Source organism: Oncorhynchus clarkii, chromosome 26, assembly GCF_045791955.1.
Source record: "Oncorhynchus clarkii lewisi isolate Uvic-CL-2024 chromosome 26, UVic_Ocla_1.0, whole genome shotgun sequence".
NCBI lineage: Eukaryota > Metazoa > Chordata > Actinopteri > Salmoniformes > Salmonidae > Oncorhynchus > Oncorhynchus clarkii.
The window spans coordinates 30,669,340-30,740,894 of NC_092172.1; the positions used below are offsets into that span (position 1 = coordinate 30,669,340).

At 46.8% G+C, this 71,555-nt stretch overlaps 3 protein-coding genes across 5 annotated transcripts in view; all 3 read left to right on the top strand.

Moving 5' to 3' along the window:
• LOC139384838 (unconventional myosin-Va-like) overlaps positions 1-14,690 on the top strand; it is a 78,397-nt gene extending 63,707 nt beyond the window's left edge. Inside the window, exons 27-41 of the mRNA XM_071129734.1 lie at positions 1-138; positions 386-394; positions 1,528-1,628; positions 8,822-9,020; positions 9,860-9,928; positions 10,758-10,851; positions 10,939-11,085; positions 11,557-11,711; positions 11,879-11,968; positions 12,383-12,533; positions 12,836-13,020; positions 13,598-13,695; positions 13,793-13,967; positions 14,256-14,336; positions 14,512-14,690. The exon at positions 1-138 is cut by the window's left edge and continues 90 nt beyond it. Of these exons, the coding sequence (XP_070985835.1) occupies positions 1-138; positions 386-394; positions 1,528-1,628; positions 8,822-9,020; positions 9,860-9,928; positions 10,758-10,851; positions 10,939-11,085; positions 11,557-11,711; positions 11,879-11,968; positions 12,383-12,533; positions 12,836-13,020; positions 13,598-13,695; positions 13,793-13,967; positions 14,256-14,336; positions 14,512-14,664 (1,845 nt within the window). The 3' untranslated portion in view covers positions 14,665-14,690. The remainder of the gene's footprint in view (positions 139-385; positions 395-1,527; positions 1,629-8,821; positions 9,021-9,859; positions 9,929-10,757; positions 10,852-10,938; positions 11,086-11,556; positions 11,712-11,878; positions 11,969-12,382; positions 12,534-12,835; positions 13,021-13,597; positions 13,696-13,792; positions 13,968-14,255; positions 14,337-14,511) is intronic.
• Positions 14,691-21,663: 6,973 nt separating this feature from the next.
• LOC139385300 (guanine nucleotide-binding protein subunit beta-5b) lies at positions 21,664-40,622 on the top strand. Of its 2 annotated transcripts, XM_071130455.1 has the most exons (13): positions 21,664-21,814; positions 30,686-30,835; positions 31,768-31,879; positions 32,222-32,358; positions 32,585-32,626; positions 32,745-32,821; positions 32,961-33,093; positions 35,945-36,088; positions 36,199-36,290; positions 37,069-37,117; positions 37,668-37,764; positions 38,984-39,150; positions 39,994-40,622. In XM_071130455.1, the coding sequence occupies exons 2-13, from the start codon at positions 30,710-30,712 to the stop codon at positions 40,003-40,005; spliced, it is 1,188 nt and encodes a 395-aa protein (XP_070986556.1). In that variant the 5' UTR covers positions 21,664-21,814; positions 30,686-30,709; the 3' UTR covers positions 40,006-40,622. The 2 variants fall into 2 exon arrangements, with proteins under 2 accessions (XP_070986556.1, XP_070986557.1); XM_071130456.1 differs by lacking the exons at positions 21,664-21,814; positions 30,686-30,835 and adding an exon at positions 31,386-31,568.
• Positions 40,616-45,670, top strand: LOC139385301 (anti-apoptotic protein NR13-like). 2 transcript variants are annotated; one of them, XR_011628930.1, is made up of 4 exons: positions 40,760-40,888; positions 41,898-42,368; positions 44,100-44,278; positions 45,334-45,459. XR_011628930.1 is itself a non-coding variant. In XM_071130457.1 (3 exons), exons 1-3 carry the CDS (start codon positions 40,832-40,834, stop codon positions 44,220-44,222), a joined length of 651 nt encoding a protein of 216 aa, XP_070986558.1. In that variant the 5' UTR covers positions 40,616-40,831; the 3' UTR covers positions 44,223-45,670. The 2 variants fall into 2 exon arrangements, 1 of the variants encoding a protein (XP_070986558.1); XM_071130457.1 differs by having other exon boundaries at positions 40,616-40,888; positions 44,100-45,670.
• Positions 45,671-71,555: the final 25,885 nt, after the last annotated feature.

The following is a 71,555-nucleotide window of genomic DNA, read 5'->3' on the forward strand; positions in this document are numbered from 1 at the left end:
GGGGCACCAGGAAGTCCACCCTACAAAGTTCTCATGGACCAACTGAACTCCTCGTGCGAGGAGCTGGAGGTGCGAAAAGAGGAGGTGCTGATTCTACGATCTCAACTGGTCTCACAGAAGGAGGCCATGCAGCACAAGGTAGGAGACATGGAGGGACCCACACACACACACACGGACATGTGCAAACACACACACATGCACACTGACCCATGCACAGACACGCATATATGCACACAGTCTCGCAGATATAGATATATACACATATATACACACACGTGAAACCTTTTCATGTCTGTCTACTGCACTATCAATGCTTCTAACACTCCAGTCTCTTCTCTCCTTCTCTCCCTCTCTCTCTTCTCTCTCCTGCCATGCCTTCCTAAAGGATGAGAAGGTACTAGAACTCTGCTGACTGCATGTTCTGGGAATGACTAGCTTAAACACATACACACATGCCACTGATTTATTTGCATGTAACACCACCATATGTATGGTCTTTAGATTCACAATACTGGATGGGTCAAGATTCATGTGGAATAATAGTGTCTTCTCTCTGTTCTCTGCCTGATGCTCTGTTGTGTCTTCTCTCTGTTCTCTGCCTGATGCTCTGTTGTGTCTTCTCTCTGTTCTCTGCCTGATGCTCTCTTGTGTCTTCTCTCTGTTCTCTGCCTGATGCTCTGTTGTGTCTTCTCTCTGTTCTCTGCCTGATGCTCTGTTGTGTCTTCTCTCTGTTCTCTGCCTGATGCTCTGTTGTGTCTTCTCTCTGTTCTCTGCCTGATGCTCTGTTGTGTCTTCTCTCTGTTCTCTGCCTGATGCTCTGTTGTGTCTTCTCTCTGTTCTCTGCCTGATGCTCTGTTGTGTCTTCTCTCTGTTCTCTGCCTGATGCTCTGTTGTGTCTTCTCTCTGTTCTCTGCCTGATGCTCTGTTGTGTCTTCTCTCTGTTCTCTGCCTGATGCTCTGTTGTGTCTTCTCTCTGTTCTCTGCCTGATGCTCTGTTGTGTCTTCTCTCTGTTCTCTGCCTGATGCTCTGTTGTGTCTTCTCTCTGTTCTCTGCCTGATGCTCTGTTGTGTCTTCTCTCTGTTCTCTGCCTGATGCTCTGTTGTGTCTTCTCTCTGTTCTCTGCCTGATGCTCTGTTGTGTCTTCTCTCTGTTCTCTGCCTGATGCTCTGTTGTGTCTTCTCTCTGTTCTCTGCCTGATGCTCTGTTGTGTCTTCTCTCTGTTCTCTGCCTGATGCTCTGTTGTGTCTTCTCTCTGTTCTCTGCCTGATGCTCTGTTGTGTCTTCTCTCTGTTCTCTGCCTGATGCTCTGTTGTGTCTTCTCTCTGTTCTCTGCCTGATGCTCTGTTGTGTCTTCTCTCTGTTCTCTGCCTGATGCTCTGTTGTGTCTTCTCTCTGTTCTCTGCCTGATGCTCTGTTGTGTCTTCTCTCTGTTCTCTGCCTGATGCTCTGTTGTGTCTTCTCTACATGTGAATGTGGTTATTTTCCTCTTTCTCTCTCATCCCCCTCCATGTCATCCCTCTCTCCAGGAGACGATGACAGAGCCAGTGCACTATGCAGAGGATGTCCATAAGATGAAGGACTCTGGTGCAATCACTCAGGCTTATCTAGGACTCAAAGAGACCAACAGGTACAACTCTCTTTCTCTCTCTCTTTTTCTCTTTCACTTTCCCTCCCCATCCCTCTATCTCCTTCTCTCTGTATCTCCTCAATCTCTCGCTTTCTCTCTCTCCCCTTCTCTTCACTTTCCCTCTCCTTCTCGCTTTCTCTCTCTCCCCTTCTCTTCACTTTCCCTCTCCTTCTCGCTTTCTCTCTCCCTTTCTCTCTTTCGCTTTCTCTTTACCTTTCCCTCCCCTCTATCTCCTTCTGTCTGTCACTCCCTTCTCTCTTACCTTTCTCTCCCCTCTATCTCCTTCTCTGTCACTCCCTTCTCTCTTACCTTTCTCTCCCCTCTATCTCCTTCTGTCTGTCACTCCCTTCTCTCTTACTTTTCTCTCCCCTCTATCTCCTTCTCTGTCACTCCCTTCTCTCTTACCTTTCTCTCCCCTCTATCTCCTTCTGTCTGTCACTCCCTTCTCTCTTTACCTTTCTCTCCCCTCTATCTCCTTCTGTCTGTCACCCCCTTCCCTCTTTACCTTTCTCTCCCCTCTATCTCCTTCTGTCTGTCACCCCCTTCCCTCTTTACCTTTCTCTCCCCTCTATCTCCTTCTGTCTGTCACTCCCTTCCCTCTTTACCTTTCCCTCCCCTCTATCTCCTTCTGTCTGTCACCCCCTTCTCTCTTTACCTTTCCCTCCCCTCTATCTCCTTCTGTCTGTCACTCCCTTCTCTCTTTACCTTTCTCTCCCCTCTATCTCCTTCTGTCTGTCACCCCCTTCTCTCTTACCTTTCTCTCCCCTCTATCTCCTTCTGTCTGTCACTCCCTTCTCTCTTTACCTTTCTCTCCCCTCTATCTCCTTCTGTCTGTCACCCCCTTCTCTCTTACCTTTCTCTCCCATCTATCTCCTTCTGTCTGTCACTCCCTTCTCTCTTACCTTTCTCTCCCCTCTATCTCCTTCTGTCTGTCACCCCCTTCTCTCTTACCTTTCTCTCCCCTCTATCTCCTTCTGTCTGTCACTCCCTTCTCTCTTTACCTTTCTCTCCCCTCTATCTCCTTCTGTCTGTCACCCCCTTCTCTCTTACCTTTCTCTCCCATCTATCTCCTTCTGTCTGTCACTCCCTTCTCTCTTACCTTTCTCTCCCCTCTATCTCCTTCTGTCTGTCACTCCCTTCTCTCTTTACCTTTCTCTCCCCTCTATCTCCTTCTGTCTGTCACTCCCTTCTCTCTTTACCTTTCCCTCCCCTCTATCTCCTTCTGTCTGTCACTCCCTTCTCTCTTACCTTTCTCTCCCCTCTATCTCCTTCTGTCTGTCACTCCCTTCTCTCTTTACCTTTCTCTCCCCTCTATCTCCTTCTGTCTGTCACTCCCTTCTCTCTTTACCTTTCCCTCCCCTCTATCTCCTTCTGTCTGTCACTCCCTTCTCTCTTACCTTTCTCTCCCCTCAATCTCCTGTCTGTCACCCACTTCCCTCTTTACCTTTCCCTTCCTCCCCCAGAGTTCCACAGAGGACTCATTACAGTACAAGCTCCCCACCAGTATGTCTGATGTACTCCATGAGTACACTCAGTGTGTGTGAGATCTGTATGTGTTTGAGAACTGTGTGTGTGAACTCCTCTCTCTGTTGTGCGCAGATCTCCCAGGTTCTTGCGTAAACCACTAGAAACCAATGAGCTCCTAAATCGGCTCAGGTAACCAATCAGATGTGTCCTTTGCATCGTGAGGCGGAGCATGCGTGGCCATGCTGACCAATGGGGATTGAGCAAGACTGAGCGGAGGCTTTTTATTGGATAGGATAATATAGTTGATGATGGCTGGCTGATATTGAATCTATATTAATGATATATTATGTAGGTGATAAAACTAGATTTGCTTCAGTAGCAATGGGTCTGCTTGTTTTGCACGCCGGGCGATGCCTAACCTGTACTGTACTGTAAGTGGTGAAGGCGGCGTAAGCCGCCTGCTAATTGGTATGATGATGACGCTAAGCTAGGTTAGCCTGCGTAATATTGGTCATCGAACTAGCATGGTAATTAAGCTAAGCTAGGTTAGCCTACATAGCATTGGTAATCTAACTAGCATGTTGAAGCTAAACTAGGTTAGCCTCCGTATGGGTTGAAGGTTAGGCATGAATGATGCACAGACTCTTAATTACTAATCAGCTCCTATGAAATGTCTTCTGCATGGAACCAAACCTGCATCTTTACCAACCGTGTGTTTCCCTGTGTTGTGTTTTGTTAGTTCCATCATGTTGCTACCATCCTGTGTGTTACGTTGCGTTAAGAATCCTTGTAATTTCAGATTTGGATCATTTTGCTTGTTCTCTACCAGGGGTTGGAACCAAAATTATTTTCCAATTGTTTTGTTCTGACTAGAACCAGACATTTTTTTTCCCGACCGTTCTGAACCGGTTCGAACCCCAAAAAAAGTTCTGAACCGGTTCGAACCCCAAAAAAAGTTCTGAACCGGTTCGAACCCAAAAAAAAGTTCTGAACCGGTTCAAACCCCCAAAAATGTTCTGAACCGGTTCGAACCCCAAAAAAAGTTCTGAACCGGTTCGAACCCCAAAAAAAGCAAAGATTCATATAATTCCTTTCTGTTCCTTTATAAACCTCTGAAATTGACTTTTTTAAAAACATTTAGCTCGACATTAAGTTACTTCACCAATCAGTGAGGATATAGCAGCTTGCTATGGAGCGGGCAAGCTGTTTACATGCATTGGACAGACGAATGTAGGGCGTTGGATGAGACTGACATTTTCCGTGTGGGGAGAGAGCGAGAGAAGGTGGAGGAGGGTTGGCTTGAAACGGTGGGCATCTTGTTGTTATGACATGCATCATCTGAATTAGGCCCACAGAATTATACCTTCGGAAGAGCGGCTTTTATGAAGGAACTTTGAATGTCTTTGAACTTCAGAAAGGTGTCTTAACGCTGGGCCAGCTAGCTGGTATGTCCAGAGCGGCACCAGAATTCAAATAAAAACACCTTTTACCTTTTTGTACTTAGTAAATCCAATGTGAAATGTGATAACTATAGTATCCTTAATTAGCATTGAAAAGGGTAATCCATTCTTCTCTGATTGTAAATCTCTCTCCCTAATTTCTGAATCAGACTTGTAACGTCAGTAGGCTACTAGACTATGCTTCAGAGGGGAAGGGGCAGGTAGCCTACACACGCGCACACTGGAACACTTTTCTGTCAGGCGCACACTGGAACACTTTTCTGTCAGGCGGACACTGGAACACTTTTCTGTCAGGCGGACACTGGAACACTTTTCTGTCAGGCGGACACTGGAACACTTTTCTGACAGGCGCACACTGGAACACTTTTCTGTCAGGCGGACACTGGAACACTTTTCTTAGTGACAGAGTGTGAGGCTTTGAATATGCACTTTGTTACGTTTTTTGTGCAACTGACAAACAATGCATGGCAAATAAAATAACGTTATTATTCCATGCTTTTAAAATAATGGTTCTGTTCCGGAACAGTATAGATCACTTTTGTTCTGATTCTGTTCCTTGAAATATGTATATTTTCCAGTTGTCGGTTCTGTTCCCTGAACTGGTTCCAACCCCTGTTCTAAACACACATAGATTCAGAATACTAAGCACAACAAGCTGACACACACATAGCATGAGACTGCATCACCCCACCTCCCCTAGTCCACCACCACCCCACCTCCTCTAGTCCACCACCACCCCACCTCCTCTAGTCCACCACCACCCCACCTCCTCTAGTCCACCACCACCCCAGCTCCCCTAGTCCACCACCACCCCAGCTCCCCTAGTCCACCACCACCCCACCTCCTCTAGTCCACCACCACCCCACCTCCTCTAGTCCACCACCACCCCAGCTCCCCTAGTCCACCACCACCCCAGCTCCCCTAGTCCACCACCACCCCAGCTCCCCTAGTCCACCACCACCCCACCTCCTCTAGTCCACCACCACCCCAGCTCCCCTAGTCCACCACCACCCCACCTCCTCTAGTCCACCACCACCCCACCTCCTCTAGTCCACCACCACCCCAGCTCCCCTAATCCACCACCACCCCAGCTCCCCTAGTCCACCAACACCCCACCTCCACTAGTCCACCACCACCCCACCTCCTCTAGTCCACCACCACCCCAGCTCCCCTAGTCCACCACCACCCCACCTCCTCTAGTCCACCACCACCCCACCTCCTCTAGTCCACCACCACCCCAGCTCCCCTAGTCCACCACCACCCCAGCTCCCCTAGTCCACCACCACCCCACCTCCTCTAGTCCACCACCACCCCAGCTCCCCTAGTCCACCACCACCCCAGCCCACAATCATCACCTCACCTCCTATAGTCCACGACCACCCCATCTCCTCTAGTCCACCAACACCCCACCTCCTCTAGTCCACCTCCTCTAGTCCACCACCACCCCACCTCCTCTAGTCCACCACCACCCCAGCTCCTCTAGTCCACCACCACCCCAGCTCCCCTAGTCCACCACCACCCCAGTCCACAATCATCACCCCACCTCCTCTAGTCCACAACCACTCCACCTCCCCTAGTCCACCACCTCCCCTATTCCCCCACCTCCTCTAGTCCACCACCACCCCACCTCCTCTAGTCCACCATCACCCCACCTCCTCTAGTCCACCACCACCCCACCTCCTCTAGTCCTCCATCATCCCACCTCCTCTAGTCCACCACCACCCCACCTCCTCTAGTCCACCACCACCCCACCTCCTCTAGTCCACCACCACCCCATCTCCTCTAGTCCACCACCATCCCTCCTCCTCTAGACCACCTCCTCTAGTCCACCACCACCCCACCTCCCCAAGACCACCAGCACCCCACCTCCTCTAGTCCACCACCACTCCACCTCCCCTAGTCCACCACCTCCCCTATTCCCCCACCTCCTCTAGACCACCACCATCCCACCTCCTCTAGTCCACCACCACCCCATCTCCTCTAGTCCACCACCACCCCACCTCCTCTAGTCCACCATCACCCACCTCCTCTAGTCCACCACCACCCCACCTCCTCTAGTCCACCATCATCCCTCCTCCTCTTGTCCACCATCACCCCACCTCCTCTAGTCCACCACCGCCCCACCTCCTCTAGTCCACCATCATCCCTCCTCCTCTAGTCCACCACCCCACCTCCTCTAGTCCACCATCATCCCACCTCCTCTAGTCCACCATCATCCCTCCTCTAGTCCACCACCACCCCACCTCCTCTAGTCCACCACCACCCCATCTCCTCTTGTCCACCATCATCCCTCCTCCTCTAGTCCACCATCATCCCTCCTCCTCTAGTCCACCACCACCCCAACTCCTCTAGTCCACCATCATCCCTCCTCCTCTAGTCCACCATCATCCCTCCTCCTCTAGTCCACCATCATCCCTCCTCTAGTCCACCATCATCCCTCCTCCTCTAGTCCACCATCATCCCTCCTCCTCTAGTCCACCATCATCCCTCCTCCTCTAGACCACCACCATCCCTCCTCCTCTAGTCCACCATCATCCCTCCTCCTCTAGTCCACCATCATCCCTCCTCCTCTAGTCCACCATCATCCCTCCTCCTCTAGTCCACCATCATCCCTCCTCCTCTAGTCCACCATCATCCCTCCTCCTCTAGTCCACCATCATCCCTCCTCCTCTAGTCCACCATCATCCCTCCTCCTCTAGTCCACCATCATCCCTCCTCCTCTAGTCCACCATCATCCCTCTTCCTCTAGTCCACCATCATCCCTCCTCCTCTAGTCCACCATCATCCCTCCTCCTCTAGTCCACCATCATCCCTCCTCCTCTAGTCCACCATCATCCCTCCTCCTCTAGTCCACCATCATCCCTCCTCCTCTAGTCCACCATCATCCCTCCTCCTCTAGTCCACCATCATCCCTCCTCCTCTAGTCCACCATCATCCCTCCTCCTCTAGTCCACCATCATCCCTCCTCCTCTAGTCCACCATCATCCCTCCTCCTCTAGTCCACCATCATCCCTCCTCCTCTAGTCCACCATCATCCCTCCTCCTCTAGTCCACCATCATCCCTCTTCCTCTAGACCACCATCATCCCTCCTCCTCTAGTCCACCATCATCCCTCCTCCTCTAGTCCACCATCATCCCTCCTCCTCTAGTCCACCATCATCCCTCTTCCTCTAGACCACCATCATCCCTCCTCCTCTAGTCCACCACCACCCCACCCCCTCTAGTCCACCATCATCCCACCTCCTCTAGTCCACCATCATCCCTCCTCCTCTAGTCCACCATCATCCCTCCTCCTCTAGTCCACCATCATCCCTCCTCCTCTAGACCACCATCATCCCTCCTCCTCTAGTCCACCATCATCCCTCCTCCTCTAGTCCACCATCATCCCTCCTCCTCTAGTCCACCATCATCCCTCTTCCTCTAGACCACCATCATCCCTCCTCCTCTAGTCCACCATCATCCCTCCTCCTCTAGTCCACCACCATCCCTCCTCCTCTAGACCACCACCATCCCTCCACCTCTAGACCACCACCACCCCTCCTCCTCTAGTCCACCATCATCCCTCCTCCTCTAGTCCACCATCATCCCTCCTCCTCTAGACCACCACCATCCCTCCTCCTCTAGACCACCACCACCCCTCCTCCTCTAGACCACCACCATCCCTCCTCCTCTAGTCCACCATCATCCCTCCTCCTCTAGTCCACCACCATCCCACCTCCTCTAGTCCACCATCATCCCTCCTCCTCTAGTCCACCATCATCCCTCCTCCTCTAGTCCACCATCATCCCTCCTCCTCTAGTCCACCATCATCCCTCCTCCTCTAGTCTACCATCATCCCTCCTCCTCTAGTCTACCATCATCCCTCCTCCTCTAGTCCACCATCATCCCTCCTCCTCTAGTCCACCATCATCCCTCCTCCTCTAGACCACCATCATCTCTCCTCCTCTAGACCACCATCATCCCTCATCCCCCTCTTTGTTAAGCCTTTTTTCTGTTCCCTTTCTTTCCTTTGTGTTTGTTTGTCAGATCCCCACTGCTGACTTCCATAGGCTGAATGAGGACGGAGAGCTGTGGCTGGTATATGAAGGGTTAGAGGAGACCAACAGGTTAACCGTGTGTGTGTGTGTGTGTGTGTGTGGACCAGGCGTGGTGTGAGGCTGTTTGCTCTTGCTCCCTCCATCCCATATTTTCTCCTTCTTGCTTTCCCAACCTCCTATAGTAGTTGAAGAATGATTCTAATCTTCTCTCTCCATCCCCTCCTCTCAGACTGTTGGAGGGCCAGATGCAGCAGCAGCGGCGTAGCTATGACAACGAGGTGGAGGTGTTGCGAGGGGAGTTACAGAGTGTTAAAGAGGAGAATAACCGTCAACAACAGCTGCTGGCCCAGAACCTGCAACTCCCACCAGAGGCACGCATAGAGGCTAGTCTACAGCATGAGATCACACGACTCACCAACGAAAACCTGGTACGTTACACGTTTACACACACACATAGTATACACACACACATACACAGAGTGTACAAAACATTAAGGACACCTGCTCTTTCCATGATAGACTGACCAGGTGAAAGCTATGATTCCTTATTGATGTCACTTGTTAAATCCACTTCAATCAGTATAGATGAAGGGAAGGAGACAGGTTAAAGAAGGATTTAAACAATCGAGACATGGATTGTGTGTGAGTGCCATTCAGAGGGTGAATGGGTGAGACAAAATATTCAAGTGCCATTGAACGGGGTATGGTAGTAGGTGCCAGGTGCACCAGTTTGTGTCAAGAACTGTAATGCTGTTGGGTTTTTCACACTCAACAGTTTCCCATGTATATCAAGAATGTTCTACCACCCAAAAGGACATCCAGCCAACTTGACACAACTCTGGGAAGCATTGGAGTCAACATGGACCAGCATCCCTGTGGAACGTGATGGGGGGGGGGGGGGGGTGCAATTCAATGTTAGGAAGGTGTCCTTAATGTTTTGTACACCCAGTGTATACACACACTTACAAACATGCAAACGTGTACACACATGCAGTCACACACACATGCACACACACATTTTAATACTTTTACAAAATGATTTAAGCATTCAAAAGGTCATAGATGAATGAAAAAACACACACATACTCAGACCAGATCACTGGCCCCACCAAGACAACCTGCTGCCATCAACCAGCACTTCCCTTATTGGTCGGTAGTGGTACTGTGATAGTTACTGTTTTACTGAGGGGGCGTGTGTGTCCGACACCACCCAGATGTGTGTGTCCTGTGAGAACACCCTCTGATGTGTGTGGATGTCACCTAACAGGAGATGCTGAGGACTGAGGATCCAACAGCATATCGCAGCGCCAAAGTCAACATATTACGACGGATGGTTGTATGTTGAGTCTAAGGACATTGTGTGTTTCTCTGCACGTGTGTGACCACTAACAGAGTTTGGTGTGTGTCAGATTTCTACTCTAACTCTGTTAACCCACAACAGACAAATCCAGCAGAGCACCTCTTCTCTCTAACTCACACAGGAGGTCAATGTGTTAAACCCAGCACCTCTTCTCTCTAACTCACACAGGAGGTCAATGTGTTAAACCCAGCACCTCTTCTCTCTAACTCACGCAGGAGGTCAATGTGTTAAACCCAGCACCTCTTCTCTCTAACTCACACAGGAGGTCAATGTGTTAAACCCAGCACCTCTTCTCTCTAACTCACACAGGAGGTCAATGTGTTAAACCCAGCACCTCTTCTCTCTAACTCACACAGGAGGTCAATGTGTTAAACCCAGCACCTCTTCTCTCTGTTAACATACAGCCAGGCCTTGTTTCAAATTAGCACCCCCTCTCTCTCTAACCCCACAGAGGACCAAATAAGTACCCCCTATTTTAAATCAAGCCCCTCTCTCTCTCCAACCCACTGGGTAAGGGAGCCTGTTTTTTTGTCTGAACTTTGACCATTGTCAGCTTTCTGTTTGACCGCTGATCCCTTCGCTTTGATAAACTGAACGACTATTGCCAACCTCACCTCTCTCTCTCTCTCTCTCTCTCTCTCTCTCTCTCTCTCTCTCTCTCTCTCTCTCTCTCTCTCTCTCTCTCTCTCTCTCTCTCTCTCTCTCTCTCTCTCTCTCTCTCTCTCTCTCTCTCTCTCTCTCTCTCTCTCTCTCTCTCTCTCTCTCTCTCTCTCTCTCTCTCTCTCTCTCTCTCTCTCTCTCTCAGGACCTCATGGAACAGCTGGAGAAGCAGGATAAAACTATCCGTAAGCTTAAGAAACAGCTGAAGGTGTTCTCAAAGAAGATTGGAGAAATGGGAGGTAAGGAAGGAGACGTACCTGACCGTCTGTGTAGATGGGTGTCTGTGTGACCTGAATGTGTGTATATCTGACCGTGTGTGTGTGTAGCTGGACATGTTGAGACTATATCTCCGGGTCAGATGGTTGAAGAGACGGTCCGTCCGGTGAACATTCCTCGTCGCGAGAAAGACTTCCAGGGAATGTTGGAGTACAAGAAGGAGGATGAGCTGAAACTGGTTAAGAACCTTATACTGGGTATGTAACCTCCACTCTGACCTATAACCCTGACCTCTAACCATTCTCAGTCTTGCACTCTCTTTTAACTCTCTCACCACCTCTCTCTCTCTCTCTGCCTCTCTCTCTCTCTCTGCCTCTCTCTCTCTCTGCCTCTCTCTCTCTCTCTACCTCTCTCTCTCTCTCTACCTCTCTCTCTCTCTCTACCTCTCTCTCTCTCTCTACCTCTCTCTCTCTACCTCTCTCTCTCTCTACCTCTCTCTCTCTACCTCTCTCTCTCTCTACCTCTCTCTCTCTCTCTCTACCTCTCTCTCTCTCTCTACCTCTCTCTCTCTACCTCTCTCTCTCTCTACCTCTCTCTCTACATTTCTTTCTCTACCTCTCTCTCTACCTCTCTATGAGTGATAGAGAAGTTTTTCTGTTCATACATAGATACAGGCATATACATAGATAATCCAATAGTTTATTGTAACAGTCAATTATCTGTAACAGAGTTGAAGCCTCGTGGTGTAGCGGTGAATCTGATCCCAGGCCTGCCAGCCTACATCCTCTTCATGTGTCTGAGGCATGCTGACTATGTCAACGATGACCAGAAGGTCAGGACGCTGCTCACATCCACCATCAACAGCATCAAGAAGATACTCAAGGTGCGTAGGGCTCTGGTTTAAAGTAGTGCACTATATAGGGTATAGGAAGGATGTAATGTGGGGCGCACACCCTATGATGTCAATACAACTACATTAAGTTGCTCCTATACTTGTGTAGTAACACTGTAATTACACTAGTAACTATATTGTCATTTTATCTCTGTCAGAAACGGGGGGATGACTTTGAGACGGTCTCCTTCTGGCTGTCCAACACCTGCCGCTTCCTACACTGTCTGAAACAGTACAGCGGAGATGAGGTGAGACCGGACCCAGCACACACACACACACACACACACAGACAGTCTGCAACGGTACAGCGGAGATGAGGTGAGACCGGACCCAGCACACACACACACACACACACACACACAGACAGTCTGAAACAGTACAGCGGAGATGAGGTGAGACCGGACCCAGCGCACACACACACACACACACACACACACACACACACACACACAGACAGTCTGAAACAGTACAGCGGAGATGAGGTGAGACCGGACCCAGCACACACACAAATGCTTACAGAGCGAGACACACACACACACACACACACACAGACAGTCTGCAACGGTACAGCGGAGGTGAGGTACACCCCAAAACACAGACACACCCCAACCTGTGTGTTTGTATCTGTTTCTCTCTCTTCCTCCTCCTCTCTGCTCCTGCAGTCGTTTATGAAGCACAACACTCCTAAGCAGAATGATCACTGCCTGTCTAACTTTGACCTGGCTGAGTACCGTCAGGTCCTCAGTGACCTGGCCATTCAGATCTACCAGCAGCTCATCAAATGCATGGAGAACATCCTACAGCCCATGATTGGTGAGTACACCACGCTGTGTGTGTGTTTTTATTCAATTCAATTGAACCTTTATTTAACTAGGCAAGTCAGTTAAGAACAAATTCTTATTTACAATGACGGCCAAACCCGGACGACGCTGGGCCAATTGTTCGCCGCCCTGTGGGACAACCGGATGTGATACAGCCTGGATTCGAACCAGGGAATGAAGCGAAGCCTCATGCACTGAGATGCAGGGCCTTAGACTGCTGCGCCACTCTGTGGTGTGTGGGTGGGTGAACATCCAACCACTAACATGTTGTGTGTGTGTGTGTGTGTGTCCCAGTCTCTGGTATGTTGGAGCATGAGACCATCCAGGGTGTGTCGGGGGTTAAGCCGACCGGTCTGCGTAAACGGACATCGAGCATCGCTGACGAGGGAACCTACACGCTGGAATCCATCTTACGCCAGCTCAGCGCTTTCCACTCCACCATGTGTCAGCACGGCACCGACCCTGAACTCATCAAACAGGTCCGTGTGCTTGTGTTCTGACCCAGACCCTTGGTTGTGTTCTGACCGTGACCATTGGTTGTGTTCTGACCGTGACCCTTGGTTGTGTTCTGACCGTGACCCTTGGTTGTGTTCTGACCGTGACCCTTGGTTGTGTTCTGACCCTGACCCTTGGTTGTGTTCTGACCCTGACCCTTGGTTATGTTCTGACCCTGACCCATGGTTGTGTTCTGACCCTGACCCTTGGTTGTTCTGACCATGATCCTTGGTTGTGTTCTGACCCTGATCCTTGGTTGTGTTCTGACCCAGACCCTTGGTTGTGTTCTGACCCAGACCCTTGGTTGTGTTCTGACCCAGACCCTTGGTTGTGTTCTGACCCTGACCCTTGGCTGTGTTCTGGTTCTGACCCTTGGCTGTGTTCTGACCCTTGGCTGTGTTCTGACCCTTGGCTGTGTTCTGACCCTTGGCTGTGTTCTGACCCTGACCCTTGGCTGTGTTCTGACCCTGACCTTTGGCTGTGTCCTGACCCTGACCCTTGGCTGTGTCCTGATCCTGACCCTTGGCTGTGTCCTGACCCTTGGCTGTGTTCTGACCCCAGGTTGTGAAGCAGCAGTTCTACATCATTGGAGCTGTGACTCTCAACAATCTACTGCTGCGTAAAGACATGTGCTCCTGGAGCAAAGGCATGCAGATCAGGTCGGTTCAGAGAGGCTGTCATGTCTTATGTATAGACAGACTGTGTCTAATGTGTTTTATAGAGTGTGTGTGTAACGTATATAATGTGGTGTACCAGGTATAACGTGAGTCAGCTGGAGGAGTGGCTGCGTGACAAGTCTCTGATGCTGTGTGGAGCCAAGGAGACTCTGGAGCCTCTGATTCAGGCTGCTCAGCTGCTGCAAGTCAAGAAGAAGACGGACGAAGACGCCGAGGCCATCTGCTCCATGTGCAACAGCTTGTCCACATCTCAGGTATCCAATCACAGCTCACTATTCTGCTCATGTACTAAACCAATTAGAGCCCTCTCTACCACTCACGTACTGAACTAACCAATCACAGCCCTCTCTACCACTCACGTACTGAACTAGTCAATCACAGCCCTCTCTACCACTTAGGTCCTGAACTGACCAATCCCAGCCCTCGGGTACTCAATTTACCAGTCAAGCCCTATCACTGCGGAGAATGGGACAGGGGATCAGTTGAGTTAATAGTTCAAGGTTCAACGAATGAAGTTTGTCTCTGTGTTTCTGTGTTCCCAGATTGTGAAGGTGTTGAACCTGTACACTCCAGTCAACGAGTTTGAAGAGAGGGTGTCTGTTACCTTCATACGAACCATACAGGTAAGATCTCTCTGTCTCTCTGTCTGTCTGTCTGTCTGTCTGTCTGTCTGTCTGTCTGTCTGTCTGTCTGTCTGTCTGTCTGTCTGTCTGTCTGTCTGTCTGTCTGTCTGTCTGTCTGTCTGTCTGCAACTAATGTATATATTTTCTCTCCCTGTTCTTCCCTTCCTCCCCCTAGACTCGTTTGCGGGACCGCTGTGAGACTCCTCAGCTGTTGATGGACACTAAGATCATCTACCCAGTCACCTTCCCTTTCAACCCCTCCTCTCTGGCCCTGGAGACTATCCAAATACCAGGCTCCCTCAACCTAGCCTTCCTTACCCGCGTCTAACACACACACACACACACACACACACACACACACACACACACACACACACACATACACAACTAATAGATAGGCTATACATATGTACACATGCATACACAAAGCATTCTCTTCCTAACACATCCAAACACTTACATACAGTGCACACACACATACACACGCTCAGCTTCCACCCTACGGTAGTCTTTATATCAGTAGTTGAAAGCCCATCCTCCTCCGCGTGTACAAATGCTCAACTCTAAGAGAATGCACCGCTACAGGCCACCTTTTCTCCTATCTTACCCCCTTTTACTAAGCTACACTCCCCACCTACAACCCCATTTCAGACCTAGTACCGTGTTCCCCCAGTCCTCTTTTCTCCTCTTTGTTCTCTTCTCAATAGTGTAGTATTTTCTAGCAGTCCGGTTCTCCCATAGGAATGTATTACGGTACACTTAAGCTAGCTGTCCAGGGCTAGCATCACAGCTAGCTAGCTCCTTCAGCTAAGCTCAGCTAGCATCTGTTGTGTTATGATAGGATGCTAGCGCTTCCACAGTTATCTAGCTAGCATCAGTTTTGAGCACATCGTTATCAACTCACCCACTGAACACATTCAAGCCAAGTGCAGTACCCATTGTCTGTACCATACTTTTATACATATATAAATACATATAAATATTAATATATATATATATCACGCTAGGGTGTTTTATTTATTGCATTTATCTCACTCCCTTTCCTAAAATACGTTTTTCTTTGCAGACAGAAAACATGGATACCATAGACTTGTAGGCTTATCTCTCCAGCTTTCCAGACCGGAGAGAAGTATGGCCTTGGAAAGACCACTAGAGTCCTGTAGTATTAGAATTATGTCTACAGCAGATGATCTATGCAGTCTCATTTAATTAGCACTATTTAATGTAGCTTTTTATTTGTTTAGCTCATGATGTATTGTGCTTTAAGATCTCTCTGCCATAGCTTTGTCCTGTTTTAACCTGCTTCTCTAGTAGATCTGCACTTTAGCACCACTGCACCAGAGGTTGAAATAGAGGATTAGACTGGACCAGAGGTTGAAATAGAGGATTAGACTGGACCAGAGGTTGAAATGGAGGACTAGACTGGAACAGAGATTGAAATGGAGGATTAGACTGGAACAGAGGTTGAAATAGAGGATTAGACTGGAACAGAGGTTGAAATAGAGGATTAGACTGGAACGGAGGTTGAAATAGAGGATTAGACTGGACCAGAGGTTGAAATAGAGGATGAGACTGGAACAGAGGTTGAAATAGAGGATGAGACTGGAACAGAGGTTGAAATAGAAGATGAGACTGGAACAGAGGTTGAAATAGAGGATTAGACTGGAACAGAGGTTGAAATAGAAGATTAGACTGGACCAGAGGTTGAAATGGAGGATTAGACTGGAACAGAGGTTGAAATGGAGGATGAGACTGGAACAGGTTGAAATAGAGGATTAGACTGGAACAGAGGTTGAAATAGAGGATTAGACTGGACCAGAGGTTGAAATAGAGGATTAGACTGGACCAGAGGTTGAAATAGAAGATTAGACTGGACCAGAGGTTGAAATAGAGGATTAGACTGGAACAGAGGTTGAAATGGAGGATGAGACTGGAACAGGTTGAAATAGAGGATTAGACTGGAACAGAGGTTGAAATAGAGGATTAGACTGGAACAGAGGTTGAAATAGAGGATTAGACTGGACCAGAGGTTGAAATAGAGGTTTAGACTGGACCAGAGGTTGAAATAGAGGATTAGACTGGAACAGAGGTTGAAATAGAGGATTAGACTGGAACAGAGGTTGAAATAGAGGATTAGACTGGAACAGAGGTTGAAATAGAGGATTAGACTGGAACAGAGGTTGAAATAGAGGATTAGACTGGAACAGAGGTTGAAATAGAGGATTAGATTGGAACAGAGGTTGAAATAGAGGATTAGACTGGAACAGAGGTTTAAATAGAGGTTTAGACTGGACCAGAGGTTGAAATAGAGGATTAGACTGGAACAGAGGTTGAAATAGAGGATTAGACTGGAACAGAGGTTGAAATAGAGGATTAGACTGGAACAGAGGTTGAAATAGAGGATTAGACTGGAACAGAGGTTGAAATAGAGGATGAGACTGGAACAGAGGTTGAAATAGAGGATTAGATTGGAACAGAGGTTGAAATAGAGGATTAGACTGGAACAGAGGTTTAAATAGAGGATTAGACTGGACCAGAGGTTGAAATAGAGGATTAGATTGGAACAGAGGTTGAAATAGAGGATTAGACTGGAACAGAGGTTTAAATAGATAGAGGATTAGACGTGCAGTAGTTGGCTAGACTGGAACAGAGGTTGAAATAGAGGATTAGACTGGAACAGAGGTTTAAATAGATAGAGGATTTAGACGTGCAGTAGTTGGCTAGACTGGAACAGAGGTTGAAATAGAGGATTAGACTGGAACAGAGGTTTAAATAGATAGAGGATTAGACGTGCAGTAGTTGGCTTGACTGGACGAGTAGTTTAGATGGGTATGGGTATAAAACTATCAGGTTTAGACGGCTTCAGCTACTGTACTTGCTTCTCCACTTTAACTAAGTAGTTTGGTTTCAAAACCCCTACAGAGGACTCACTAGCTCTCACACACACTAGTGACTGTTGTTAAAAACACTGGATCCTACATATCCACTACCACAGCGTTTCCCTGATTTTTAAAAATGGGGTCGAAAAAAAATACAATAAAACCGCGCTTTGTTCATAGAACCAGGGTTACGTCGGTAACCTCCGGTAGCCTTGGTAACCTCCGGTAGCCTCTAGATACAGTTGTAATAAACAGAGCGGTTTCTGTTTTCTTCCTACAAATGTGGCTCTATCTTTTAAAAGATACAACATATAATGACCCCATCACTGAAAGATCAGACTCTCAGGAACACGGATGTGTCTTCTGTTTCCTTCTACAATGGCCACAAGCCTCATTAGAACAGAGTGGACAAGACCAGGAACTAAATCAGCTAAAACAATACGTTTACATTAGTGTTGATTTCATCACTTTTTTCTACATGGTGGAGTCGTGATGTTTTATTATATCAAAATGGGGCTGCGGACCAAACAGTTGGAACTCCTGCAGTACCAACTACTACATATCTACATGTCCTCACCCCACCACTCTGTCTGCTCCACTCTCTGTACATTATGATGGACAAGATCTATAGGTATTCCTTTCAGTATTATAGCCTTGGAAAGGAGGTTGTGTGTTACTAAACCTGGTTACCACTGAGCCAGTCTGTTTTACTGTAGTTGCTCTCATAATCCATCGCATTTAGACTCGATATCAACCATGTCTTGAATGTTTTCCCCTACAGCCTGTATGATAATGCTGCCTTGCCAGCTTTACTCCAGAAACTAAATCACTTCTTTGTAGACAAACTATTACATGCCCTGGCTACAGTCTCTACCCTACCCTACTCTAACTCTTACCCCCTTCTTTCATTCCCTACTAACCTACTCTAACTCTTACCCCCTTCTTTCATTCCCTACTAACCTACTCTAACCCCCTTCTTTCATTCCCTACTAACCTACTCTAACTCTTACCCCCTTCTTTCAGTCCCTACTAACCTACTCTAACTCTTACCCCCTTCTTTCATTCCCTACTAACCTACTCTAACCCCCTTCTTTCATTCCCTACTAACCTACTCTACCTCTTACCCCCTTCTTTCATTCCCTACTAACCTACTCTAACAACTCCTTCACTGTCTCCCCAACCCCTTCTTCACTGTCTCCCCAACCCCTTCTTCACTGTCTCCCCAACCCCTTCTTCACTGTCTCCCCTACCCCTTCTTCACTGTCTCCCCTACCCCTTCTTCACTGTCTCCCCTACCCCTTCTTCACTGTCTCCCCAACCCCTTCTTCACTGTCTCCCCAACCCCTTCTTCACTGTCTCCCCAACCCCTTCTTCACTGTTTCTCCAACCCCTTCTTCACTGTGTCCCAACATCAGCCAAGTCTGTTTTCATGGCTCTACTTTTAGAGAAAGCAACCATGTTTTTACTCAGCACCAGATAGTGACCAGGAGAGGGCGACATTGGACACTAGGTCACATGACTGTGGCTTCTCTAAAACCAGACGTTCTGCCAGATGTTCTATAGAATCAAAGAAGATATACTAACATTCTATTCACTACCACTAAGGCCCTTCTAACCTCTCTGACTGGTCAAGCGCTGAGGGACAGAAAGGATAGAACTACATTTCTCATCATCGTTGCCTCTCTTCCTTACTTGTGCCATCACTTTTCACCCATACCCTAACTGCTCATCAACCATCAACCTTATTGTTTAAACTTCAACCTTATTATTAACCGTGACCTTTATTTGCCTCCCAACCCTGACCCTTTGAATTTTGCTCCCTGGCCTATAGAGAGACACGACTCAGAAAAACATATTATTATTACTATCATTGATGTAGGACTCAAGTTCATGTTTAAACTTGTTTTGTGGTGCATATTCATTAATAATCATATATTTATTATTGGGACCATCATGAGTGTATTGTATAACAATTAAAAATGGCCTTTTTGTTACATTTTTGCAGCGTTGCATTTTAATGAAGGATTTTTAGGATGAAGTTTTAGGTTGTTCAACATGTCTATAGTGATACCAGATCTAAAATGCATATCTGCATCTTGGACGATACTGGAATACTGCAGGTTTTAGGCTGTTCAACATGTGTATAGTGATACCAGATCTAAAATGCATATCTGCATCTTGGACGATACTGGAATACTGCAGGTTTTACCCTTGTGAATGTTTTAGCTGTTATTGATCATACATATAGGATGACTTCATTGTTACTCATGTTTGGGACAAAGCCTTACATATGATTTTAAAAACACTATCATCTCCTGTCTTTGTCTGTGTCTGTCTGTTACACGACTACTGTTTTAAAAAGTAGCATTATTATTGATTGTTTTGACAAGTTGTCCTTAGATCTTATTTCAGAGGCTGGGATGGAAGGATTGTTTTGACAAGTTGTCCTTAGATCTTATTTCAGAGGCTGGGATGGAAGGATTGTTTTGACAAGTTGTCCTTAGATCTTATTTCAGAGGCTGGGATGGAAGGATTGTTTTGACAAGTTGTCCTTAGATCTTATTTCAGAGGCTGGGATGGAAGGATTGTTTTGACAAGTTGTCCTTAGATCTTATTTCAGAGGCTGGGATGGAAGGATTGTTTTGACAAGTTGTCGTTAGATCTTATTTCAGAGGCTGGGATGGAAGGATTGTTTTGACAAGTTGTCCTTAGATCTTATTTCAGAGGCTGGGATGGAAGGATTGTTTTGACAAGTTGTCCTTAGATCTTATTTCAGAGGCTGGGATGGAAGGATTGTTTTGACAAGTTGTCCTTAGATCTTATTTCAGAGGCTGGGATGGAAGGATTGTTTTGCTTTCTGTCTAGTTGCACTTTTTGAAATATTTACTGAACAAGTTGAATAAACGCTGATAAAGTTAGCTCTGTCTGCCCTTAACCTATCTGATATTCTAATTTCTTTGATCATCATGTGGTTTATGCTCCTCCAGAGAGGTCATCTAGCTGTAGTCATTTACACAGTAGAAGGCTATAGTCTTACTGACTATCCCAAATGGTACCATATTCACTAGATAGTGCACAGCTTTTGACCAGGGACCATAGGGAATAGGGCGCCATTTGGTATGTACCCTTAGCCCATTTCTATGATTATCCTTCTTCAAGCAGTGTAGATGGACCACTCTTCCCTCTCTCCCCTTCCCTTATAGTGTCCCAGTCTTTCTATGATTAGCCTTCTTCAAGCAGTGTAGATGGACCACTCTTCCCGCTCTCCCCTTCCCTTATAGTGTCCCAGTCTGTATATGATTAGCCTTCTTCAAGCAGTGTAGATGGACCACTCTTCCCGCTCTCCCCTTCCCTTATAGTGTCCCAGTCTTTCTATGATTAGCCTTCTTCAAGCAGTGTAGATGGACCACTCTTCCCGCTCTCCCCTTCCCTTATAGTGTCCCAGTCTTTCTATGATTAGCCTTCTTCAAGCAGTGTAGATGGACCACTCTTCCCGCTCTCCCCTTCCCTTATAGTGTCCCAGTCTGTATATGCCGTGTGCCTCAGACAGGCTTGTTCACGTAGACACTCTGTGGTACGACCGGTCTTCACCTCATTTCAGATATACACTTTAACATCTCCAGATGGTTCTTAAAATAGATACTTAAAATCTCCCTTTTTATGGTTTTGACAATTGAGGTCAATGCTAAAGTATCACATCAAGTCACGACATCATCACCAACCGACACATCTCATTGATCTAATGATCTTCAGACTTCATACAGTCCACCTGTGGTAGAGATGCTGAACTCTGCTCTCTCCTCTCCATCTCCTCGCTTCTATTCACTTCTTTGTCCTCTCTCCTCCCATGTGTACATCGGGAGAACTGGACTGTGTGTATAATTCCTGGTAGCTGTACTTAGTGAATGTGTTCACCATTAAGAAACTTGGAATAAGTTTAAATTGTCAAACTCTGTAAAAGACAAATAAAGGAATTCAGCACTGAAAATATTTGTTTCTTTTTTTGTCCCAAGCCAAAAGCTGTGGTCATGAATGGGTTATGAAAATAATAGCAGTTATTATATTACTGTATTATTTATAAACATTCTGCCATGGAATTTTAGCTTTAAGTTCATATTAAATACGTTAACTATTTCTGCCCTCAGACCGTCCAGTGGCTAGCTGACCTATAGCCTGAACAAGTAATACAGCCCTTATTAACAACAGATCTAGGATCAGATAACATTACCACCAACAATAACATTTACCATTAGTGGAGGTGAAACAATCTGACCTTGGACCAGTGATTAGGGACAGCTTCTATCCAGTCGTAATACTTTGGGCTTCATCCCAAATGGAACCATATTCTCTTTCTAGTGCACTACTTTTGACCAGGCCATCGGGTTCTGGACATAAGAAGTGCACTTTAAAGGGGATATAGTGCCATTTGGGGCGTGACCCTGGTCTGTACCTGAGGGTAATACTGTGGCGTGGTCAAAGCCCTTGGTAAGTAGCTTAGTGTTCCCTCTCTGTCCCTGCCCTCCAATCCTCTAACTAACGTTGGAAAACACTCCTCAGGATAGCATACCGTCTGACAGACAAACCAACTTCCCTCATTAGGTAAGAACTATATTATACGTTTGTTATGATGATGTCATGCAGTTGTGTTGGAAACAGTTGATCAGCAATTTTTTTCTATTTAAGGCATATCAGATCTGTAAGCATGTACAATATGAGATGGACTGATTTTAAATAATGACAAGGTGTTGACTTAGTTATAACTCAATATACATGGCCTTCAGTAATGTATTTAGGATATTACTTTGAGAATTTGATAGACCACTGAAAAGCCATACATGGACTGTATAGGGCTTAGTGTTAGGTGGATCACTATCAACACTGTAACAGTAAAGCCTATTTCTCAGTCTCTATTTTAAGCATGTGGCTAGTACAGTACGGAACGGTGTACAGTAGTATAGGAAGTTTGTGGGTACCATCCACTACCGTTGTGCCCTCGAGCAAGGCACTCGCTCCGGCATAACCCCCACATAGCTCCAGGGGTGCTGCATTGTGGTTGACCTTGTGCTCCTTGGAAGTGTCTGTATGTTGTTATGTGTTTCTGTGCTGTCCTGGGGGTTGGGAGCAGCGCATCCTGCATTCCTAAGGCTACTGATCAAAATAGCCACATGGCTAGCATATAACAAATATACTACATATCAACCTAGGATCAATGATCAGCTAACTTACCTAAATATTTAGAAATATTCATGTTCGTTTTGTAAATGGGCATGGTCTACTACTCTAATTTACTCAACAACCAAAAACACAAAGTCCGATCATAAGTAAAAAATTGTATTAACCAGAAAACCAATAGTTATTTATCAAAGTTAGCTGGCTAACTTATTGACCCTGCTTTGTAGTATACCCCTCAGACCCATGGTTCAGACAATAGGCAGACAAGACCGGAGCAAAAATGGCAATTGTGGGAGGAGCACAAGGTCAACCTGGAGTTATGTAGGGGTAATATTCTAATAAAATAACATGTTTGTTGTCAGATGTAAACAACAGGTACAGACTAACAGTGAAATGCTTACTTTACGGGCCCTTCCCATATAGCAGCAAGCGCCCTGCTCAACGGCACAATGGCAGCTACTAACTTCCTAATAATATAGTTATATTTCTACAATTGTGTGTTTATCTCTAGTACTGTGTATGTCTTACAGCCCACAATATACTATATACAGTGCCTTTGGAAAGTATTCAGACCCCTTGACTTTTTCCACATTTTGTTAGGTTACAGCCTAATTCTAAAATGTATTAAATAGTTTTTTCCCCTCATCAATCTACACACAATGCGCCATAATGACGTAGCAAAAACAGGTTATACATTTTTGCTAATTTATAAAAAAATATGAAATATTACATTTACATACAGTACCAGTCAAAAGTTTGGACACACCTACTCATTCCAGGGTTTTTCTGTATTTTTACTACTCAAATCAAATTTAATTTGTCGCATGCGCTGAATACAACAGGTAGACCTTTACAGTGAAATGCTTACTTACAAGCCCTTAACCAACAATGCTTTAAGAAGTTAAGAAGGCGGGGGGGGGGGGGGGGGGGGGGGGGTGTTAAGGAAATAAATAGAAAATAAAAGTAATAAATAATTAAACAGCAACAGTAAAATAAGTCAAATTGCGAGGGCGGCCTCCCGGGTGGCACAGTGGTTAAGGGCGCTGTACTGCAGCGCCAGCTGTGCCATCAGAGTCCCTGGGTTCGCGCCCAGGCTCTGTCGTAACCGGCCGCGACCAGGAGGTCCGTGGGGCGACGCACAATTGGCCTAGCATCGTCCGGGTTAGGGAGGGATTGGTCGGTAGGGATCTCCTTGTCTCATTGCGCACCAGCGACTCCTGTGGCGGGCCGGGCGCAGTGCGCGCTAGCCAAGGTTGCCAGGTGCACTCCGACACATTGGTGCGGCTGGCTTCCGGGTTGGATGCGGGCTGTGTTAAGAAGCAGTACGGCTGGTTGGGTTGTGTATCGGAGGACGCATGACATTCAGCCTTCGTCTCTCCCGAGCCCGTACGGGAGTTGTAGCAATGAGACAAGATAGTAGCTACTACAACAATTGGATACCACGAAATTGGGGAGAAAAAGGGGTAAAAAAAATACAAATAATAATAATTGCGAGGGCACCGGTTAGTTGAGGTAATATGTAGGTAGAGTTAAAGTGACTATACATAGATGATAAATGATTAGCTTATTTAGGAGTCTTATGGCTTGGGGGTGGAAGCTGTTAAGAAGCCTTTTGGACCTCGACCTGGTGCTCCGGTACCTCTTGCCGTGCAGAAGCAGAGAGAACAGTCTATGGTTGGCTGGAGTCTGACAATTTTTCGGGCCTTCCTCTGACACCACCTGATATAGAGGTCCTGGATGGCAGGAAGCTTGGCCCCAGTGATGTACTGGGCCTTCCGCAATACCCTCTGTAGTGCCTTGCGTTTGGAGGCCGAGCAGTTGCCATACCAGGCAGTGATGCAACCAGTCAGGATGCTCTCGATGGTGCAGCTGTAGAACCTTTTGAATATCTGTGGACCCATGCCAAATCTTTTCAGTCTCCTGATGGGGAATAGGCTTTGTCGTGCCCTCTTCACAGCTGTCTTAGTGTGTTTGGTCCATGATAGTTTGTTGGTGATGTGGATACCAAGGAACTTGAAGCTCTCAACCTGTTCCACTACAGCCCCGTTGATGAGAATGGGGGCGTGTTCGGGTCCTCCTTTTTCTGTAGTCCACAATCATCTCCTTTGTCTTGATCACGTTGAGGGAGAGGTTGTTGTCCTGGCACCACACGATCAGGTCTCTGACCTCCTCCCTATAGACTGTCTCATCGTTGTCGGTGATCGGGCATACTACTGTGTCATCGGAAAACTTGATGATGGCGTTGGAGTCGTGCCTGGCCATGCAGTCATGAGTGCACAGGGAGTACTGGAGGGGATTGAGCATGCACTCCTGAGGGGCCCCTGTGTTGAGGATAAGCGTGGCGGATGTGTTGTTCCCTACCACCTGGGGGAGGCCCGTCAGGAAGTCCAGGATCCAGTTGCAGAGGGAGGTGTTTAGTTCCAGGGTCCTTAGCTTAGTGATGAGCTTTGAGGGCACTATGGGGTTGAACTCTAGTCAATGAACAGCATTCTCACATAGGTGTTCCTTTTATCCAGGTGGGAAAGGGCAGTGTTGAGTGCAATAGAGATTGTATCATCTGTGGATCTGTTGGGGCGGTATGCAAATTGGAGTGGGTCTAGGGTTTCTGGGATAGTGGTGTTGATGTGGGCCAAGACCAGCCTTTCAAAGCACTTCATGGCGACAGACAGGTCGGTAGTCATTTACAGACAGGTTGGGTCGGTAGTCATTTAGGCAGGTTACTTTAGTGTTCTTGGGCACAGGGACTATGGTGGTCTGCTTGAAATATTGGTATTACAGACTCAGTCAGGGACAGGTTGAAAATGTCAGTGAAGACACTTTCCAGTTGGCCAATACTGTCATCAAGGCAACGGGTGGCTACTTTGAAGAATCTCAAATATAAAATATATTTTGATTTAACACTTTTGGTTACTACATGATTTCATATGTTATTTCTTAGTTTTAATGTCTTCACTAGTACTGATCTTCTACAATGTAGAAAATAGTACAAATAAATAAAACCCCTTGAATGAGTAGGTGTGTCCAAACGTTTGACTGGTACTGTAAGTATTCAGACCCTTCACTCAGTACTTTGTTGAAGCACCTTTGGCAGCGATTTCAGCCTCAAGTCTTCTTGTGTATGACGCTACAAGCTTGGCACACCTATATTTGGGGAGTTTCTCCCATTCTTCTCTGCAGATCCTCTCAAGTTCTGTCAGGTTGGATGGGAAGCGTTGCTGCACAGCTATTTTCAGGTCTCTCCAGCGATGTTCGATCAGGTTTTAAGTCCAGGCTCTGGCTGGGTCACTCAAGTACATTCAGAGACTTGTCCCGAAGCCACTCCTGCGTTGTTATGGCTGTGTGCTTAGGGTTGTTGTACTGTTGGAAGGTGAACCTTCGCCCCAGTCTGAGGTCCTGAGAGTTCTGGAGCAGGTTTTTATCAAGGATCTCTCTGTACTTTGCTCCGTTCATCTTTGCCCCAATCCTGACTAGTCTCCCAGTCCCTGCCACTGAAAAACATCCCCACACCATGATTCTGCCACCACCATGCTTCACCGTAGGGATGGTGCCAGGTTTCCTCCAGACGTTGGCATTCAGGCCAAAGAGTTCAATCTTGGTTTCTTCGGACCAGAGAATCTTGTTTCTCATGGTCTGAGAGTCCTTTAGGTGGCTTTTGGCAAACTACAAGTGGGCTGTCATGTGCCTTTTACTGAGGAGTGGCTTCCATCTGGCCACTCCACCATAAATCCCTGATTGGTGGAGTGCTACAGAGCTGGTTGTCCTTCTGGAAGGTTCTCCCATCTCCCCAGAGCAACTCGGAGTTCAGTCAGTGTGACCTTATTGACCTTATAAAGACAGGTGTGTGCCTTTCGAAGTCATGTCCAATCAATTTGAGTCTCGTAGAAAAGGGTCTGAATAAATAAGGTATTTTTTTTCACTTTGTCATTATGGGGTATTGTGTGTAGACTGCAGTGTTCTATTTCTACTGTGTGTAGACTGCAGTGTTCTATTTCTACTGTGTGTAATGTAGTGTTCTATTTCTACTGTGTGCAGACTGCAGTGTTCTATTTCTACTGTGTGTAATGTAGTGTTCTATTTCTACTGTGTGTAATGTAGTGTTCTATTTCTACTGTGTGTAGACTGCAGTGTTCTATTTCTACTGTGTGTAATGTAGTGTTCTATTTCTACTGTGTGTAATGTAGTGTTCTATTTCTACTGTGTGTAATGTAGTGTTCTATTTCTACTGTGTGTAGACTGCAGTATTCTATTTATACTGTGTGTAATGTAGTGTTCTATTTCTACTGTGTGTAATGTAGTGTTCTATTTCTACTGTGTGTAATGTAGTGTTCTATTTCTACTGTGTGTAATGAATATCTCCACCCTTATGTATATGTTACAGCCAACTATGTATTTATACAGTATTTGTCTGTATCAGATTGTGGTTATGTACAGTGCCTTGCGAAAGTATTCGGCCCCCTTGAACTTTGCGACCTTTTGCCACATTTCAGGCTTCAAACATAAAGATATAAAATTGTATTTTTTTTGTGAAGAATCAACAACAAGTGGGACACAATCATGAAGTGGAACGACATTTATTGGATATTTCAAACTTTTTTAACAAATCAAAAACTGAAAAATTGGGCGTGCAAAATTATTCAGCCCCTTTACTTTCAGTGCAGCAAACTCTCTCCAGAAGTTCAGTGAGGATCTCTGAATGATCCAATGTTGACCTAAATGACTAATGATGATAAATACAATCCACCTGTGTGTAATCACGTCTTCGTATAAATGCACCTGCACTGTGATAGTCTCAGAGGTCCGTTAAAAGCGCAGAGAGCATCATGAAGAACAAGGAACACACCAGGCAGGTCCGAGATACTGTTGTGAAGAAGTTTAAAGCCGGATTTGGATTCAAAAAGATTTCCCAAGCTTTAAACATCCCAAGGAGCACTGTGCAAGCGATAATATTGAAATGGAAGGAGTATCAGACCACTGCAAATCTACCAAGACCTGGCCGTCCCTCTAAACTTTCAGCTCATACAAGGAGAAGACTGATCAGAGATGCAGCCAAGAGGCCCATGATCACTCTGGATGAACTGCAGAGATCTACAGCTGAGGTGGGAGACTCTGTCCATAGGACAACAATCAGTCGTATATTGCACAAATCTGGCCTTTATGGAAGAGTGGCAAGAAGAAAGCCATTTCTTAAAGATATCCATAAAAAGTGTTGTTTAAAGTTTGCCACAAGCCACCTGGGAGACACACCAAACATGTGGAAGAAGGTGCTCTGGTCAGATGAAACCAAAATTGAACTTTTTGGCAACAATGCAAAACGTTATGTTTGGCGTAAAAGCAACACAGCTCATCACCCTGAACACACCATCCCCACTGTCAAACATGGTGGTGGCAGCATCATGGTTTGGGCCTGCTTTTCTTCAGCAGGGACAGGGAAGATGGTTAAAATTGATGGGAAGATGGATGGAGCCAAATACAGGACCATTCTGGAAGAAAACCTGATGGAGTCTGCAAAAGACCTGAGACTGGGACGGAGATTTGTCTTCCAACAAGACAATGATCCAAAACATAAAGCAAAATCTACAATGGAATGGTTCAAAAATAAACATATCCAGGTGTTAGAATGGCCAAGTCAAAGTCCAGACCTGAATCCAATCGAGAATCTGTGGAAAGAACTGAAAACTGCTGTTCACAAATGCTCTCCATCCAACCTCACTGAGCTCGAGCTGTTTTGCAAGGAGGAATGGGAAAAAAATTCAGTCTCTCGATGTGCAAAACTGATAGAGACATACCCCAAGCGACTTACAGCTGTAATCGCAGCAAAAGGTGGCGCTACAAAGTATTAACTTAAGGGGGCTGAATAATTTTGCACGCCCAATTTTTCAGTTTTTGATTTGTTAAAAAAGTTTGAAATATCCAATAAATGTCGTTCCACTTCATGATTGTGTCCCACTTGTTGTTGATTCTTCACAAAAAAATACAGTTTTATATCTTTATGTTTGAAGCCTGAAATGTGGCAAAAGGTCGCAAAGTTCAAGGGGGCCGAATACTTTCGCAAGGCACTGTATCTGTTCTATTTCTGCAGTGCCTAATGAACTGCAATATACACCGTGTAGAAACAGATAAATAATGACCTGCAATATAGACACTGCAGAAATAGAACAGATAGATATTGCAAGTCATTCTATACAGTTAAAGTGGGAAGTTTACATACACCTTAGCCAAATACATTTAAACTCAGTTTTTCACAATTCCTGACATTTAATCCTAGTAAAAATTCCCTGTCTTAGGTCAGTTAGGATAACCACTTTATTTAAAGAATGTGAAATGTCAGAATAATAGTAGAGAGAATGATTTATTTAAACTTTTATTTCTTTCATCACATTCCCAGTGGGTCAGAAGTCAATTAGTATTTGGTAGCATTGCCTATAAATTGTTTCACTTGGGTCAAACGTTTTGGGTAGCCTTCCACAAGCTTCCCACACACGCTTTTTCAGTTCTGCCCACAAGTTTTCTATGGGATTGAGGTCAGGGCTTTGTGATGGCCACTCCAATACCTTGACTTTGTTGTCCTTAAGCCATTTTGCCACACCTTTGGAAGTATGCTTGGGGTCATTGTCCATTTGGAAGACCCATTTGCTACCAAGCTTTAACTTCCTGACTGATGTCTTGAGATGTTGCTTCAATATATCCACATAATTTTCCTTCCTTATATAGCCATCTATTTTGTTAAGTGCACCAGTCCCTCCTGCAGCAAAGCACCCCAACAACATGATGCTGCCACCCCCGTTCTTTGCGGTTGGGATGGTGTTTTCTATTTTTGTTTCATCAGACCAGAGGACATTTCTCCAAAAAGTGTGATCTTTGACCACATGTGCAGTTGCAAACCGTAGTCTGGCTTTTTTATGGCATTTCTGGAGCAGTGGCTTCTTCCTTGCTGAGCGGCCTTTCAGGTTATGTCGATATAGGACTCATTTTACTGTGGATACAGATACTTTTGTACCTGTTTCTTCCAGCATCTTCACAGGGTCCTTTGCTGTTGTTCTGGGATTCGCACCAAAGTACGCTCTTCTCTAGGAGACAGAACCCGTCTCCTTCCTGAGTGGTATGACGGCTGTGTGGTCCCATGGTGTTTAGACTTGCGTACTATTGTTTGTACAGATGAACGTGGTACCTTCTGGCATTTGGAAATTGCTCCCAAGGATGAAGGTTGTGGAGGTTTACAATTTTATTTTTTGAGGTCTTGGCGGCACTGAGTTTGAAGGTAGACCTTGAAATACATCCACAGGTACACCTCCAATTGACTCAAATTATGTCAATTAGCCTATCAGAAGCTTCTAAAACAATGACATAATTTTCTGGAATTTTCCAAGCTGTTTAAAGGCACAGTCAATGTAGTGTATGTAAACTTCGGACCCACTGGAATTGTGATACAGTGAATTATAAGTGAAATAATCTGTCTGTAAACAATTGTTGGAAAAATGACTTGTGTCATGCACAAGTAGATGTCCTAACCAACTTGCCAAAACTATAGTTTGTTAACAAGAAATGTGTGGAGTGGTTGAAAACGAGTTTTAATGACTCCAACCTAAGTGTATGTAAACTTCCGACTTCAACTGTATCTGTTCTATGTGTATATTGCAGCTCATTATTTATCTGTTCTATTTCTGCAGTGTCTATGTTGCAGTTCATTAGACACTATAGAAATAGTACGACCTGCAATATGGACACTGCAGAAATAGAACAGATAGATATTGCAGGTCATTATATATCTGTTCTATTTCTACACGGTGTATATTGCAGGTCCATATCCAGCTCTGCATGTCTATGATTCATTCCCCAGACTATCACTATCAGTGGCAGTTACCGATCCCCACCATTATACGGTGTAATAATGTACATCCAAGTGTGTGTGTGCATGCATCTCCTAAAATAGGCCTAATGCTCTCTCCTTCTCTGAGCTGGATCAGGCAGGAGGGAGATTCCCCACTGCTTATCGTCAACACAGCTGTCAGCACACACACACCTGCACACACACTCTCACTCCCTCAATCCTCTCACTCTGTCTCTTATTCACTATCTCTCTCTAACTGACTCACACATACACACATTCTCTCCCTATCTCTCTAGCTCACGCTCTCTCTCTCTCTCACACTCACTCACTCACTCACACTCTCTCTCTAACACACACACACACATACACAAAATAGCAATGCTCCCTTCAGGTGAATCGATAACAGTGTGTATGTGTGTTATTTCTCATACCTGAATGTTGACACTGTGTTCCTTTTCTCCTCTATACAGGTCTGTGGTTAATCAGCTGCAGCCATGTGTGACCAGACGTTTTTGGCCATCACCTTCGGGCCGTGTGACAGCTGCTCAGAGAACCGCCCCTTGATGAATCTATACATCAAGACTGAACCCATCAACTACTGCTCACTATGCATGGAGATTGTACGTCTCTTTACCCATGACCTCTAACCTCTGACTCTAACCAATCTAACGGCTCCTTCCTGGACCAATACAATCCTTTAAGATCTTCACAAATTCCCAGGGAATAGGGATAGATTTGAGATTCTTGATGTATTTTTAGGGGGTTGGAGAGGACCCCATCTGAGAATGCAGCCTCCCTATCTGTCTGATATACAGTAGCAGCGAGCCTCTTTCCACACACACACACACACACACACACACACACACACACACACACACACACACCATTCCTGGATGAATTCCCCACCTCATTTTATCTGTACTCCCTTCTCTCTGGCAGCTCATCCACACTTACAGCAACCTTGTCTTTCACTTCTCTAAACAACAATAGGTGCAAAAACACCTTTCAAAGGAAAATAACATACATTTAAACAAGGAAACTGCAATGTGGTAAAATAAAATATGAAATGTGATTTTTCTGTCAAGTATTTAAATGAACATTATTAGAGGAAAGTTAGGCTATATTTAGTACGATTACTACCAAAGACAGTCATAGTGGCTTCTCTGGAGCGAGAAAAACATAGCTATAGAAAGAGGGAGAGAGAGGTAGAGACTTGCCAGAGAGCGAGTGAGACAAGAGACAGGGAAGGAGGGAGAGAGAGCGGGGGAGAAGGAGCACATCAGCGCGGCAGCAGCATCAGGGGCATATTCATTAGTCCAAACAAAAACTAGAGTTCATATTGGAAAAATGCAGGTAGGTCTCTCCGTTTCGTTCCGTTTGCTTCCGTTTAAGAAACGTTTTGCAACAGAATCGGCGTAATGAATACGCACCAGCTGTAGGAAGGCAGAGCCGCCTTGACGGGCGCAGCCAGCGCGCGACTAAAAACATCTGCTCTTGCTGTTCCCTTTTCTGTCCTTTCCCCGTTCCCTTCTTTCGTTCCTCCTCTCTAAAGATGGCGTGCCAGGGCCTTGCGAGCGGCGAGACTCTGAAGTCGCTGAAGGCGGAGAGCGAGACGCTGAGGAAGAAGCTCGAGGAGGAGCGGAAGAAGCTGCACGATGTGGAGTGTGAGTTTAATGGGAGGGAGAGCGGCCTCGCGATGCACATAATGTTTACTGTCTGTACCCTAAACATGAAAGTTATGCAGAAACTATTATTATATCCGTTATTATATCCTAATTGAATTTGATATTCATGCCAAAAATCATCTGATATGTAATTTCCAGAGATTTGCCCGTGGCCATGAAAGCGCATTAGATAAACTACCAGAAGATAGTTAATAGAGAGCATTGCAGCAAAGTTTTCCTGCAACAGGGTGATCAAATAAATATCCTATCTATTCATTTACACGACAATTCATTGTCATTACTAGAGTTTTTAACAGCGTGTGTGTGTGTGTGTGTGTGTAGTGGAGAAGGTAGCTGAGAAGGCGGAAGCTCTTGGTGAGTTAAACATGAAGACTCGGAGGACACTGAAGGGCCATGGCAACAAGGTGCTCTGTATGGACTGGTGCAAAGACAAACGACGCATTGTCAGCTCCTCACAGGTATGCACACACACGAACTGCTCTCTTTTCCTCCCTCTCCACCCTATCCCCCTATCCTCCTTCTATTCAACTGTCATTAGTGTGTTTTGGTCACAACCCTGTCCATGGTGCTGAACTCCCTGACTCCACTTATATCAATTACTCCTCCTCTTCATTCCTCCCTTCTTCCCTTCTCTCCCCTCTCTCCTCCCTTCTTCATTCATTTTCCTTGTCTTCTGTCTACCAGGATGGGAAGGTCATCGTATGGGATGCTTTCACCACCAATAAGGTTAGTAAAAGCAGCCGGAGTGTGTGTGAGTGCACTAATGGCAGCCTAATTCAGTCCCATGGTGGAGCGGTCTTAACCAGGCTTATTTACGTTAATGTATATGCACACTGTGTTCTAGGAACATGCAGTGACCATGCCGACTACGTGGGTGATGGCGTGTGCCTACGCCCCCTCTGGCTGTGCCATCGCCTGTGGGTGAGTCTCACCCTAACCTCTGACCTTTAACCCCTTAGCCCCAAGAAAGGTATTGGCTTGATGCTGAAGTACTGGCTTGAGGGCTTGATGTTAAAGTAATGCCCTACAAATCTCTCTCTCTCGTCTGTCTGTCTGACAGGGGATTGGATAATAAGTGCTCAGTGTACCCTCTCTCATTGGACAAGGACGAGAACTTGGCGGCCAAGAAGAAGTCGGTTGCCATGCACACCAACTACCTGTCCGGCTGCACCTTCACCAACTCTGACATGCAAGTTAGGGACTAGACACACACATACATGTACACACACACACACACACACACACACACAGACATAGACACACTCAGACACACACAACACAATGAGGAGAGGGAAGGAAATTGAGATTTTCAGAACAAGGAGGAGTGAATGGATAGAGGGAGGGAGGAATAGAAGGAAGGAAATATTAGATGTTTAAGGCTGTTAATAATTCATCTCTGCTAGACAGGAGAGGAACTGTTGAGAATTATAGCCGGATGAGGAGAAGGTGATGAGAGAAAGCGTGAGAGAGAGGAGAGGAAACAGAGAAGTGGCCCATAGAGAGAGATGGCCGTCCATTGTGAGTGTATTAATAGACATTAAGAGGCCTTTATCTGTCAGAGCTGAAAACTAAGGGCACACACACACAATCTACGTCTCCCTAATGCACTGGGGTCTGTTGGTGGGTGTTGAGCTGTGAAGACGTGTGTGTGTGTGTGTGTGTGTGTGTGTGTGTGTGTGTGTGTGTGTGTGTGTGTTGTGTGTGTGGTGTGTGTGTGTGGAAAAAAGCACAGGGCTGTGGAGAGTCGAGACTACATTGCCCCAGTCAATCTCAGTTCAGTCTCACTTTCATATCATTATTGTCTGACGGGGATGTTTCATATCAACCGTTTGGTTCCTAGTGAATACACAGTTAGCACATTTGGTTCCTAGTGAATACACAGTTAGCACATTTGGTTCCTAGTGAATACACAGTTAGCACATTTGGTTCCTAGTGAATACACAGTTAGCACATTTGGTTCCTAGTGAATACACAGTTAGCACATTTGGTTCCTAGTGAATACACAGTTAGCACGTTTGGTTCCTAGTGAATACACAGTTAGCACATTTGGTTCCTAGTGAATACACAGTTAGCACATTTGGTTCCTAGTGAATACACAGTTAGCACATTTGGTTCCTTGAAAGTTGTAGGAATGTATGTTTTTGGCTTCACGTTGGTTGCGAGAACGAAGCCATACGTTTCCTGACCGGTAAAACAGATTTCTTTATTTAAATGTTCTGAGAACAGAAAATAACATTTAGCCTGTTCTGGGAATGTTTATTTTTAGGTTGTAGGGAGGTTGTGAGAACGTTTTACTCTGATTCCTTGAACCTTTTCTTAACACTGTGAGAATAGACATTATAGGTTATTTGGAGGTTTTAGAATAACTTCTTTAAAACTTTCACTGAATGTTTCTGCTAGCTTATTTTGGGTTAACTTTTTTGAAGTCCAAGCATGATTGAAAATGTAGAAATTAATTTCCTTAGTCATTAATCATGCAAACACATGCATTTTTTGTGTCACTGCATCAATGAGATTTGAACCTATAATCTAATGTTCTTTATCCATGGAATTAGTCCACTGCCCCACCAGGATGGAGCTAGCATGCCATGTTTTTTTACACATACAAAGCTGTTCATTTTGTCTATTCAAACAGACCCCATTTCAAAGGAAATAAGCACTCATTAAGATAAGGTGTGGCCAATTAATGGGGCCGGCCAACACACCTGAACACACTTAACAAGAGAGGATAGAGAGAGTTTTGTTGATGCTAAGAACAGAATGTATATGTTTTTAAATAACTAACTTAGAATGTTCTCTGAACATTACTAAAGTTTTCTTGTAGTTTTTATGGTAATTTTTCTTAACGTTCTCGGCTCAATTTGAGAACTTTACTTTAAATAGAACCATGAGGAAACCTGTAGGAAACGTTATGCTGAAGTACTGACATTCACACAGAAGAACGTTGGTTCTTAACGTTCTCTTAATTATTTGAGAACATTCCCAATGTCAAGAACATTACCAAAATTGAAATGCAATGTAACCATGTTTGAACTTTTAGGAAATGTTCTGTTAAAGTAATGAAATACCAATACAATTATGTTTTTTTGTCAAGTTCCTTAAATGTGTTGAGAATGTTCAAAGCCAAGCAACTATCCTGCACCATTCCCAGAAAGTTGTGGGAAGGTTGTATGCAAAATAACCATGGCACAACCACTCACTCACCAAGTTCTAGGAAACGTATGGTTCTCAGAACGTTGTGCGTTAGCTGGGTACACCCCAGTAGTTAACCAGCTCTGTGTAATGGCCGTAGATTAGTTATATTACCCCAAACTACCACAAAAGGGTAGTAGGATCACACATTCCCCCATGTTTAAGAATACATTGTTGTGTGTGTTTCAGTATTCTGATAAAGTGTGTGTGTTGCTGTGTGTGTTTCAGTATCCTGATAGTGTGTGTGTTTCAGTATCCTGATAGTGTGTGTGTTGCTGTGTGTGTGTTTCAGTATCCTGATAAAGTGTGTGTGTTGCTGTGTGTGTGTGTGTGTGTGTGTGTGTGTGTGTGTGTGTGTGTGTGTGTGTGTGTGTGTGTGTGTGTGTGTGTGTGTGTGTGTTTCAGTATGCTGATAAAGTGTGTGTGTGTGTGTGTTTCAGTATGCTGATAAAGTGTGTGCGTTGCTGTGTGTGTGTGTTTCAGTATCCTGATAAAGTGTGTGTGTGTGTGTGTTTCAGTATGCTGATAAAGTGTGTGCGTTGCAGTGTGTGTGTGTGTTTCAGTATCCTGATAAAGTGTGTGTGTGTGTGTGTGTGTTTCAGTATCCTGATAGTGTGTGTGTTGCTGTGTGTGGGTTTCAGTATCCTGATAAAGTGTGTGTGTGTGTGTGTGTTTCAGTATCCTGATAGTGTGTGTGTTGCTGTGTGTGTTTCAGTATCCTGATAAAGTGTGTTGCTGTGTGTGTGTTTCAGTATGCTGATAAAGTGTGTGTGTGTGTGTTTCAGTATCCTGATAAAGTGTGTGTGTGTGTGTGTGTGTTTCAGTATCCTGATAAAGTGTGTGTGTGTGTAGATCTTGACATCCAGTGGGGACGGTACCAGTGCGCTGTGGGACGTGGAGAGTGGTCAGCTGCTGCAGAGTTTCCACGGTCACTCTGCTGATGTCCTCACTCTGGACCTCGCCCCCTCTGAGACTGGAAACACCTTCGTCTCCGGGGTCAGTGTGTGTGTGTGTGTGTGTGTGTGTGTGTGTGTGTGTGTGTGTGTGTGTCTCCTATCTATCTATCTCTCTGTCCCTCCCCTAACATGTATGTTTGTTCATTCCAGGGTTCTGATAAGAAGGCTAACGTTTGGGACTTGCGCTCAGGGCAGAACGTCCAGTCGTTTGATACCCACGACTCTGACATCAACTGTGTCAAGTAAGTAGCAGCATCCACATCAACCCTTTATACAGCTTCACTGTCTACAGATCCCCTATCCTTATAGTATCCACATAATCTCTATAGTACAGCATCCATCAACCCTAAACCTAACCCTTTACACAGCTTCACTGTCTACAGATCACCTATCCTTATAGTATCCACATAATCTCTACAGTACAGCATCCATCGACCCTAAACCTAACCCTTTACACAGCTTCACTGTCTACAGATCACCTATCCCTTATAGTATCCACATAATCTCTATAGTACAGCATCCATCGACCCTAAACCTAACCCTTTACACAGCTTCACTGTATACAGATCCCCTATCCTTATAGTATCCACATAATCTCTACAGTACAGCTAACAGCATCCATCGACCCTAAACCTAACCCTTTACACAGCTTCACTGTCTACAGATCACCTATCCTTATAGTATCCACATAATCTCTATAGTACAGCTAACAGCATCCATCGACCCTAAACCTAACCCTTTTTATTATTGTTTTCTATTTACCCTTTATTTAACTAGGCAAGTCAGTTAAGAACAAATTCTTATTTACAATGACGGCCTAGGAACAGTGGGTTAACTGCCTTGTTCAGGGGTAGAACGACAGATTTTTACCTTGTCAGCTCAGGGATTCGATCTAGCAACCTTTCGGTTACTGGCCCAATGCTCTAACCACTAGGCTTTCATACAGCTTAGTGCACACATCAACCTTTTTACTCCTCTCACACTCTCTCTTTCTCGCTATCGCTCTCCCTCTCTCTCCAGGTACTACCCCAGTGGCGATGCTTTTGCCTCTGCTTCTGACGACTCTACCGTGAGTTTATAACACACTTATAGCACACTTATACACCCTACTTAGTGCACTACTCTTGAACAAAGCCACAGAGTTGCAACCAAAAAGCTCTAATCAAAGGTAGTGCCCTATAAAGGGAATAGGGTGTCACTTGACAGATGATGGACCTTTGATGTGATTCTGTGGGTTGTGTGTGGCAGTCGGACACTGTCTCAATAACACCGTTCAGTTAACAGAATCTCTGGGAGAGAATTGATTATCTTAGTGTGATGTCACTGGTCAAAGACCGCTCTTTCACATCATACAGTCCATGTGTCAAAGCATCCCACTGTTTTACATTACTACACAGGTTTGTATTAAGAAGTGTTATTCAGGCCAAGGAGGAAAAATACAATACATTACGATATAACTTTATTGTACATCATGGGAAAATTACAATGTAACTTTGTCTCTCATTAGGAAATATGCTGGGCCTTTGAGTTCACAGCACAGACAGAAACAACAACTAGCATGTAATGGGTTAAATAAAAAATCAAATCAAAATGTCCCATTGATTGTCTGTGTGTTCCAGTGCCGTCTGTTTGATCTCAGGGCTGATCGGGAAGTGTCCATCTACTCCAAAGACAGCATAATGTTTGGAGCCGCCAGTGTCGACTTCTCTCTTAGTGGTAAGATGTGGACAATAGTCAGCAACCGTTTGACAGATAATACCTCTTTATTAGCTTCCTCTCAACAGAGACTAGAGTCAACTAAACATCTTTTGGTCCCCCGATCATGAACACATTTACAATAATGCTGTTTGACATTTACTGGTGTTGTTGTGTTATTATTGGATGTTGTGCCAGGCAATCTTTCCCATCTTCACTTTGCCTCTTTCACTTTCTTTCTTACCGGGTGTGATGATGCAATAGATATACTGCCACGGCCTTTATAGCGGTCAAGGGATTTTATTTATCAAAAATCACTGAAACTGGAAACACTTATGTCCCTCACTAGCTTTAAGCACCAACTGTCAGAGCAGCTCACAGATTACTGCACCTGTACATAGCCCACCTATAATTTAGCCCAAACAACTACCTCTTTCCCTACTGTATTTATTTAATTAATTTATTTATTTTGCTCCTTTGCACACCAGTATTTTTATTTCTACTTTGCACATTCTTCAACTGCAGATCTCCCATTCCAGTGTTTTACTTGCTATATTGTATTTACTTTGCCACCATGGCCTTTTTGCCTTTACCTCCCTTATCTCACCTCATTTGCTCACATCGTATATAGACTTGTTTATACTGTATTATTGACTGTATGTTTGTTTTACTCCATGTGTAACTCTGTGTCGTTGTATGTGTCGAACTGCTTTGCTTTATCGCAATTGTAAATGATTACTTGTTCTCAACTTGCCTACCTGGTTAAATAAAGGTAAAATAAATTTGATCTTATCTGATTTTGTGTGTAGGCCGAGACTGGATTCTATCCCCAAAAATGTTATTCCTCTGTGTGTTATATAATTGTAGAGGTACAAAGTCTTTAGTATTAGTTTTTATATGGCTGTATAAAGATGACAGTTTATTATCAAACTTGTGATAGAGATCACACTTCAGCCAAGAGGGGAATTTAATGCAGTTAATATGTGGGAAAGGGAATTACCACTCTGCCATCTGGAGTTTTACTACATTTTTACCAAAACTGGATTCCATGTAACTTAGAGGTGATTGATTATTCATTATATCCACTCTATTAGCCTCTGTCAAATGCACTTTAAACTGTAATACATCTGTTCTGTGATGTCCTCCAGCATATTGGAGAATATTCTAGAATCTGACCCTTTCTACCCCTCTATCTCTGTATCCATCTTTCTCTCTCTCTCTCTCTCCACCCCTCCTCCAGGTCGTCTGTTGTTTGCTGGCTATAATGACTACACCATCAATGTGTGGGACGTCCTGAAGGGGACCAGAGTAGCCATCCTGTTTGGCCATGAGAACAGAGTCAGCTCACTCAGAGTCTCTCCTGATGGAACTGCTTTCTGCTCCGGGTCCTGGGACAACACTCTACGGGTGAGACAAGAGGGTAGGGGGGTCGGAAGGGAGCTGAAACAAGGAGGGACAACACCTTATTTAAAAAAAAATGTTTTATTTAACTAGGCAAGTCAGTTAAGAACAAATTCTTATTTACAATGACGGCCTACCCCGGCCAACGCTGGGCTAATTGTGCGCCGCCCTTTGGGACTCCCAATCACGGCCGGATGTGATACAACATGGGCTAGAGAGAGGGGGAGAGGCTGAGAGTACCTATTTGTGGAAAACCCTGGTTCTGCAGAGTCATGCGTCAGACTATCCCCACAGTACATACTTCTGTTTTCCACTACAGGCACAGCCACAATATAGGATGTGGAAACCACCACTGAGAGATACTGTAGTAGTTGTTCTTCATTAATGTCTGTGGAAGTATAGTAACACAGCCATAGTCTTCCCTCTGGTGATCTCACTTACATCATTTTAGCAGACATGTTTATCCAGAGCGACTTAGTGGATGCATACATTTTCATACTCCCCCCCCCCATACTGATTCCCCGTGGGAATTAAACCCACAACCCTGGCGTTGCAAGACCCTGGTGTTACAAGTGCCAATCTCTACCAACAGAGCCACACAGGGCCACTTCTCCTCCGAGTTGCTCTGCCTCATAATCTACACCGGTCTGACAAAGGGGGATTCTCCATCTCCCCAAAAATCTGATTTCTATCAAGGTTTCTTCCTTCCAGGGAGTTTTTCATTGTCACTATGCTGCTGCCTGCTCTTTGGGGTCTGCACCGGGTACCTGTAATATACTTTTTGACAAATGCTGTTGTTTAAATGTCTTATTGAATACAATCTGATGTTCTGTGCTCTTTCTCGAACAGATCTGGGCCTAGAGCTGCTGATGTCATCAGAGCGAGACTGAACCCCTGGAAGTCAGGGGTCAGAGGTTAAGGGTCAGGACCAGAGTCATGTGACCAGTCGACCCAGAGTGCCCATGGAGCACACCCTGCCGCAGAAAGAGTCTGCCTATAGAAACTATATTCAGTTACACACAATAATAAACTATCTAGGTTTGACTCACAGAGACTATTTGTTTGACTGAAGTTGGACTATACCAAATGCTCATCAGGTCAATGAGGTCCTAAAGCTTTATTATGAGCAGTATTACAATTATTATTACTATTGTATTACTAAAGTCAGTTGAGCAGTTTTCCTCTACAGCAGGTCCTAGCCAATGCCATGCAGTACTGACTTTCCTGTATAGAAGCTAACTCACTGCCGTTTTTATGCTCCCTAGTCCCCCTTTAAACCTGCTTCACAGTCTGTAGTTTACCAGTCAATTAGTCTGCCCAGGTTGTAACTTGCTCAGATCTAAAGCGCAATACTACTGTTATATAAAACCAGGCCATAGACTGTGGCTAGCCAGAGAGGGAGAAAGAGGGAGTGTTTGAAGTATTGTTCATTTGTAATCATAGTCTTCTTCTGAAATAAATACATTTTATTTAAATTATTGATTACTGGTGTCTTACAAGTTTGTTTTATCCTATGGTTATGATGGAAATGACGAAGAGGATGATGATATGGAGACAGGTAACGTTATTTCCATGACATCTGATTCTCTTCTAGCGGAACAATACAATTCAGGGAAATGCCATTTTTGTGACGTTGCTTAGTGAGTATAAAGTCTGGCGAGAGCCTGGTGAGGCGGAAATACGGTTGATGACAGCGATCCTCCTTCCGTCTGTACGTGGAGAAAGCTGTCTGATCGCTGGGAGGGTGAGCTTTTTGTTAACTTTTTCCTACCTAGAATATGCGATTTATTTTTCTTCAACTATTCTTGGATAAGCGTATCAAGCTTCGGTTTTACAGATTGAGTGAATGGATCGATGCGGTTTGAGCCACTGATGTTGTTCGCTGCCTTGGTTTCTCTGGTCCTTTGTGTCAATCAGTACTACACTAGTTAGCTTTCAGCTGCTAGCCAGAAATGTCTAACGAGAAGCCCTACTTACTCATATCCAAACCATGACTGGTTATCTATTTTCCAATGTTGATGGTGACAAGAAAATGTAAAACAATCCAACCACTTAACGTTAATTTAGCTAGCTAGATTGCGATGTGTGTGACTTGCTTTCGATTTGACAGTCAAGCTAGCTAGCAAGTACAAATATGTCAAGGTTCAAGTCAATTCAGTTTTCTTTATACGGTACTGTAGCTAGCTAACGTATTAGCTCTAGCTACAACCCTTGTTTCTTTCATGCCTCGTCCTGAATTAATCCAGACTTAAAGGGCTCTTAAATTAGATTTGACTGGCTTGCTCACATAGCCAGTTATTTAGCTAGCTAGTTACAAAGCTACCTAGCCAACTGTGTACCGTTCTATTTACAGATTAGTTCAAGCTTGCTATGTGGGCTATGCAGCTCATTGGAAAACGTAGCTTTGCTTTCAGTTTTGAGTACAAGCCTCTACTTGGTATTGCACAGAGGATGTCACCTCTTTGGGATTAGATTGAGGTTGTTTCCAATAGACCATGTAGGGTGGGTTGTGGAGAGAAGCCTGCTGTATAATGTATTACCTTTTAGGCATAACAATATGAATATTGAGAATGTTTCCTCTATAGTCTAGCCCCTGCAGTGTGGGCTGTGAGAAATTAACTGCATGTGATAATGTATTGATAGTGTTTCCTGTATTTATCATGTCGTGCTGCCTGTGGAAAAAAACTGTGTAGCAGAGGCCCTTTCTGATATATAGGCTATAGATGATGTATTAACTGTATGTCTTCCTGTAGACCATGTCATGCGGGCTGTGGAAAGAAACCCTGGCAATAGCAGAGGACTACCTGTCTGTCTGCAGTATTATCCCTGCCAGTGGGTCCCGGAAAGCCCCGCCTGGTCCTCCTCCCAGCGACTCGGCTGCAGCCATGCGGCGCCAGGCCCGTGACATGGAGGCAAAGCACCGGGCCCGCTTCCATGCCCTGGCACACAGCTTCCTGTGCCAATGCGGGCCGGACACCTGCGCCTGTCTGAGGAGGGTGATGGAGGAGCTGGTGGGAGATGGACAGATGAACTGGGGGAGGGTGGTCTCTCTGTTCACCTTCACTGGTGTGCTGGTCAGAGAACTACAGGGAGAGGACACAGACCAGGGGCTGGGTAATGGCATGGAGCTGGGGGGGAAGGAGAGCTGCAGGGCACTGGCGGAGACCATAGCAGACTACCTAGGAGAGGAGAAGAGTGACTGGATGCTGGAGAACAAAGGCTGGGTAGGTTTGAGCAGTAAGCATCACACACATGCGCTTATGGACACATATGCACGCACACACACAGGATCATTGATTAAGCTGGTGGGAATTAGAGATGGGAATCTGGGCTCATGTCAGCAGCACTAGTTCTCTGTCAAGCTAAGAGAAACAGTTGGACAATGACACCTTCTATTGTCAATAATGTCTGTTTCAGACACCTTGTGGCTTCTTGCTATGTGGCTGCTGTGTTTGTGCTACCAACACAATGTTCTGGTCTAATCCAGAAATGACTGCTTAAAACACAGGATTTTTGTGGTACAAGAAATATGACAATATTGGGGGACAGTTTCCCAGACAGATTAGTGACAACTAGGTGAAAAATCTGTCGATGTCCCCTCGAGCAAGGCACTTAACCTTAATTCCTCCTGTAAATCGCTCTGGATAAGAGCGTCTACTAAATTACTGTAAAAGTGTCAATGTAGTTCTGGATTGAACCTCAATGGAAAATTCCCATTTGAAAATTGTTTCTGGGGCCCTAAATTTGCCTTTAAAAAAAAATATATTTTTTTAAACCCTTTCTCCCCAATTTCATGGTATCCAATTGTTTAGTAGCTACCATCTTGTCTCATCGCTACAACTCCCGTACGGGCTCGGGAGAGACGAAGGTTGAAACACAACCCAACCAAGCGCGCATCCAACCCAGAAGCCAATGTGTTGGAGGAAACACCATGCACCTGGCAACCTTGGTTAGTGCGCACTGCGCCCGGCCCGCCACAGGAGTCGCTGGTGCGCGATGAGACAAGGATATCCCTACCGACCAAGCCCTCCCTAAACCGGACGACGCTAGGCCAATTGTGCGTCGCCCCATGGGCGCGAACCCAGAGTCTCTGGTGTGACAGCTGGCGCTGCTGTACAGCGCCCTTAACCACTGCGCCACCCGGGAGGCCACCAAATTTGCCTTTTTAAGCTGTTGTGTCACAGTAGATTTATAAATGTATAACACTTCAGTCAATACAGAGTGATTTTACTGTGGTGTGGACTATAAACCCTGGTTGTCTGAGAGGTCAAAGTTCTACCTGTCACTTTAAAGAGGGTTTGTCCAAGGTCAACACAGCCAGTATAGTCATATAAAGTGGATCAGGGGTAGTGGGGTTACTGGGGTACTCCAAAACAACATAGGACTGTAGTGCTGGGGTAGCAACAACAGCTGCAGCTCAATTTGTTGACTGGTTTTGTGAATTAACCCCCCCCCCCCCTAGCCAGCTGGTCCCAACAGCCGTGTGTACCGTCTCTAACGTAACAGTCTAGTGACCTCCAACCACACAACAATCGTTAATACTCAAAAACTAGTCTGGATCAGAACAACAAATAGACTGATGAACACAACCAGCTGGGTCTGGATCAGAACAACAAATAGACTGATGAACACAACCAGCTGGGTCTGGATCAGAACAACAAATAGACTGATGAACACAACCAGCTGGGTCTGGATCAGAACAACGAATAGACTGATGAACACAACCACATTTTGAGATTTGCCTTACTAATCACGACACAGGTCTGTTATAGCAGGGACTGTCCGCAGGCAGTTGTTTCTCGGTCTGAAAACACGAGAGGAAATGGGGCTTTTTGAGCAGTATTGAACTAAGTTTCTTGACTTCCTTATTTTGATCTCTAGCCTGGTCCTTTGATACACCATCGTGACCTGAATAAGTGTTCAATAAAATATATGGATCTAATCTTCTCTTCTAGGAGGGCTTCTGTAAGTTCTTCCACACAGCAAGAGAGGTGAACCAGGACTCGTCCATGAAGACTGCCCTGTTTGCTGCTGCTGGCGTGGGCATCGCAGGGTTAACCTTCCTCCTGGTCCGCTAACACACAGCACAAGCCCTGCTGCATCATCAGTCTCATTTCAAAGTGATGGCCGTGTGGTAGGTCTTCAATAGGTTAAATGGTGTCACAACAGGGGCAAAACACTGTCTTGAAAATGAGAGGTGGGGGGAGAGACTAACTTAGGGCCAAAATATATTTTTTTGAATAGTGGATGGGACATGTCCCCCTTCACCCCCTGGTGAGTTACGCCCATGTGTCACACTGAAGCAGGATTCCATTACATGGTTTAGTTTCATTCATCAACTGAATGTTTCCACATCTTTCAGTCTGCAGTAATACCTTCAACTATTACCAACTCTATGATTCAGTCATACCTAGAGATTGTACCACAACAAACTAAAGGCCTTCTGAAATGATGGAATATGTGAATATTATTAGTTTACATATCTTTCCGCTGTTATGTTATTAAAATATAGTATTTTGTCAAAGCGAGCGCACAGGGACCACATGTTGTGTTGACCACAACTGGACTACTATGGTTGGTTGCATTCTGTTTGACCGTGCAGCTACAAAGATGACCATTTAGATGTGGATGGCTGCATTCTGTTTGACCGTGCAGCTACAAAGATGACCATTTAGATGTGGATGGCTGCTTCTCAAATGGGGACTTCATCCCTATCTCAGGGCTATTCAAATCCAAGCCTGACGTTCTGAAGTAGTCCTGCTTTTCTGTTCTACCTGATCATTAATGGCACCCAACTGGTGTCTCAGGTCTAAAGCCGTTCCTGGTAAGAGGGGAGGAATGAAAATCAACAGTGGAACTGGCTTGTTGGTCCAGATTTCAATATCCCTGACCTATATAGAAATGGGGTGGCATTTGGGGACAAACCCCATCATTTTGTCCACTGCTTAGTGTCCTGACTTGTTTTTATGAATGTCCCTCTTGCCTTTCTACTTCAAGTAATGTGTGTGTGTGTGTGTGGCAAGAATATTTTTTAGTGTAATAAACATACATTAATATATTTATATGAAATAAAAATGTTAAGTTGCCATCTTTGCATTGCCCCTTGGCAGATTTCATTGTTATTTTGTAGTTTTTTACCTTTTTCTCTCTGTCTCATGTTACACATCCATTTATGGTTTATAAAAACAGGGTTCTTCTACTCCAGGCCCAGAGGTCCACATTACTGCCCGATTCTTTTCTACCTGCTAATTGATTGGCCGGCCAGAGTACATGTGTCCCGTCTCTGAGATGATGAAAACCAGAAGTGTTCAGGTCCTCCAGGCCTGTAGTTAAATATCCTTGGTCTGTCTGTGTAGGTTTCTATCTGTGTCTGAGATGGTATGTAATGTTTTTCAGGGCTTTACAGACAGTGGTGCTACAGTGTGAGATGATTGACTAGACATGGTCTGCATTGCAAATGCACCCTGTTCCCTATAGTGCGTGACTTATTTATGTCTTTTTCTAAATAAAAAGTTTCAGTCATGGAGTTACAGTACTGTCTTTTGTTAAAGGTGAGTGTGAGAGACTGCAGGATGGTAAAGACACTGATAGTCCAGGAGTCCTTTTGGTTTCACTTTGACTTCAGAACTCTTTCTGACTTCTTGTTACGGTCACTAAGTGTTTATCAGCCTACACACTACCCCCCATCATGGTCTTGCAGGCCTCCGGCTCCACATCTCGTCTCTCCGATACTCTTCTCAGAATAAAAGCGCTGACTTGTATCCTGTTACACAACTGCAGCTACTGCTATTTTAGATGCAACTAATGGTACTTTAGTCACCGTCACATACAAGGCTGTGGTTACTGCTGTTCTCTACACACTCACCACAAGCCTTCTAAGAAACACAGCCATTGCTGTGAGAAACACAACTTTGTCTTTCACGGAGTCACATTTGTCTCAATAGTTTTTGCTAAATGTATTTCTGGTGAATTGTAAATCCAGTGTTTTCTCCTAGCCAGAGAATTCAGTCCTACGCTCAGTGACGCTACAGCAATGAGACTTGTCTGTCAGTGAGGGGGCGGGATTAGACCAGGGCCGTAACCATTCGGTCTTATCCTTGTCTACCAGGATGAGATGTACGGACAGAGACTGAAACCTCTTAACTAATGGCACTTTAGTCACCATCACATACAAAGCTGTGGTTACTGCTGTTCTCTACACGTAGCCACAGCAAACCTTCTAGGACGCTGCAGTTGTATCTTGTTACACAAGTCAGCACTTTTTATTCCAATTCTGAGAAGTGTATCGGAGAGACGAGATGTGGAGCATGAGGCCTGCCCCATCAAGATGAGATCAGATAGTGACTGAGACTCTGTTATTCAAGAGTGTCACTATCTCATCTTGATCATCGTTACTAGTTTCCGTTATGCCGGCTTTTAACGGTTTTGGCTTTCCATCTGATATACACTTTTATCATGTTTATTCTCACACACACCCCTGAGCCATGGGAAGAGCAGTATTATCTGCTGCTTCTCCAATCTGTTTATACTATCAGCACTGTCTGCTGACCCACACTGTACACACAAGCCTTGCTCTCTGACTAGCCGGCACTCACCCCAAGCAAACCTTGCAAATGGGTTTGACCCCCTTTCCCTGCTTCCCATACAATGTCTCTCTGCCCAGAGTAGATTTCTGGCTAAGAGTGACTGTTTAATGTCACCAAAAGTCTCAGGGATGGAGGAGGGGATCCAGAGTGAGTGATGGAGGTAAGCGTGTATAGCATTGTATATCTGAACCATCAAAGGGTCTGTATAGCCCTCGGCCTCTCAGACCCTCAGAACATGCAACACTGAGACTGACCTGATTTCCTACCATAGAACACATACAACATACTGAGAGCTGAGCTGATGTTGTCAATGTGTGACTGTTATATCCTGTTGACATGTTTTCTCCCAGTAGACTAACAGCAGCCCGTCACTGCTGTGGTTCATCATGGGGAACTGGCTAACATATTAATACCCAGTTATTATCACTAGTTCTATTGACACTGGCTGTTTAGATGATGGATTATAGAGATTACTGATGAAGGGGGACATACTTACTGGCTCCCAGATGGGGCTCTCGGGACTGAATCTCAAAAACAAGCAAAGGGGGGGGGGGAATTGGTGAGAGACCAGGATGGAGAGAGTGTGAGGAATGGAGAGGCAGCGAGTCAGACAGAAGTCTGGGGGTTTGAGAAACATGTTAAACTCTCTGACCTCAATGACCTTAAACACCCAGTAGAATGATCACTGACCTTAGACACCCAGCAGAATGATCACTGAACTTAGACACCCAGCAGAATGATCACTGACCTTAGACACCCAGCAGAATGATCAATGACCTTAAACACCCAGTAGAATGATCACTGACCTTAGACACCCAGCAGAATGATCACTGACCTTAGGCACCCAGTAGAATGATCACTGACCTTAGACACCCAGCAGAAGGATCACTGACAGACACCCAGCAGAAGAATCACTGACAGACACCCAGCAGAATGATCACTGACCTTAGACACCCAGCAGAATGATCACTGACCGGCTGATGTCTGGGCTGGGGACTGATGCTAGTCATGCTGTGTTGGTATCCCTAAACTGGACAGGTGACAGTGAATGATATCTATAGACTGGAGAGGGGACAGTGAATGATATCTATAGACTGGAGCGGGGACAGTGAATAATATATATAGACTGGAGAGGGGACAGTGAATGATATCTATAGACTGGAGTGGGGACAGTGAATGATATCTATAGACAGGAGCATGGACAGTGAATAATATACATAGACTGGAGAGGGGACAGTGAATGATATCTATAGACTGGAGCAGGGACAGTGAATGATATCTATAGACTGGAGAGGGGACAGTGAATGATATATATATATAGACTGGAGAGGGGACAGTGAATGATATCTATAGACTGGAGCAGGGACAGTGAATGATATATATAGACTGGAGCAGGGACAGTGAATGATATTTATAGACTGGAGCGGAGACAGTGAATGATATATATTGACTGGAGAGGGGACAGTGAATGATATCTATAGAGTGGAGCAGGGACAGTGAAGGATATCTATAGAGTGGAGAGGGGACAGTGAATGATATCTATAGACTGGAGAGGGGACAGTGAATGATATCTATAGACTGGAGCATGGACAATGAATGATATCTATAGAGTAGAGAGGGGACAGTGAATGATATCTATAGACTGGAGAGGGGACAGTGAATGATATCTATAGACTGGAGCAGGGACAGTGAATTATATCTATAGACTGGAGCAGGGACAGTGAATGATATCTATAGACTGGAGAGGCGACAGTGAATGATATATATAGACTGGAGAGGGGACAGTGAATGATACCTATAGACTGGAGCATGGACGGTGAATGATATCTATAGACTGGAGCGGGGACAGTGAATGATATCTATAGACTGGAGAGGGGACAGTGAATGATATAGACTGGAGAGGGGACAGTGAATGATATCTATAGAACGTGCGTTGAAGATGTCGTTCCCATAGCAACGATTAAAACATTCCCAAACCAGAAACCGTGGATTGATGGCAGTATTCGTGTGAAACTGAAAGCGCGAACCACTGCTTTTAATCAGGGCAAGGTGACCGGAAACATGACCGAATACAAACAGTGTAGCTATTCCCTCCGCAAGGCAATCAAACAAGCTAAGCATCAGTATAGAGACAAAGTAGAATCTCAATTCAACGGCTCAGACACGAGGTATGTGGCAGGGTCTACAGTCAATCACGGATTACAAAAAGAAAACCGGCCCGGTCACGGACCAGGATGTCTTGCTCCCAGGCAGACTAAATAACTTTTTTGCCCGCTTTGAGGACAATACAGTGCCACTGACACAGCCCGCAACCAAAACATGCAGACTCTCCTTCACTGCAGCCGACGTGAGGAAAACATTTAAACGTGTCAACCCTCGCAAGGCTGCAGGCCCAGACGGCATCCCCAGCCGCGTCCTCAGAGCATGCACAGACCAGCTGGCTGGTGTATTTACGGACATATTCAATCAATCCCTATCCCAGTCTGTTGTTCCCACATGCTTCAAGATGGCCACCGTTGTTCCTGTTCCCAAGAAAGCTAAGGTAACTGAGCTAAACGACTACCGCCCCGTAGCACTCACTTCCGTCATCATGAAGTGCTTTGAGAGACTAGTCAAGGACCATATCACCTCCACCCTACCTGACACCCTAGACCCACTCCAATTTGCTTACCGCCCAAATAGGTCCACAGACGATGCAATCTCAACCACACTGCACACTGCCCTAACCCATCTGGACAAGAGGAATACCTATGTGAGAATGCTGTTCGTCGACTACAGCTCGGCATTTAACACCATAGTGCCCTCCAAGCTCGTCATCAAGCTCGAGACCCTGGGTCTCGACCCCGCCCTGTGCAACTGGGTACTGGACTTCCTGACGGGCCGCCCCCAGGTGGTGAGGGTAGGCAACAACATTTCCACCCCGCTGATCCTCAACATTGGGGCCCCACAAGGGTGCGTTCTGAGCCCTCTCCTGTACTCCCTGTTCACCCACGACTGCGTGGCCACGCACGCCTCCAACTCAATCATCAAGTTTGCGGACGACACAACAGTGGTAGGCTTGATTACCAACAACTACGAGACGGCCTACAGGAAGGAGGTGAGGCCCTCGGAGTGTGGTGTCAGGAAAATAACCTCACACTCAACGTCAACAAATCTAAGGAGATGATTGTGGACTTCAGGAAACAGCAGAGGGAACACCCCCCTATCCACATCGATGGAACAGTAGTGGAGAGGGTAGTAAGTTTTAAGTTCCTCGGCGTACACATCACAGACAAACTGAATTGGTCCACTCACACAGACAGCATCGTGAAGAAGGCGCAGCAGCGCCTCTTCAACCTCAGGAGGCTGAAGAAATTTGTCTTGTCACAAAAAGCACTCACAAACTTCTACAGATGCACAATCGAGAGCATCCTGTCAGGCTGTATCACCGCCTGGTACGGCAACTGCTCCGCCCACAACCGTAAGGCTCTCCAGAGGGTAGTGAGGTCTGCACAACGCATCACCAGGGGCAAACTACCTGCCCTCCAGGACACCTACACCACCCGATGTCACAGGAAGGCCATAAAGATCATCAAGGACAACAACCACCCGAGCCACTGCCTGTTCACCCCGCTATCATCCAGAAGGCCTGGTCAGTACAGGTGCATCAAAGCTGGGACCGAGAGACTGAAAAACAGCTTCTATCTCAAGGCCATCAGACTGTTAAACAGCCACCACTAACATTGAGTGGCTGCTGCCAACACACTGACTCAACTCCAGCCACTTTAATAATGGGAATTGATGGGAAATTATGTAAAATATATCACTAGCCACTTTAAACAATGCTACCTAATATAATGTTTACATACCCTACATTATTCATCTCATATGTATACGTATATACTGTACTCTATATCATCTACTGCATCTTTATGTAATACATGTATCACTAGCCACTTTAACTATGCCACTTTGTTTACATACTCATCTCATATGTATATACTGTACTCAATACCATCTACTGTATCTTGCCTATGCCGCTCTGTACCATCACTCATTCATATATCTTTATGTACATATTTTTTATCCCCTTACACTTGTAGGGGTAGTAGTTTTGGAATTGTTAGCCAGATTACTTGTTGGTTATTACTGCATTGTCGGAACTAGAAGCACAAGCATTTCGCTACACTCGCATTAACATCTGCTAACCATGTGTATGTGACAAATAAAATTGGATTTGATTTGATTTAGACTGAAGCAGGGACAGTGAATGATATCTATAGACTGGAGAGGGGACAGTGAATGATATCTATAGACTGGACAGGGGACAGTGAATGATGTTCGCTCTAGTCTGGACAGTGGACAGTGAATAAAGTTCGCTCTAGACTGGACAGGTGACAGTGAATGATAGCGCTAGACTGGACAGGAGACAGTGAATGATGTTAGCGCTAGACTGGACAGGGGACAGTGAATGATGTTAGCGCTAGACTGGACAGGGGACAGTGATTGTCACTAGGCATGTCATGTAATGTCACTAGCCACTAGACTGTGGACAGGGGACAGTGAATGTCACTAGGCATGTCATGTAATGTGACTAGCCACTAGACTGTGGACGGGGAGTAGTGAATGTAACTAGACTGTGGACAGGGAGTAGTGAATGTCACTGGGCTGTGGATGGGGAGTAGTGAATGTCACTAGACTGTAGACGGGGAGTAGTGAATGTCACTAGACTGTGGACAGGGAGTAGTGCATGTCACTAGACTGTAGACAGGGAGTAGTGAATGTCACTAGACTGTAGACGGGGAGTAGTGAATGTCACTAGACTGTGGACGGGAAGCAGTGAATGTTACTAGACAGTGGATGGGGACAGTGAATGTTACTAGACTGTGGACGGGGACAGCGAATGTCACTAGACTGTGGACGGGGACAGTGAATGTCACTAGACTGTGGACGGGGAGTAGTGAATGTCACTAGACTGTGGACGGGGAGTAGTGAATGTCACTAGACTGTGGACAGGGGAGTAGTGAATGTCACTAGACTGTGGACAGGGAGTAGTGAATGTCACTAGACTGTGGACAGGGGAGTAGTGAATGTCACTAGACTGTGGACAGGGGAGTAGTGAATGTCACTAGACTGTGGACGGGGAATAGTGAATGTCACTAGACTGTGGACGGGGAGTAGTGAATGTCACCAGACTGTGGACAGGGGACAGTGAATGTCACTAGACTGTGGACGGGGAGTAGTGAATGGCACTAGACTGTGGACAGGGGAGTAGTGAATGTCACTAGACTGTGGACAGGGGACAGTGAATGTCACTAGACTGTGGATGGGGAGTAGTGAATGTCACTAGACTGTGGACAGGGGAGTAGTGAATGTCACTAGACTGTGGACGGGGAGCAGTGAATGTTACTAGACTGTGGACGGGGAGTAGTGAATGTTACTAGACTGTGGACAGGGGACAGTGAATGTCACTAGACTGTGGACGGGGAGTAGTGAATGTCACTAGACTGTGGACGGGGAGTTGTGAATGTCACTAGACTGTGGACGGGGAGCAGTGAATGTTACTAGACTGTGGACGGGGAGTAGTGAATGTCACTAGACTGTGGACGGGGAGTTGTGAATGTCACTAGACTGTGGACGGGGAGCAGTGAATGTTACTAGACTGTGGACGGGGAGTAGTGAATGTTACTAGACTGTGGACGGGGAGTAGTGAATGTCACTAGCCACTAGACTGTGGACGGGGAGTAGTGAATGTCACTAGACTGTGGACAGGGGACAGTGAATGTCACTAGACTGTGGACGGGGAGTAGTGAATGTCACTAGGCATGTTATGTAATGTTACCAGCCACTAGACTGTGGACAGGAAGTAGTGAATGTCACTAGGCATGTTATGTAATGTTACCAGCACCTAGACTGTGGACAGGAAGTAGTGAATGTCACTAGACTGTGGACGGGGAGTAGTGAATGTCACTAGACTGTGGACGGGGAGTAGTGAATGTCACTAGACTGTGGACGGGGAGTAGTGAATGTCACTAGACTGTGGACAGGGGACAGTGAATGTTACTAGACTGTGAACGGGGAGTAGTGAATGTCACTAGACTGTGGACGGGGAGTAGTGAATGTCACTAGACTGTGGACGGGGAGTAGTGAATGTCACTAGACTGTGGACAGGGGACAGTGAATGTCACTAGACTGTGGACAGGGAGTTGTGAATGTCACTAGATTGTGGACGGGAATAGTGAATGTCACTAGACTGTGGACGGGGAGTAGTGAATGTCACTAGACTGTGGACGGGGAGCAGTGAATGTTACTAGACTGTGGACGGGGAGTAGTGAATGTTACTAGACTGTGGACGGGGAGTAGTGAATGTCACTAGCCACTAGACTGTGGACGGGGAGTAGTGAATGTCACTAGACTGTGGACGGGGAGTAGTGAATGTCACTAGACTGTGGACAGGGAGTAGTGCATGTCACTAGACTGTGGACAGGGAGTAGTGCATGTCACTAGACTGTAGACAGGGAGTAGTGAATGTCACTAGACTGTAGACAGGGAGTAGTGAATGTCACTAGACTGTGGACAGGGAGTAGTGCATGTCACTAGACTGTAGACAGGGAGTAGTGATTGTCACTAGACTGTGGACAGGGGACAGTGAATGTCACTAGACTGTGGACAGGGAGTTGTGAATGTCACTAGACTGTGGGCAGGGACTAGTGAATGTCACTAGACTGTGGACGGGGAGTTGTGAATGTCACTAGGCTGTGGACGGGGAGTAGTGAATGTCACTAGGCTGTGGACGGGGACAGTGAATGTCACTAGACTGTGAACAGGGAGTAGTGAATGTCACTAGACTGTGAACAGGGAGTAGTGAATGTCACTAGACTGTGGACGGGGAGTAGTGAATGTCACTAGACTGTAGACAGGGAGTAGTGCATGTCACTAGACTGTAGACAGGGAGTAGTGAATGTCAGTAGACTGTGGACGGGGAGTAGTGAATGTCAGTAGACTGTGGACGGGGAGTAGTGAATGTCACTAGACTGTGGACGGGGAGTAGTGAATGTCACTAGACTGTGGACGGGGAGTAGTGAATGTCACTAGACTGTGGACAGGGGACAGTGAATGTTACTAGACTGTGGACGGGGAGTTGTGAATGTCACTAGACTGTGGACGGGGAGTAGTGAATGTCAGTAGACTGTGGACGGGGAGTAGTGAATGTCACTAGACTGTGGACAGGGAGTAGTGAATGTCACTAGACTGTGGACGGGGTGTAGTGAATGTCACTAGACTGTGGACGGGGACAGTGAATGTTACTAGACTGTGGACGGGGAGTTGTGAATGTCACTAGACTGTGGACGGGGAGTAGTGAATGTCACTAGACTGTGGATGGGGAGTAGTGAATGTCACTAGACTGTGGACGGGGAGTAGTGAATGTCACTAGACTGTGGACGGGGACAGTTAATGTCACTAGACTGTGGACGGTGGGGACAGTTAATGTCACTAGACTGTGGACGGTGAGTATTGAATGTCACTAGACTGTGGACGGGGAGTAGTGAATGTCACTAGACTGTGGACGGGGACAGTGAATGTCACTAGACTGTGGACGGGGACAGTGAATGTCACTAGACTGTGGACCGGGAGTAGTGAATGTCACTAGACTGTGGACGGGGAGTAGTGAATGTCACTAGACTGTGGACGGGGACAGTGAATGTCACCTGACTGTGGACGGGGAGTAGTGAATGTCACTAGACTGTGGACGGGGAGTAGTGAATGTCACTAGACTGTGGACAGGGAGTAGTGAATGTCACTAGACTGTGGACGGGGTGTAGTGAATGTCACTAGACTGTGGACGGGGACAGTGAATGTCACTAGACTGTGGACGGGGAGTTGTGAATGTCACTAGACTGTGGACGGGGAGTAGTGAATGTCACTAGACTGTGGACGGGGAGTAGTGAATGTCACTAGACTGTGGACGGGGAGTAGTGAATGTCACTAGACTGTGGACGGGGACAGTTAATGTCACTAGACTGTGGACGGTGAGTAGTGAATGTCACTAGACTGTGGACGGGGACAGTGAATGTCACTAGACTGTGGACGGGGACAGTGAATGTCACTAGACTGTGGACCGGGAGTAGTGAATGTCACTAGACTGTGGACGGGGAGTAGTGAATGTCACTAGACTGTAGACAGGGAGTAGTGAATGTCACTAGACTGTAGACGGGGAGTAGTGAATGTCACTAGACTGTGGACAGGTAGTAGTGCATGTCACTAGACTGTAGACAGGGAGTAGTGAATGTCACTGGACTGTGGACGGGGAGTAGTGAGTGTCACTAGGTATGTCATGTAATGTCACTAGCCACTAGACTGTGGACAGGGAGTAGTGAATGTCACTAGGCATGTTATGTAATGTTACCAGCCACTAGACTGTGGACAGGAAGTAGTGAATGTCACTAGACTGTGGACGGGGAGTAGTGAATGTCACTAGACTGTGGACGGGGAGTAGTGAATGTCACTAGACTGTGGACGGGGAGTAGTGAATGTCACTAGACTGTGGACGGGGAGCAGTGAATGTTACTAGACTGTGGACGGGGACAGTGAATGTCACTAGACTGTGGACGGGGAGTAGTGAATGTCACTAGACTGTGGATGGGGAGTAGTGAATGTCACTAGCCAATAGACTGTGGACGGGGAGCAGTGAATGTTACTAGACTGTGGACGGGGACAGTGAATGTAACTAGACTGTGGACGGGGACAGTGAATGTCACTAGACTGTGGACGGGGAGTAGTGAATGTCACTAGACTGTGGACGGGGAGTAGTGAATGTCACTAGACTGTGGACAGGGAGTAGTGAATGTCACTAGACTGTGGACAGGGGACAGTGAATGTCACTAGACTGGACAGGGGAGTAGTGAATGTCACTAGACTGTTGACGGGGAGTAGTGAATGTCACTAGACTGTTGACGGGGAGTAGTGAATGTCACTAGACTGTGGACGGGGAGTAGTGAATGTCACTAGACTGTGGACGGGGAGTAGTGAATGTCACTAGACTGTGGACGGGGAGTAGTGAATGTCACTAGACTGTGGACGGGGAGTAGTGAATGTCACTAGACTGTGGACAGGGGACAGTGAATGTCACTAGACTGTGGACCGGGAGTAGTGAATGTCACTAGCCACTAGACTGTGGACGGGGAGTAGTGAATGTCACTAGACTGTTGACGGGGAGTAGTGAATGTCACTAGACTGTGGACGGGGAGTAGTGAATGTCACTAGACTGTGGACGGGGAGTAGTGAATGTCACTAGACTGTGGACGGGGAGTAGTGAATGTCACTAGACTGTGGACGGGGAGTAGTGAATGTCACTAGACTGTGGACAGGGGACAGTGAATGTCACTAGACTGTGGACGGGGAGTAGTGAATGTCACTAGGCATGTTATGTAATGTTACCAGCCACTAGACTGTGGACAGGAAGTAGTGAATGTCACTAGGCATGTTATGTAATGTTACCAGCACCTAGACTGTGGACAGGAAGTAGTGAATGTCACTAGACTGTGGACGGGGAGTAGTGAATGTCACTAGACTGTGGACGGGGAGTAGTGAATGTCACTAGACTGTGGACGGGGAGTAGTGAATGTCACTAGACTGTGGACAGGGGACAGTGAATGTTACTAGACTGTGAACGGGGAGTAGTGAATGTCACTAGACTGTGGACGGGGAGTAGTGAATGTCACTAGACTGTGGACGGGGAGTAGTGAATGTCACTAGACTGTGGACAGGGGACAGTGAATGTCACTAGACTGTGGACAGGGAGTTGTGAATGTCACTAGATTGTGGACGGGAATAGTGAATGTCACTAGACTGTGGACGGGGAGTAGTGAATGTCACTAGACTGTGGACGGGGAGCAGTGAATGTTACTAGACTGTGGACGGGGAGTAGTGAATGTTACTAGACTGTGGACGGGGAGTAGTGAATGTCACTAGCCACTAGACTGTGGACGGGGAGTAGTGAATGTCACTAGACTGTGGACGGGGAGTAGTGAATGTCACTAGACTGTGGACAGGGAGTAGTGCATGTCACTAGACTGTGGACAGGGAGTAGTGCATGTCACTAGACTGTAGACAGGGAGTAGTGAATGTCACTAGACTGTAGACAGGGAGTAGTGAATGTCACTAGACTGTGGACAGGGAGTAGTGCATGTCACTAGACTGTAGACAGCGAGTAGTGAATGTCACTGGACTGTGGACGGGGAGTAGTGTTTGTCACTAGGTATGTCATGTAATGTCACTAGCCACTAGACTGTGGACAGGGAGTAGTGAATGTCACTAGGCATGTTATGTAATGTTACCAGCCACTAGACTGTGGACAGGAAGTAGTGAATGTCACTAGACTGTGGACGGGGAGTAGTGAATGTCACTAGCCACTAGACTGTGGACGGGGAGTAGTGAATGTCACTAGACTGTGGACAGGGGACAGTGAATGTCACTAGACTGTGGACGGGGAGTAGTGAATGTCACTAGACTGTGGACGGGGAGTAGTGAATGTCACTAGACTGTGGACGGGGAGCAGTGAATGTCACTAGACTGTGGACGGGTAGTAGTGAATGTCACTAGACTGTGGACGGGGAGTAGTGAATGTCACTAGACTGTGGACGGGGAGCAGTGAATGTCACTAGACTGTGGACGGGGAGTAGTGAATGTCACTAGACTGTGGACGGGGAGTAGTGAATGTCACTAGACTGTGGACGGGGAGTAGTGAATGTCACTAGACTGTGGACAGGGAGTAGTGAATGTCACTAGACTGTGGACGGGGAGTAGTGAATGTCACTAGACTGTGGACGGGGAGAAGTGAATGTCACTATACTGTGGACATGGAGTAGTGAATGTCACTAGACTGTGGACAGGGGACAGTGAATGTCACTAGACTGTTGACGGGGAGTAGTGAATGTCACTAGACTGTTGACGGGGAGTAGTGAATGTCACTAGACTGTTGACGGGGAGTAGTGAATGTCACTAGACTGTGGACGGGGAGTAGTGAATGTCACTAGACTGTGGACGGGGAGTAGTGAATGTCACTAGACTGTGGACGGGGAGTAGTGAATGTCACTAGACTGTGGACAGGGGACAGTGAATGTCACTAGACTGTGGACAGTGAATGTCACTAGACTGTGGACAGGGAGTTGTGAATGTCACTAGACTGTGGACGGGGAGTAGTGAATGTCACTAGGCTGTCGACAGGGGACAGTGAATGTCACTAGACTGTGGACGGGGAGTAGTGAATGTCACTAGACTGTGGACAGGGAGTAGTGAATGTCACTAGACTGTGGACAGGGGACAGTGAATGTCACTAGACTGTGGACAGGGAGTTGTGAATGTCACTAGACTGTGGGCAGGGACTAGTGAATGTCACTAGACTGTGGACGGGGAGTTGTGAATGTCACTAGGCTGTGGACGGGGAGTAGTGAATGTCACTAGGCTGTGGACGGGGACAGTGAATGTCACTAGACTGTGAACAGGGAGTAGTGAATGTCACTAGACTGTGAACAGGGAGTAGTGAATGTCACTAGACTGTGGACGGGGAGTAGTGAATGTCACTAGACTGTAGACAGGGAGTAGTGCATGTCACTAGACTGTAGACAGGGAGTAGTGAATGTCAGTAGACTGTGGACGGGGAGTAGTGAATGTCAGTAGACTGTGGACGGGGAGTAGTGAATGTCACTAGACTGTGGACGGGGAGTAGTGAATGTCACTAGACTGTGGACGGGGAGTAGTGAATGTCACTAGACTGTGGACAGGGGACAGTGAATGTTACTAGACTGTGGACGGGGAGTTGTGAATGTCACTAGACTGTGGACGGGGAGTAGTGAATGTCAGTAGACTGTGGACGGGGAGTTGTGAATGTCACTAGACTGTGGACGGGGAGTAGTGAATGTCACTAGACTGTGGATGGGGAGTAGTGAATGTCACTAGACTGTGGACGGGGAGTAGTGAATGTCACTAGACTGTGGACGGGGACAGTTAATGTCACTAGACTGTGGACGGTGGGGACAGTTAATGTCACTAGACTGTGGACGGTGAGTATTGAATGTCACTAGACTGTGGACGGGGAGTAGTGAATGTCACTAGACTGTGGACGGGGACAGTGAATGTCACTAGACTGTGGACGGGGACAGTGAATGTCACTAGACTGTGGACCGGGAGTAGTGAATGTCACTAGACTGTGGACGGGGAGTAGTGAATGTCACTAGACTGTGGACGGGGACAGTGAATGTCACCTGACTGTGGACGGGGAGTAGTGAATGTCACTAGACTGTGGACGGGGAGTAGTGAATGTCACTAGACTGTGGACAGGGAGTAGTGAATGTCACTAGACTGTGGACGGGGTGTAGTGAATGTCACTAGACTGTGGACGGGGACAGTGAATGTCACTAGACTGTGGACGGGGAGTTGTGAATGTCACTAGACTGTGGACGGGGAGTAGTGAATGTCACTAGACTGTGGACGGGGAGTAGTGAATGTCACTAGACTGTGGACGGGGAGTAGTGAATGTCACTAGACTGTGGACGGGGACAGTTAATGTCACTAGACTGTGGACGGTGAGTAGTGAATGTCACTAGACTGTGGACGGGGACAGTGAATTTCACTAGACTGTGGACGGGGACAGTGAATGTCACTAGACTGTGGACCGGGAGTAGTGAATGTCACTAGACTGTGGACGGGGAGTAGTGAATGTCACTAGACTGTAGACAGGGAGTAGTGAATGTCACTAGACTGTAGACGGGGAGTAGTGAATGTCACTAGACTGTGGACAGGTAGTAGTGCATGTCACTAGACTGTAGACAGGGAGTAGTGAATGTCACTGGACTGTGGACGGGGAGTAGTGAGTGTCACTAGGTATGTCATGTAATGTCACTAGCCACTAGACTGTGGACAGGGAGTAGTGAATGTCACTAGGCATGTTATGTAATGTTACCAGCCACTAGACTGTGGACAGGAAGTAGTGAATGTCACTAGACTGTGGACGGGGAGTAGTGAATGTCACTAGACTGTGGACGGGGAGTAGTGAATGTCACTAGACTGTGGACGGGGAGTAGTGAATGTCACTAGACTGTGGACGGGGAGCAGTGAATGTTACTAGACTGTGGACGGGGACAGTGAATGTCACTAGACTGTGGACGGGGAGTAGTGAATGTCACTAGACTGTGGATGGGGAGTAGTGAATGTCACTAGCCAATAGACTGTGGACGGGGAGCAGTGAATGTTACTAGACTGTGGACGGGGACAGTGAATGTAACTAGACTGTGGACGGGGACAGTGAATGTCACTAGACTGTGGACGGGGAGTAGTGAATGTCACTAGACTGTGGACGGGGAGTAGTGAATGTCACTAGACTGTGGACAGGGAGTAGTGAATGTCACTAGACTGTGGACAGGGGACAGTGAATGTCACTAGACTGGACAGGGGAGTAGTGAATGTCACTAGACTGTTGACGGGGAGTAGTGAATGTCACTAGACTGTTGACGGGGAGTAGTGAATGTCACTAGACTGTGGACGGGGAGTAGTGAATGTCACTAGACTGTGGACGGGGAGTAGTGAATATCACTAGACTGTGGACGGGGAGTAGTGAATGTCACTAGACTGTGGACGGGGAGTAGTGAATGTCACTAGACTGTGGACAGGGGACAGTGAATGTCACTAGACTGTGGACCGGGAGTAGTGAATGTCACTAGCCACTAGACTGTGGACGGGGAGTAGTGAATGTCACTAGACTGTTGACGGGGAGTAGTGAATGTCACTAGACTGTGGACGGGGAGTAGTGAATGTCACTAGACTGTGGACGGGGAGTAGTGAATGTCACTAGACTGTGGACGGGGAGTAGTGAATGTCACTAGACTGTGGACGGGGAGTAGTGAATGTCACTAGACTGTGGACAGGGGACAGTGAATGTCACTAGACTGTGGACGGGGAGTAGTGAATGTCACTAGGCATGTTATGTAATGTTACCAGCCACTAGACTGTGGACAGGAAGTAGTGAATGTCACTAGGCATGTTATGTAATGTTACCAGCACCTAGACTGTGGACAGGAAGTAGTGAATGTCACTAGACTGTGGACGGGGAGTAGTGAATGTCACTAGACTGTGGACGGGGAGTAGTGAATGTCACTAGACTGTGGACGGGGAGTAGTGAATGTCACTAGACTGTGGACAGGGGACAGTGAATGTTACTAGACTGTGAACGGGGAGTAGTGAATGTCACTAGACTGTGGACGGGGAGTAGTGAATGTCACTAGACTGTGGACGGGGAGTAGTGAATGTCACTAGACTGTGGACAGGGGACAGTGAATGTCACTAGACTGTGGACAGGGAGTTGTGAATGTCACTAGATTGTGGACGGGAATAGTGAATGTCACTAGACTGTGGACGGGGAGTAGTGAATGTCACTAGACTGTGGACGGGGAGCAGTGAATGTTACTAGACTGTGGACGGGGAGTAGTGAATGTTACTAGACTGTGGACGGGGAGTAGTGAATGTCACTAGCCACTAGACTGTGGACGGGGAGTAGTGAATGTCACTAGACTGTGGACGGGGAGTAGTGAATGTCACTAGACTGTGGACAGGGAGTAGTGCATGTCACTAGACTGTGGACAGGGAGTAGTGCATGTCACTAGACTGTAGACAGGGAGTAGTGAATGTCACTAGACTGTAGACAGGGAGTAGTGAATGTCACTAGACTGTGGACAGGGAGTAGTGCATGTCACTAGACTGTAGACAGCGAGTAGTGAATGTCACTGGACTGTGGACGGGGAGTAGTGTTTGTCACTAGGTATGTCATGTAATGTCACTAGCCACTAGACTGTGGACAGGGAGTAGTGAATGTCACTAGGCATGTTATGTAATGTTACCAGCCACTAGACTGTGGACAGGAAGTAGTGAATGTCACTAGACTGTGGACGGGGAGTAGTGAATGTCACTAGCCACTAGACTGTGGACGGGGAGTAGTGAATGTCACTAGACTGTGGACAGGGGACAGTGAATGTCACTAGACTGTGGACGGGGAGTAGTGAATGTCACTAGACTGTGGACGGGGAGTAGTGAATGTCACTAGACTGTGGACGGGGAGCAGTGAATGTCACTAGACTGTGGACGGGTAGTAGTGAATGTCACTAGACTGTGGACGGGGAGTAGTGAATGTCACTAGACTGTGGACGGGGAGCAGTGAATGTCACTAGACTGTGGACGGGGAGTAGTGAATGTCACTAGACTGTGGACGGGGAGTAGTGAATGTCACTAGACTGTGGACGGGGAGTAGTGAATGTCACTAGACTGTGGACAGGGAGTAGTGAATGTCACTAGACTGTGGACGGGGAGTAGTGAATGTCACTAGACTGTGGACGGGGAGAAGTGAATGTCACTATACTGTGGACATGGAGTAGTGAATGTCACTAGACTGTGGACAGGGGACAGTGAATGTCACTAGACTGTTGACGGGGAGTAGTGAATGTCACTAGACTGTTGACGGGGAGTAGTGAATGTCACTAGACTGTTGACGGGGAGTAGTGAATGTCACTAGACTGTGGACGGGGAGTAGTGAATGTCACTAGACTGTGGACGGGGAGTAGTGAATGTCACTAGACTGTGGACGGGGAGTAGTGAATGTCACTAGACTGTGGACAGGGGACAGTGAATGTCACTAGACTGTGGACAGTGAATGTCACTAGACTGTGGACAGGGAGTTGTGAATGTCACTAGACTGTGGACGGGGAGTAGTGAATGTCACTAGGCTGTGGACAGGGGACAGTGAATGTCACTAGACTGTGGACGGGGAGTAGTGAATGTCACTAGACTGTGGACAGGGAGTAGTGAATGTCACTAGACTGTGGACAGGGGACAGTGAATGTCACTAGACTGTGGACAGGGAGTTGTGAATGTCACTAGACTGTGGGCAGGGACTAGTGAATGTCACTAGACTGTGGACGGGGAGTTGTGAATGTCACTAGGCTGTGGACGGGGAGTAGTGAATGTCACTAGGCTGTGGACGGGGACAGTGAATGTCACTAGACTGTGAACAGGGAGTAGTGAATGTCACTAGACTGTGAACAGGGAGTAGTGAATGTCACTAGACTGTGGACGGGGAGTAGTGAATGTCACTAGACTGTAGACAGGGAGTAGTGCATGTCACTAGACTGTAGACAGGGAGTAGTGAATGTCAGTAGACTGTGGACGGGGAGTAGTGAATGTCAGTAGACTGTGGACGGGGAGTAGTGAATGTCACTAGACTGTGGACGGGGAGTAGTGAATGTCACTAGACTGTGGACGGGGAGTAGTGAATGTCACTAGACTGTGGACAGGGGACAGTGAATGTTACTAGACTGTGGACGGGGAGTTGTGAATGTCACTAGACTGTGGACGGGGAGTAGTGAATGTCAGTAGACTGTGGACGGGGAGTAGTGAATGTCACTAGACTGTGGACAGGGAGTAGTGAATGTCACTAGACTGTGGACGGGGTGTAGTGAATGTCACTAGACTGTGGACGGGGACAGTGAATGTTACTAGACTGTGGACGGGGAGTTGTGAATGTCACTAGACTGTGGACGGGGAGTAGTGAATGTCACTAGACTGTGGATGGGGAGTAGTGAATGTCACTAGACTGTGGACGGGGAGTAGTGAATGTCACTAGACTGTGGACGGGGACAGTTAATGTCACTAGACTGTGGACGGTGGGGACAGTTAATGTCACTAGACTGTGGACGGTGAGTATTGAATGTCACTAGACTGTGGACGGGGAGTAGTGAATGTCACTAGACTGTGGACGGGGACAGTGAATGTCACTAGACTGTGGACGGGGACAGTGAATGTCACTAGACTGTGGACCGGGAGTAGTGAATGTCACTAGACTGTGGACGGGGAGTAGTGAATGTCACTAGACTGTGGACGGGGACAGTGAATGTCACCTGACTGTGGACGGGGAGTAGTGAATGTCACTAGACTGTGGACGGGGAGTAGTGAATGTCACTAGACTGTGGACAGGGAGTAGTGAATGTCACTAGACTGTGGACGGGGTGTAGTGAATGTCACTAGACTGTGGACGGGGACAGTGAATGTCACTAGACTGTGGACGGGGAGTTGTGAATGTCACTAGACTGTGGACGGGGAGTAGTGAATGTCACTAGACTGTGGACGGGGAGTAGTGAATGTCACTAGACTGTGGACGGGGAGTAGTGAATGTCACTAGACTGTGGACGGGGACAGTTAATGTCACTAGACTGTGGACGGTGAGTAGTGAATGTCACTAGACTGTGGACGGGGACAGTGAATGTCACTAGACTGTGGACGGGGACAGTGAATGTCACTAGACTGTGGACCGGGAGTAGTGAATGTCACTAGACTGTGGACGGGGAGTAGTGAATGTCACTAGACTGTAGACAGGGAGTAGTGAATGTCACTAGACTGTAGACGGGGAGTAGTGAATGTCACTAGACTGTGGACAGGTAGTAGTGCATGTCACTAGACTGTAGACAGGGAGTAGTGAATGTCACTGGACTGTGGACGGGGAGTAGTGAGTGTCACTAGGTATGTCATGTAATGTCACTAGCCACTAGACTGTGGACAGGGAGTAGTGAATGTCACTAGGCATGTTATGTAATGTTACCAGCCACTAGACTGTGGACAGGAAGTAGTGAATGTCACTAGACTGTGGACGGGGAGTAGTGAATGTCACTAGACTGTGGACGGGGAGTAGTGAATGTCACTAGACTGTGGACGGGGAGTAGTGAATGTCACTAGACTGTGGACGGGGAGCAGTGAATGTTACTAGACTGTGGACGGGGACAGTGAATGTCACTAGACTGTGGACGGGGAGTAGTGAATGTCACTAGACTGTGGATGGGGAGTAGTGAATGTCACTAGCCAATAGACTGTGGACGGGGAGCAGTGAATGTTACTAGACTGTGGACGGGGACAGTGAATGTAACTAGACTGTGGACGGGGACAGTGAATGTCACTAGACTGTGGACGGGGAGTAGTGAATGTCACTAGACTGTGGACGGGGAGTAGTGAATGTCACTAGACTGTGGACAGGGAGTAGTGAATGTCACTAGACTGTGGACAGGGGACAGTGAATGTCACTAGACTGGACAGGGGAGTAGTGAATGTCACTAGACTGTTGACGGGGAGTAGTGAATGTCACTAGACTGTTGACGGGGAGTAGTGAATGTCACTAGACTGTGGACGGGGAGTAGTGAATGTCACTAGACTGTGGACGGGGAGTAGTGAATGTCACTAGACTGTGGACGGGGAGTAGTGAATGTCACTAGACTGTGGACAGGGGACAGTGAATGTCACTAGACTGTGGACAGGGAGTAGTGAATGTCACTAGACTGTGGACAGGGGACAGTGAATGTCACTAGACTGTGGACAGGGAGTTGTGAATGTCACTAGACTGTGGACGGGGAGTAGTGAATGTCACTAGGCTGTGGACAGGGGACAGTGAATGTCACTAGACTGTGGACGGGGAGTAGTGAATGTCACTAGACTGTGGACAGGGAGTAGTGAATGTCACTAGACTGTGGACAGGGGACAGTGAATGTCACTAGACTGTGGACAGGGAGTTGTGAATGTCACTAGACTGTGGGCAGGGAGTAGTGAATGTCACTAGACTGTGAACAGGGAGTAGTGAATGTCACTAGACTGTGGACGGGGAGTAGTGAATGTCACTAGACTGTGGACGGGGAGTAGTGAATGTCACTAGACTGTGGACGGGGAGTAGTGAATGTCACTAGACTGTGGACGGGGAGTAGTGAATGTCACTAGACTGTGGACGGGGACAGTTAATGTCACTAGACTGTGGACGGTGAGTAGTGAATGTCACTAGACTGTGGACGGGGACAGTGAATGTCACTAGACTGTGGACGGGGACAGTGAATGTCACTAGACTGTGGACGGGGACAGTGAATGTCACTAGACTGTGGACGGGGAGTAGTGAATGTCACTAGACTGTGGACGGGGACAGTGAATGTCACTAGACTGCGGACGGGGAGTAGTGAATGTCACTAGACTGTGGACGGGGAGTAGTGAATGTCACTAGACTGTGGACGGGGACAGTGAATGTCACTAGACTGTGGACCGGGAGTAGTGAATGTCACTAGACTGTGGACGGGGAGTAGTGAATGTCACTAGACTGTGGACGGGGACAGTGAATGTCACCTGACTGTGGACGGGGAGTAGTGAATGTCACTAGACTGTGGACGGGGAGTAGTGAATGTCACTAGACTGTGGACAGGGAGTAGTGAATGTCACTAGACTGTGGACGGGGTGTAATGAATGTCACTAGACTGTGGACGGGGACAGTGAATGTCACTAGACTGTGGACGGGGAGTTGTGAATGTCACTAGACTGTGGACGGGGAGTAGTGAATGTCACTAGACTGTGGACGGGGAGTAGTGAATGTCACTAGACTGTGGACAGGGGACAGTGAATGTCACTAGACTGTGGACAGGGAGTAGTGAATGTCACTAGACTGTGGACAGGGGACAGTGAATGTCACTAGACTGTGGACAGGGAGTTGTGAATGTCACTAGACTGTGGACGGGGAGTAGTGAATGTCACTAGGCTGTGGACAGGGGACAGTGAATGTCACTAGACTGTGGACGGGGAGTAGTGAATGTCACTAGACTGTGGACAGGGAGTAGTGAATGTCACTAGACTGTGGACAGGGGACAGTGAATGTCACTAGACTGTGGACAGGGAGTTGTGAATGTCACTAGACTGTGGGCAGGGAGTAGTGAATGTCACTAGACTGTGAACAGGGAGTAGTGAATGTCACTAGACTGTGGACGGGGAGTAGTGAATGTCACTAGACTGTGGACGGGGAGTAGTGAATGTCACTAGACTGTGGACGGGGAGTAGTGAATGTCACTAGACTGTGGACGGGGAGTAGTGAATGTCACTAGACTGTGGACGGGGACAGTTAATGTCACTAGACTGTGGACGGTGAGTAGTGAATGTCACTAGACTGTGGACGGGGACAGTGAATGTCACTAGACTGTGGACGGGGACAGTGAATGTCACTAGACTGTGGACGGGGACAGTGAATGTCACTAGACTGTGGACGGGGAGTAGTGAATGTCACTAGACTGTGGACGGGGACAGTGAATGTCACTAGACTGCGGACGGGGAGTAGTGAATGTCACTAGACTGTGGACGGGGAGTAGTGAATGTCACTAGACTGTGGACGGGGACAGTGAATGTCACTAGACTGTGGACCGGGAGTAGTGAATGTCACTAGACTGTGGACGGGGAGTAGTGAATGTCACTAGACTGTGGACGGGGACAGTGAATGTCACCTGACTGTGGACGGGGAGTAGTGAATGTCACCAGACTGTGGACGGGGAGTAGTGAATGTCACTAGACTGTGGACAGGGAGTAGTGAATGTCACTAGACTGTGGACGGGGTGTAGTGAATGTCACTAGACTGTGGACGGGGACAGTGAATGTCACTAGACTGTGGACGGGGAGTTGTGAATGTCACTAGACTGTGGACGGGGAGTAGTGAATGTCACTAGACTGTGGACGGGGAGTAGTGAATGTCACTAGACTGTGGACTGGGAGTAGTGAATGTCACTAGACTGTGGACGGGGACAGTTACTGTCACTAGACTGTGGACGGTGAGTAGTGAATGTCACTAGACTGTGGACGGGGAGTAGTGAATGTCACTAGACTGTGGACAGGTAGTAGTGCATGTCACAAGACTGTAGACAGGGAGTAGTGAATGTCACTGGACTGTGGACGGGGAGTAGTGAGTGTCACTAGGTATGTCATGTAATGTCACTAGCCACTAGACTGTGGACAGGGAGTAGTGAATGTCACTAGGCATGTTATGTAATGTTACCAGCCACTAGACTGTGGACAGGAAGTAGTGAATGTCACTAGACTGTGGACGGGGAGTAGTGAATGTCACTAGACTGTGGACGGGGAGTAGTGAATGTCACTAGACTGTGGACGGGGAGCAGTGAATGTCACTAGACTGTGGACGGGGAGTAGTGAATGTCACTAGACTGTGGACAGGGGACAGTGAATGTCACTAGACTGTGGACAGGGAGTAGTTAATGTCACTAGACTGTGGACGGGGTGTAGTGAATGTCACTAGACTGTGGACGGGGACAGTGAATGTCACTAGACTGTGCACGGGGAGTTGTGAATGTCACTAGACTGTGGACGGGGTGTAGTGAATGTCACTAGACTGTGGACGGGGAGTAGTGAATGTCACTAGACTGTGGACGGGGAGTAGTGAATGTCACTAGACTGTGGACGGGGACAGTGAATGTCACTAGACTGTGGACGGGGACAGTGAATGTCACTAGACTGTGGACCGGGAGTAGTGAATGTCACTAGACTGTGGACGGGGAGTAGTGAATGTCACTAGACTGTAGACAGGGAGTAGTGAATGTCACTAGACTGTAGACGGGGAGTAGTGAATGTCACTAGACTGTGGACAGGTAGTAGTGCATGTCACTAGACTGTAGACAGGGAGTAGTGAATGTCACTGGACTGTGGACGGGGAGTAGTGAGTGTCACTAGGTATGTCATGTAATGTCACTAGCCACTAGACTGTGGACAGGGAGTAGTGAATGTCACTAGGAATGTTACCAGCCACTAGACTGTGGACAGGAACTAGTGAATGTCACTAGACTGTGGACGGGGAGTAGTGAATGTCACTAGACTGTGGACGGGGAGTAGTGAATGTCACTAGACTGTGGACGGGGAGTAGTGAATGTCACTAGACTGTGGACGGGGAGTAGTGAATGTCACTAGACTGTGGACGGGGAGCAGTGAATGTTACTAGACTGTGGACGGGGACAGTGAATGTCACTAGACTGTGGACGGGGAGTAGTGAATGTCACTAGACTGTGGACGGGGAGTAGTGAATGTCACTAGCCAATAGACTGTGGACGGGGAGCAGTGAATGTTACTAGACTGTGGACGGGGACAGTGAATGTAACTAGACTGTGGACGGGGACAGTGAATGTCACTAGACTGTGGACGGGGAGTAGTGAATGTCACTAGACTGTGGACGGGGAGTAGTGAATGTCACTAGACTGTGGACAGGGAGTAGTGAATGTCACTAGACTGTGGACAGGGGACAGTGAATGTCACTTGACTGGACAGGGGAGTAGTGAATGTCACTAGACTGTTGACGGGGAGTAGTGAATGTCACTAGACTGTTGACGGGGAGTAGTGAATGTCACTAGACTGTGGACGGGGAGTAGTGAATGTCACTAGACTGTGGACAGGGGACAGTGAATGTCACTAGACTGTGGACAGGGGACAGTGAATGTCACTAGACTGTGGACAGGGAGTTGTGAATGTCACTAGACTGTGGACGGGGAGTAGTGAATGTCACTAGACTGTGGACAGGGAGTAGTGAATGTCACTAGACTGTGGACAGGGGACAGTGAATGTCACTAGACTGGACAGGGGAGTAGTGAATGTCACTAGACTGTTGACGGGGAGTAGTGAATGTCACTAGACTGTTGACGGGGAGTAGTGAATGTCACTAGACTGTGGACAGGGAGTAGTGAATGTCACTAGACTGTGGACGGGGACAGTGAATGTCACTAGACTGTGGACAGGGAGTTGTGAATGTCACTAGACTGTGGGCAGGGAGTAGTGAATGTCACTAGACTGTGAACAGGGAGTAGTGAATGTCACTAGACTGTGGACGGGGAGTAGTGAATGTCACTAGACTGTGGACGGGGAGTAGTGAATGTCACTAGACTGTGGACGGGGAGTAGTGAATGTCACTAGACTGTGGACGGGGAGTAGTGAATGTCACTAGACTGTGGACGGGGACAGTTAATGTCACTAGACTGTGGACGGTGAGTAGTGAATGTCACTAGACTGTGGACGGGGAGTTGTGAATGTCACTAGACTGTGGACGGGGAGTAGTGAATGTCACTAGACTGTGGACGGGGAGTAGTGAATGTCACTAGACTGTGGACAGGGGACAGTGAATGTCACTAGACTGTGGACAGGGAGTAGTGAATGTCACTAGACTGTGGACAGGGGACAGTGAATGTCACTAGACTGTGGACAGGGAGTTGTGAATGTCACTAGACTGTGGACGGGGAGTAGTGAATGTCACTAGGCTGTGGACAGGGGACAGTGAATGTCACTAGACTGTGGACGGGGAGTAGTGAATGTCACTAGACTGTGGACAGGGAGTAGTGAATGTCACTAGACTGTGGACAGGGGACAGTGAATGTCACTAGACTGTGGACAGGGAGTTGTGAATGTCACTAGACTGTGGGCAGGGAGTAGTGAATGTCACTAGACTGTGAACAGGGAGTAGTGAATGTCACTAGACTGTGGACGGGGAGTAGTGAATGTCACTAGACTGTGGACGGGGAGTAGTGAATGTCACTAGACTGTGGACGGGGAGTAGTGAATGTCACTAGACTGTGGACGGGGAGTAGTGAATGTCACTAGACTGTGGACGGGGACAGTTAATGTCACTAGACTGTGGACGGTGAGTAGTGAATGTCACTAGACTGTGGACGGGGACAGTGAATGTCACTAGACTGTGGACGGGGACAGTGAATGTCACTAGACTGTGGACGGGGACAGTGAATGTCACTAGACTGTGGACGGGGAGTAGTGAATGTCACTAGACTGTGGACGGGGACAGTGAATGTCACTAGACTGCGGACGGGGAGTAGTGAATGTCACTAGACTGCGGACGGGGAGTAGTGAATGTCACTAGACTGTGGACGGGGACAGTGAATGTCACTAGACTGTGGACCGGGAGTAGTGAATGTCACTAGACTGTGGACGGGGAGTAGTGAATGTCACTAGACTGTGGACGGGGACAGTGAATGTCACCTGACTGTGGACGGGGAGTAGTGAATGTCACTAGACTGTGGACGGGGAGTAGTGAATGTCACTAGACTGTGGACAGGGAGTAGTGAATGTCACTAGACTGTGGACGGGGTGTAGTGAATGTCACTAGACTGTGGACGGGGACAGTGAATGTCACTAGACTGTGGACGGGGAGTTGTGAATGTCACTAGACTGTGGACGGGGAGTAGTGAATGTCACTAGACTGTGGACGGGGAGTAGTGAATGTCACTAGACTGTGGACTGGGAGTAGTGAATGTCACTAGACTGTGGACGGGGACAGTTACTGTCACTAGACTGTGGACGGTGTGTAGTGAATGTCACTAGACTGTGGACGGGGAGTAGTGAATGTCACTAGACTGTGGACAGGTAGTAGTGCATGTCACAAGACTGTAGACAGGGAGTAGTGAATGTCACTGGACTGTGGACGGGGAGTAGTGAGTGTCACTAGGTATGTCATGTAATGTCACTAGCCACTAGACTGTGGACAGGGAGTAGTGAATGTCACTAGGCATGTTATGTAATGTTACCAGCCACTAGACTGTGGACAGGAAGTAGTGAATGTCACTAGACTGTGGACGGGGAGTAGTGAATGTCACTAGACTGTGGACGGGGAGTAGTGAATGTCACTAGACTGTGGACGGGGAGTAGTGAATGTCACTAGACTGTGGACAGGGGACAGTGAATGTCACTAGACTGTGGACAGGGAGTAGTTAATGTCACTAGACTGTGGACGGGGTGTAGTGAATGTCACTAGACTGTGGACGGGGACAGTGAATGTCACTAGACTGTGCACGGGGAGTTGTGAATGTCACTAGACTGTGGACGGGGTGTAGTGAATGTCACTAGACTGTGGACGGGGAGTAGTGAATGTCACTAGACTGTGGACGGGGAGTAGTGAATGTCACTAGACTGTGGACGGGGACAGTGAATGTCACTAGACTGTGGACGGGGACAGTGAATGTC

Bases quoted from the DNA above. Each gene is read 5' to 3' on its own strand.
- LOC139385300 (XM_071130455.1), top strand. From the start codon at position 30,710: ATGTGTGACCAGACGTTTTTGGCCATCACCTTCGGGCCGTGTGACAGC. The intron at 31,880-32,221 runs GTGAGTTTAATG...GTGTGTGTGTAG, and splicing joins GAAGCTGCACGATGTGGAGT to TGGAGAAGGTAGCTGAGAAG. The intron at 32,359-32,584 runs GTATGCACACAC...TCTGTCTACCAG, and splicing joins GCATTGTCAGCTCCTCACAG to GATGGGAAGGTCATCGTATG.
- LOC139385301 (XM_071130457.1), top strand. From the start codon at position 40,832: ATGACAGCGATCCTCCTTCCGTCTGTACGTGGAGAAAGCTGTCTGATC. The intron at 40,889-41,897 runs GTGAGCTTTTTG...GTCTTCCTGTAG, and splicing joins GCTGTCTGATCGCTGGGAGG to ACCATGTCATGCGGGCTGTG. The intron at 42,369-44,099 runs GTAGGTTTGAGC...CTTCTCTTCTAG, and splicing joins TGCTGGAGAACAAAGGCTGG to GAGGGCTTCTGTAAGTTCTT.